The sequence below is a fragment of the Sciurus carolinensis genome, chromosome 6 (assembly GCF_902686445.1).
Source record: "Sciurus carolinensis chromosome 6, mSciCar1.2, whole genome shotgun sequence".
Lineage (NCBI taxonomy): Eukaryota > Metazoa > Chordata > Mammalia > Rodentia > Sciuridae > Sciurus > Sciurus carolinensis.
Window position 1 is genome coordinate 135,078,233 of NC_062218.1, and position 72,089 is coordinate 135,150,321.

At 38.9% G+C, this 72,089-nt stretch overlaps 2 protein-coding genes, 1 non-coding gene and 4 pseudogenes across 3 annotated transcripts; 6 read left to right on the forward strand and 1 right to left on the reverse strand.

The window, feature by feature from the left end:
- The first annotated feature begins 5,203 nt into the window (after positions 1-5,203).
- On the forward strand, positions 5,204-6,462 carry LOC124986425 (ribosomal L1 domain-containing protein 1-like; annotated as a pseudogene).
- Positions 6,463-12,201: 5,739 nt separating this feature from the next.
- LOC124986426 (vacuolar protein sorting-associated protein 54-like) lies at positions 12,202-29,779 on the forward strand (annotated as a pseudogene).
- Positions 29,780-40,355: 10,576 nt separating this feature from the next.
- On the forward strand, positions 40,356-41,279 carry LOC124987426 (olfactory receptor 1F1-like). The gene has a single exon (XM_047556655.1). The coding sequence runs from the start codon at positions 40,356-40,358 to the stop codon at positions 41,277-41,279; it is 924 nt and encodes a 307-aa protein (XP_047412611.1).
- A 14,861-nt stretch (positions 41,280-56,140) lies between these two features.
- On the forward strand, positions 56,141-56,874 carry LOC124986427 (enolase-phosphatase E1-like; annotated as a pseudogene).
- Positions 56,875-62,214: 5,340 nt separating this feature from the next.
- LOC124987311 (olfactory receptor 1361-like) lies at positions 62,215-63,138 on the forward strand. Its single transcript, XM_047556489.1, has one exon. It carries the CDS (start codon positions 62,215-62,217, stop codon positions 63,136-63,138), a length of 924 nt encoding a protein of 307 aa, XP_047412445.1.
- A 1,958-nt stretch (positions 63,139-65,096) lies between these two features.
- Positions 65,097-69,805, forward strand: LOC124986428 (programmed cell death protein 7-like; annotated as a pseudogene).
- Trnav-cac (transfer RNA valine (anticodon CAC)) lies at positions 68,268-68,340 on the reverse strand. Its single transcript has one exon. It is a non-coding gene; the product is annotated as a tRNA-Val (tRNA).
- Positions 69,806-72,089: the final 2,284 nt, after the last annotated feature.

Here is a 72,089-nt window from a genome sequence, read left to right on the forward strand (position 1 = left end):
CTGGAGCAGCGCCCCGGCCGTTTGGGGGAGACCACTGGTGACGACGATGCGTTCTGTGTCTCTTCCCTGAGGTTGGTTTTCATCTCCCACACCTCTCTGCTTTACTGCCCCACGCGATGTCCTTAGCTCTTTCCCCTTTTCCCTATCCAGCTGTGAAACTTTGGGACAGTGCCCTCTTTCATCGTGTTGCGTGCCTCAAGATAGGATCCTGGCCTGGGAACCGCACTCCTCCTGTCATTCTCAGGCCCCTGTTTCCCCCATCACCTTCTCTTGTTGGGAGCGTCTTCGTGCCAGGGTCTGTGGCACCAGCGTGTGGTCTGCATCCTGCAGGGGGCTGCTCAAAGTTCCCTTGGCACTGTCACAGAGGGCCTTGTGACAGACGGACCGTCGTCAGTGCAAGAGCATGAACCCTCGTGTGCAGAGAGATCGGCCAGATACTTCTGCAGGTCAAGGTGAGTTGAGGGGCCTCTTGGAAACGGCTAGCAAGAGTGTTTCCCAGGGGCAGCCTAGTGGTGGGCCAGCAGCCCACGTCTAGGAGGTGGGGCCTGGGAGCTGGAGTGTGCAGAGAATCTCTCTCCTGGCTTGCTAGCTCTTTTCTGGCCGCCCTCACACGTGCCCAGCGATCCCCGGCCTCCTCCCCTCACCGGCTATCCCAGCAGCCACCCACCTCCCTTTAGAAGTCACACTTGCCAGGCTCCCTCCCTCCTGTGTTTGGGCATTCCAGGAGATGAGTTCCCGCGTATGGCCCCATTCAATCACCACGGAACCCCCACCCCCTCCCGAGCTGTACTGGATGCCCGCCTGCCCCCGGCTGTCAGCAGCCATCATTCCGTTGGGCGGATAGGGCCCTCGGCCGCTGAGCTGACCGGCAAAATCCCCAGGGAGCCCAGACCCGCAGGAGCGGATGCGGAGGGCAATACCGCTGGCACCCGTGCCAGGCTGGGGGACCCCCGCGCCCTCCTGAACCCGGGTGTCCCTGCCAGGTTCCGTACAGCTGCTGGGGGCCGATGGCCTGACGCCGGACACGGGCGGCCAGGTGGCGAGGCCCAACGTCAGCGTGGACAGCGCCACCAAGCGGGCCGACCCGGTAGTGCGGGCTGTCTGGCTCGCGCGGGGTCCCTAGCCCTGGAGCCCGCGGCATTGGGATCGCTCTCCTTAGGCCCGCCCCCGGCCGCGCCCCCAACACACCCTGGCTCCTCTGCTCCCTGCCCAACAAGTTGGGATCGCGGTCCCCACAGGAACCAGGCTCCAGGCTCCGGGAACTCGCTCCCTGCCTCTTCCCTCTTCCCATCCCAGCGGAGCCGCCGCTGGACTTGACTCTCCGCCTGGAGCGGCCCGCACCCGGAAGCGTCTCTGGTTGCCGTGGGAACCGTGACGCCATCCTGCTCTCACGCCCCCTCTCTGTGACATCAGGCGCTCCCTGCACAGCAGCCAGGAGGTCGCAGCGGCCACTCCTTGGCACCTGGGGGGCCCAAGGCCCAGAAACACACCCCGACCAGGGAAACAAAGTGCCCTCTCCTGCCTGAGCCGGCAAGCTCCTCGCCCTCCCCTCCCAAGGTGCAGGGTGCCAGCGCTTTCCCCTTTGAATGTCTTGGCTGTGGCGTCTTTGGCTCTCATTGCACAGGAGCACTGTCAACCCAGCGAGGCACTTCCTGGGCAAGGATGCCAACGGGGGTAGCAGGACTTCCACTGGAAGGGAATGATGCACACTTCGCGCCAGGAACACTCTAGACCTGAGCTCAGTGCAAGGCTTCTTGGCAAGATTCCCTGCAGACACAGGCACGGGAAGTTTCAAAGTACGGTGTCGCTTTCTTTTTCTATCCTGCCAGCACACATGCTACCTGGGGCCAGTGCTCCGGTGAGCCAACGCCTCTGCCCTTGGCCTCTTTGTGTTCCCAGACAGGACGTGGCTGCGTATCTTAGTGCTTCTGCAATTTGGGGAGGCTGTCTTTGCTCCGCAGGACCTCCTTCCTCAGCCTCCCCCGTTCCTGAAAGAATTGGGATGATCCAGCACCTCCAGTGGGCCCTTGACCTTTTCCCAGGTATGTGCCGGTTGGAATTCTGGAAAGGCAAAGTCCAGCAGGAGGTGGCCGCGGGGGACGAAGAGGAAATGCTTATGATCCAAAAGCCTTGGGCTTCGGGATGGAATGAAGCCCCCAAATCTCCTTAGAGCACGACGTCCTGAGCACACATGGATGACTGGAGAAATAGTCTGCTCGCTGTCCAGCTACCAGCCTTTTCCTCCCTACCCTAGGAGGGGATAAATGTAGCTCTCAGGACAGCCCCGAGGCCCCCGAGCGCTGTGGTTCTTCTCATGCAACTAAGGGTTGTGCCAGGATTGTTGTCAGAGGTGAAGGCAAAACATCAACAGGTTTCTAGAGACATATGAATTTCCTAAACTGAATGAGGAGGACATACACAATCTAAATAGACCAATTTCAAGTAATGAAATAGGAGAAGTCATCAAAAGCCTACCAACAAAGAAAAGTCCAGGACCAGATGGGTTCTCAGTCGAGTTCTACAAAACCTTTAAAGAAGAGCTCATTCCAATACTTCCTCAATGTATTCCATAAAATAGAAGAGGAGGGAACCCTCCCAAACTCATTCTATGAAGCCAATATTACCCTGATACCTAAACCAGACAGAGACACATCGAGGAAAGAAAATTTGAGACCAATATCCTTAATGAACATCGACGCAAAAATTCTCAACAAAATTTTAGCAAATCGCATACAAAAACATATTAAAAAGATAGTGCACCATGATCAAATGGGTTTCATCCCAGGGATGCAAGGTTGGTTCAACATCAGGAAATCAATAAATGTAATTCACCATATCAATAGACTTAAAGTCAAGAATCACATGATTATTTCAATAGATGCAGAAAAAGCATTTGATAAAATACAGCACCCCTTCATGCTCAAAACACTAGAAAAAATAGGGATAGTGGGAACATTCCTTAACATTGTAAAGGCCATCTATGCTAAGCCCATGGCTAATATCATCCTAAATGGTGAAAAACTGAAAGCATTCCCCCTAAAAACTGGAACAAGGCAGGGATGCCCTCTTTCACCACTTCTTTTCAATATCGTCCTTGAAACTCTAGCCAGAGCAATTAGACAGACCAAAGAAATTAAAGGGATATGAATAGGGAAAAGAAGAACTCAAACTATCCCTATTTGCTGATGATATGATTGTATACTTAGAGGAACCAGGAAATTCCACCAGAAAACTTTTAGATCTCATAAGTGAATTCAGTAAAGTAGCGGGATATAAGATCAATGCACATAAATCTAAGGCATTTTTATACATAAGTGATGAATCTTCAGAAAGAGAAATCAGAAAAACTACCCCATTCACAATAGCATCAAAAAAAATAAAATACATGAGAATCAATCTCACAAAAGAGGTGAGAGACCTCTACAATGAGAACTACAGAACACTAAAGAAAGAAATTGAAGAAAACCTTAGAAGATGGAAAGATCTCCCATGTTCTTGGATAGGAAGAATTAATATTGTCAAAATGGCCATACTACCAAAAGTGCTATACAGATTCAATGCAATTCCAATTAAAATCCCAATGATGTACCTTACAGAAATAGAGCAAGCAATTATGAAATTCATCTGGAAGAATAAAAAACCCAGAATAGCTAAAGCAATCCTTGGCAGAAAGAGTGAAGCAGGGGGTATCGCAATACCAGATCTTCAACTCTACTACAAAGCAATAGTAACAAAAATGGCATGTTATTGGTACCAAAACAGAAAGGTGGATCAATGGTACAGAATAGAGGACAAGGACAAACACAAATAAATACAATTTTCTCATAGTAGACAAAGGGGCCAAAAATATGCAATGGAGAAAGATAGCCTCTTCAACAAATGGTGCAGGAGAATTGGAAATCCATATGCAACAGAATGAAACTAAACCCATATCTCTCACCATGCACAAAAATAAACTCAAAATGGATTAAGGACCTCGGAATCAGACCAGAGACCTTGCATCTTATAGAAGAAAAAGTGGGTCCAGAGCTTCAACGTGTCAGCTTAGGACCAGACTTTCTCAAGAGGACTCCCATAGCACAAGAAATAAAAGCAAGAATCAGTAACTGGGATAGATTCAAACTAAAAAGCTTTCTCTCAGCAAAGGAAACTATCAGCAATGCAAAGCAAGAGCCTACAGAGTGGGAGAATATCTTTGCCAATCATACTTTAGATAGAGCACTAATCTCCAGAATCTATAAAGAACTCAAAAACTCTACACCAAGAATGCAAATAATCCAGTTGACAAATGGGCTAAGGAAATGAATAGACACTTCACAGAAGAAGATCTACAAGTAATCAACAGACATATGGAAAAATGTTCAACATCTTTAGTAATAAGAGAAATGCAAATCAAAGCCACCCTAAGATTCCATCTCACCCCAATTAGAATGGCAATTATCAAGAATACAAGCAACAACAGGTGTTGGTGAGGATGTGGGGAGAAAGGTCCACTCATACATTGCTGTGGGGCTGCAAATTAGTGCAGCCACTCTGGAAAGCAGTGTGGAGACTCCTTAGAAAACTTGGAATGGAACCAACATTTGACCCAGCTATCCCACTCCTTGGCCTATACCTAAAGGACTTAAAATCAGCATATTACAGAGATACAGCCACATCAATGTTCATAGCTGCTCAGTTCACAATAGCCAGATTGTGGAACCAACCTAGATGTCCTTCAATTGATGAATGGATAAAGAAACTGTGGTATATATATATATATACAATGGAATATTACTCAGCCATAACGAATGATAAAATTATGGCATTTGCAGGGAAATGGATGAAATTGGAGAATATCATGCTAAGTGAGATAAGCCAATCTCAAAAAACCAAAGGACGAATGATATCGCTAATAAGTGGATGATGACACATAATGGGGGGTGGGAGGGGTTAGTGTTAGGGTTAGAGTTAGGGTTAGGGAGGGGGGCAAGAATGGAGGAAGGAAGGACTGTATAGAGGGAAAAGAGGTGTGGGAGGGGTGGGGCGGAAGGGAAAACATAACAGAATGAATCAAACAACACTACCCTATGTAAATTTATGATTACACAAATGGTATGCCTTTATGCCATGTACAAACAGAGAAACAACATGTATCCCATTTGTGTACAATTAAAAAAAAAAGAAATAGTTTGGCAGAGTGTCCACATGAGGTGAAGGCACTATGGAGGTCTCGGCCTCCACCCTACCAGTGGCCTCAGCTGCCACTGCAACCCTGGCTGATCAGACCTCGTGGAACCTGCTGGACAAGAGCAGGTTACAAAGGCATTGGAAGCCCTGTTGATACATTCCAGGTCCAGAAACATGATAATGGATTGCTTCTGAATAAGAATGAAAATTTATTTTTAATAGTAATATTATGGAAATTTTCAGAAAAGAACTAAGGATCAGGTTGTCCTTGCCTTATGGTATTCAATCATATTTGTCACAACTCTGTTTATTTACTAAGGATGAGTGCAAATCTACTGAAAAGATGGAACGTTTCTACAGAAAACTTTTGAACAAGCATGGAATTAAAACCATCTCTTGGATTAGCCCTTTCAGAGCCTTAGAAATGGAATATAAAGCCTATGAAGTCAAGCTCCACCTTCTGGGTAGTTTTGACTTTTCCTTTGCTGATGACAGAATCTGGAAGCTTTTGCCCTCACACATAGGGAAGCATTTCTATCTCCAAAAGTGCCTGTAAACCTTCTGGTCAAGAATTTATCGAAAGAGATCGACAGATCTGTAGGTGTAATTGTCTTAAACATCTCCATGAGTGGCTCTTGCTGTACTATATGCATGGGTCACACTGGTAGGCAGATTAGCACATCATTGAAAACATCAATGCCATCACAAAAAGTCTCTCAGAAAAACTGCCCAAGAAGTGGGAGAGCTTGAAACTCCTCTTTGTGAGGCTGAGAAGTCTGTTTCCCTTCCCATCTTTTCCTCATTTGTCAGCTGTCAGGATGAGAACAACAGAGTGACCTTATGTGAACTGAAGGAAAAAGAGGTAAAGCAAAAAGAGAGAGAAATCTGCATGAAAAATCGAAGTTGAAGAAGGCAAATAAGAAGTTAAGGCTAGAGGCTGTAACCCTAAGTACAGGTGTCATGGCACCTAAAATTTGTGATCCAGCAAAGGCCCTGGGTCCCAGAAGAAAAAGATCAAACAGGTAAAGTACCAGTTAAAAGCAACAGATGCATCTGATGAAGAAATTCCACAGCTGGAACCAATAGGCACCTCTCTGGTTAAAGAAAATGTCAAGGCCACAGGAAAGAAGTCTGCAAAAAAAAAGTCTTGTTCCCAGCACACCTCATGCCAAGAGAAAGGCCCTGTCAGCTGCAGAGACCTCAGAAACTGCAGAGCCTGAGACCCCAGGTAAATGCTCAGGGAAGAAGCCAAATTGGAACAGACGGAGAAAAAATCTCTGTGCTGGGGAATAAAGACCCAAGATAGGCAAAAAAAAAAGCCAGAGGCCAAGCCCTTCATTGATCCTAGCAAATCTGCAAGGAAAACTAACAACACCCGCAAACAGTAGCCAAAGAAGCCCAAAGTGGCCCAATCAACCCCAAATCAATGACTCAATCAGAAGGAGCAGCAGTCACCTGAGGAGGTTTTCAGAAATACATGGGTCCTGGACTGGGGGTGTAGCTCAGTGGTAGAGCACTAGACTAGCATGCACAAGGCCCTGAGTTCCATCCCTAGCACCACAGAAAATAAATACTCAGTCCTGACCCCTGTTGCAACCATCTCCAAAAGGGAGGCCTATACCTAAATATCTTTCAAAACCTGCACAGGTAATTCTGACTTGTACCTGGTTATAAGATCTCAGTCCATAGATGCCAATACCATTGCTCTGGGCCCAAGATGAGGCAGCACATTATGGAGGAAGGGCCCGGTGGAGGCAAGTTTCCCAGATAACAGTGGAATCAGGAGGCAAAGAGAGAGAAGAGAGGGAAGGGGTCACAGGGAAAATTCACCCTTCCATGGCACTCCCCCAGTGACCCAACTCCTATAGTCACACAGTCACTCAGTCCATTCAAACTGAGATGAACTGATTAGGTCACACCCCTAATATTTTAATAACTTTACTCTGAATAGTCCTACATTAACAGGACCTTTGGGGAGACACTTCGTGTCTAACCATAACACATAGCATAGTCTGAATGTCAAAATTCAGACACAAAGGGAAAAATCTGAAATCAGTGATAAGTGTCTCACTATGTACAAGGAATACTTGATAACCTAACTGACTCCTTTCTCATCAGAAATCATAGATGCCATAATAAAATGTGATGAAATATTTAAAGTGCTGAAAGAAAAAAAAAGTTGTTAATCAAAAATTTTATACTTGGAAAAACTATCCTTCAATAATAGAGGAAAAATAAAAATATTCCTGATAAATCAAAGCTTAAGAAGTTCATTACAAGTAGATCTGCCCTGCATGAATTGCTAAAAGGACTCCTTCAGACTAAAATGAAAGAGCACTAGACGTTAGTTCTATATCATAAAAAAATAAAATAAACTGGGGAATATGATTACATAAGTAAATAGTATTATTTTATTAGTACAACCATACTTTTTTCTATATTCAATTTCAAAGGCAAATGTACAAAGCATTACTTATAACTTGATATTAATGGGCAGACAGTGTATAAGGATGTATTCTGTGATAAAAACCAAACAAAAAGGAAGTAACAAATATAAAGAAACAAAGTATGAGGAGGGGTTAGTGTTAGGGTTAGAGTTAGGGTTAGGAAGGGGGGCAAGAATGGAGGAAGGAAGGACTGTATAGAGGGAAAAGAGGGGTGGGAGGGGTGGGAGGGGTGGGGGGGAAGGGGAAAAATAACAGAATGAATCAAACAACATTACCCTATGTAAATTTATGATTACACAAATGGTATGCCTTTACGCCATGTACAGAGAAACAACTTGTATCCCATTTGTTTACAATAAAAAAAATAAAAAAGAAACAAAATATGTTCTATTGACCTTTAAGTGAGCCTTATTTGAGCTAGATTTTTACAAGTTAATTTGCTAACTGTAATTTTCAATATAAACACTAAGAAAACAACTTTAAAATATACAGAAAAAGAATCAAACTGGTTTGCTACAAAAAAAATCAGGCAAGTACCCCCAAAATGATACCAATGAATCAGTTGAGGAACAAAAATCCTGTAAAACATACACAAAACAAATACTTAATGGCAGAAGTAAATCCTTCTTTATCAGTAATTACATTAATTGTAAATGGATTAAACTCTTTGACTAATAGAGATTGTCACATTACCAAAAAATATATGATCCACCTATGTATATTCTAATATATGAAGGATGCTTAAAAATGCAGGGGAACTCCATTCTCTAGTTATATTAAAGTAACTGTTAACAATTTGGCTATTCCCTTGAAAACAACTTAAAACAACTGGTTAAAATGTCTGGACAAACTATATCAATGATTGAACGCTAAAAGATGAAAACAGAAATGCCATTGAAACTGGTGGGGTTACATTAACGTTTGAAAAAATATTACAGAAAAATTTTTTTGCAATATAAGAAGGCACATCTATAAGTTGATAAGGAAGATGGTACATTCCTAAACATATCTACTCCTCAAAATTAAACTTCAAGACACACAATACAAAAACTAACACAAACAAAGGAAGATTTTGATACTTTTCTCTCAGTAATTGATCACATCCAAACTAAAAGTAAATAAGGATGGAGAAGAGCTGACTGACATTATCAGTCAACTTGACATACTGACATTAAACTACACTACACTTTCAGGCATACACAGAATACTCAACAAAATAACTATATTCACATATGATGTTTTCTGACCAATCTACTCAAAGAGATTAAGTAAAACTGTCTTAAATATGCTCAAATATAAAATATTATCAATAACATATCTGAAAATAGCCACAACACACTCTATTGTGTTAGTCAGGTTTTTATTATTGTGACAAAATACCTGAGAAAATCAACTTAAAGGAGGGAAGATATATTTTGTCTCACAGCTTCAGAGGTTTTAGTTCATGTCTGGCTAGATCCATTGGAGGCAGAGCATAATAGAAGGTTGTAAAAAAAGCAAAGCTGCTTATCTCATGGTGAGCAGGACGAAGAGAGAGAAAGAAAGGAGGGCCAGAGGGTCAGGGGACAAGTTGTAACCCCCAAGGGCACACCCTCAATAACCCACTTCCTTCAACTAGGTCCTGCAGTTTCCATCACCTCCCAACAGTACATTTAATTTATGCATCCATCAATGGATCAATCCACTGGTGAAGTTGGACCCCTGATGATCCAGTCACTTCCTAAAAGCCCTATCACTGGACATTGCTGCATTGGGGATCAAGCCTTCAACATGGTCTCTAGGGGACACTAGAAGCAAGCCATAACAACTGTCAATGAGTCAAGTGAAAATTAGAATGGAAAGGGGTAACCAAAGATAACAAAAATAAATTATATCCAAATCTGTGAAATGTTCGGAGGGAAATTTTTCATTTTAAATGCTTGCAATATAAAAAAGCTCCAAGATTGTGGATCAAGTATTTACATAAGAACTAAGTATCTCACTATATTCTGAGTCCAGCCAGAATACAATGAGTACTTAATTTGTATCTCTAATAAGGACCCCTGAGGAGTAAGCTCCAGGGAATCTTTAACGTGGCAATGAGCCTCATGGAAAATCCAGTCTCCAGGGATGGAAGATGAATTTATTTGCTCCCATCATCTAAGCTTTACCAGCGGGGAGTCACAGGATCTCCCAGTAAATGTTCTCCAGTGATAAAAGGTCCATCAGTTCTCAGCTCTACCAGTAAATTTTACCATCACCCAGGTCCAAAACAGGCCAATAGGGGATTCCATGAAGGCATCTGACAGCAGCAGAGGACAGTCAGGTAAGAAGGACAGAGAAGACTAACATGCATGAGGGTCTCCATGCCATCCACAGAATGCAAACAACAAAGGACTGGGAAAGCAAGTGAGGACTCATTTCCTCTACCAAAAGTCAGAGTAACTGTACACAAACACACAGAATGACATTTGGAAAAACAGACCTACAAAATTCATTTGCATCTAACAAAGTTCAAGAGGGAAACAGCTCTTGGTCTGACAAGTAAAATCTTTCCATTCAAAATGTGCTGTGCCCTGTAAATGGAGCAGGTACATTTCCAAGATGAAAACAGAAAATCAAGCAGTAGATAAAGGAAGGAGATGACCAGGGTAAGTGGTTCTAAGTAGAGTGACTTTGAGCTCCTAATAAGCTTGACCAGCAGTTCAGAGCCAAGAGCCCCACTTCCCACAAGCCCAAAGCAGAGACTCCACTGTCAGACATGCAAGGCCATCCTGCTCTGCCCCTAAACTCTGTGGTGGATACCAGGTGTTTCTCTATGTCCAACCCCATTGCTCTGTGATCACATAATAAAGTGTCTCAGAGTTAAGCTCCTAGGATGCCACCAAGGGCAGCTGGTTTCAGAGGGTGTCCAGAGACTTAGTTTTAAGGTCAGAGACACATTCAGTGATGCAGACATGTCAGAACCCTCAGACATAGTCACACACCAGCATGACTCTTAAGAGATTAGTGTGTGAAAACAGACATTGACATGTTTAATAATTCCAACTAAATGTTATAGTCACAGGAGAGGTAGGAGCACTCTCTCCCTCTGAGAAAGCTGCAGAGAAAGCTGAATTACATTTCAGAGTATGCTTGAAAACACCCAACCAGATAAAAAAGAATTAGGTACATGACCTGCTATGATGTCTGAGGAATTTCAACTTTCTGGGGTTTAAATATTTTTTTCTGGCAATTGACCACTCCAGTACCAGAAGAACTCTCATTATAGTTACTATAATAAGAAAGTGTGAGATAATTTGGCCTTAGCAATTCTAAAACAAAACTAAAAATCTCCCTTGACATCCTATTATCACTCTTTCTTTATGATTCTGCTATGGAAAACTATCTGTCCTGAAGATGAGAATATGAACAACGGCTGGTCAAAGAATGTCCTACTTTGTCTTTGATGACCTGTCCAACTCTCTTCCCTCATATAGGTTCATAATAACCATGTTTCCTCAGAATCATTTTCTAGCTACTTTCTAGTACTGGTCTTCCAAAGTTGATCCTGGAAGTTGAAAAATGATTTCACCTCTCAGCATTTTTCTCTTAATTTCACTAATTTAATTCTCACAGTGATCATCACCTCACTGTCCCATAATAAGTACCTCATACAACCAAAATCCTCAAAGTATCCCCCAGAATGTCCTCTACCACAACTCTCTGACTACTTTAGAAATCAGTTACCTGCAGCTTTCTCTTTCCTTTTCCTACATCCTTTGAACTCACAGGGAATGGACATTTTCCTTTCCTGTTCCAGGGCCAGTACATTCATAATGTTTATCTGACCATGGTGATTTCTGAGTCCTGGGATTATCTTTTGGATGTACCCCATGATTTTTATCAATCAGTAAATCTTTTCCATCCCATAGAAAAATAATTCAGATACAATGGATATCAGATTGTCTTTGTCTGAAGAGGAAAAACAAGACTGCCCACAGCTACCAGCCCAGAAAGGTCAGGTCAGCAAATGCTACAGCTGTGATCTACAGTGATAACATCAAACTGCTGCTAAAATAGTGAGGATAAGTCACCAGGCACCTATGAAAGCCCCTCAACATTCCAAATTCTGAGAAAATAAAAGCACACAGACAAAATCTGCAGGTTTACAGTATAGTACTTAATGCAGAACTTGCAATATCATTAAATTTTCAACAATTTAAAGCTAAACAAAATATACTAGAGAGATAAAAAGCACTTAATCTGGTTTGGAACTCTAACTTGAACTGATTCTGTGGATTTGGGTAAATCATTTACCGCCTCCAACCACAGTTCCTTCATCTTTCAAGTAAAATATAATGCCTCAATTGTCAGACCAAGTGAAGAATTCTATAGAAAGTTTCTACATGTGGTACTCAGCAAATACAGGGACAGTTAATAACACTATAACCATTAGTAAACAATTTTGAACTTGACTAGGTTATTTGAATAAAATTATACAATAAGATAATTCAGTTTTATTTGATATTCAACCAATGGGTAGACTGACCCAAAATGCTTAATGCATGGTCTCAAATGCCAGCATATCATCTTACTAAATGGTGACACTTTTTCCCCCACAGACATGGATGGAGACAATCAGACCACAGTTACAGAGTTCCTCCTCCTGGGACTGTCTGGGAAGTCACAGCAGGAAGAGGTTCTCTGTGGGATATTCTTGGGGATGTACCTGGTCACCATCATTGGGAACCTTCTCATCATCTTCGCCATCAGCTGTGACCCTCATCTCCATACGCCCATGTACTTCTTCCTGGCCAACCTCTCCACTGTTGACATCTGCTTTTCATCAGTCACAATCCCCAAGATGCTGGTGAACCACATAGTGGGAAGCAAGTCCATCTCCTACAGGGAATGCATGTCCCAGATCTACTTCTTCATCACTTTCATCAACATGGACGGCTTCCTCCTGAGTGTGATGGCCTATGACCGTTATGTAGCCATCTGTTGTCCACTCCACTATACCTTGATCATGAGGCCCAGGCTCTGTGTCCTGCTGGTGGCTGCATCTGGGCTCATTACCAACCTGCATGCTCTCCTACACACTCTTCTCATGGCTCAACTCACCTTTTGTTCCAACAATGCTGTGCATCACTTCTTCTGTGACCCCTACCCTATTCTCAAGCTTGCTTGTTCTGATACCTTCATCAATGACCTGATGGTCTTCACTGTAGGTGGTTTGATATTTCTGACACCATTTATGTGTATCATTGTTTCATATGCTTACATCTTCTCTAATGTACTAAAGTTGCCAACTGCAAGAGGGATAAGGAAAGCCCTGTCCACCTGTGGGTCCCACCTCACTGTGGTCTCCCTCTTCTATGGAGCAATCCTGGGGGTCTATATGCGCCCTTCATCCTCCTACTCAGTTCAGGACACTGTGGCCACCGTCATCTTCACAGTGGTGACACCCCTGGTCAATCCCTTCATCTATAGCCTGAGGAATCGTGACATGAAAGGAGCCCTAAGGAAGCTAATTCTGAGGTCCTGGAAGTAGAACATTTCAGAGCTGAGAAGACTTGGACATCACACACTTTAATTTTACAAACTGAGAATCTGAGCCCTGCATAGGTGCAGAACTCATCCAGACTATTCCTGTAATTTGTGACCTGTAATCGTGATCATGCTTTTAACTTTAAGGGGAACAGACACTCATAGTCAAAAAACCAGTAATTTGTTATCTTAAAAATGGTAGCTTCTATGATGCTTAATTTACAGGTAAAAAACTGGGGAAAAAATATTTGGATCCATGTTTTTTAATAGGTCCAGAAACTCCCCAAGGCACCCCCCACACAGTGACTTGGAAATTTCAGAGGATTTTAGAGATGACACCGCTTCAACTGTTCATTATGGTTATAAATGATGAGATGCTAGTTATTTTCGTTAAAGGACTCACAGAACGTGTATCTTGTCCAAGGTCAGATAATTATTACATTCTGTAATTCTTGATTACAGCATGGTCTTAATTGTGCATTCTCAGGTCTTTGGTCATTACCATGTTAGCTCATTCTACTGCTGTCCCTGTCTTAACACCTCCCCCTACCTCTTGTAGTTGAGAACACTACCTTTTCCTTAACCCTCAATCTAACAGTTTGCTATTTCATTACACAGTTTAGATACCAGTCAGGGATGAGTGTCAGGAAACTTCATTTTTAACATATATTCCCCATGTAAATCTCAGTATCCCTTCAATTTTATATGGTCTACAGGAAGCAGAAATTCCCTTAAAGCTGAAGACTCTAGAGCTTTTATGTCATCTTACAGACATAGGGACGTGACTTAATTGTAGGATTGGAAGTAGATCCAAGGACTCTGATTCCAAGTCAGTTCATTCTTTTCTATGCAATTTGGTTTCCAGGAGTTCAGGCCCTCCTACTATTTTACCACTGAGGACTATTTACCCTCAAGTTCAGTTCCTACCTTCTCTTTCATGATGTTGAGAGTACTCACTGAAGTCTTCTGTGGTCAGTCTTTAATAGCCCTCCCCTCACTGGCCTTTCTTCGTGTCACTTCCCTCTTTTCTCCATTTCTTCCACTCTCCTGGCTCATCCATCCTCATTGTCTTCCCCTTCACCTCCTTCCTGACTCAGTCCTGACAATGACCAGTTCTTACCTTGATCCCATCAGCAGCCTCTGGGGCGATCTCATTGCCACCTGCCTCTCAGTCCAACTCTAGCAACACTCAGGCTCACCTTAATCTGCCTAAAGCACTGAATGTATCCTGCCAACCCATTCATGTAGAAGACATGGAAGACACCAGAAATGAATATTCTTCCCTTCAAGTTGCCCTCCAGCCAGATTTTCTTACCAATTTCCTTCTCATCAATTAAATCTTTATCTCATCCATCACCTGTCTCTGAGTTCTCTTCCTCTTACTTTTGCTCATTCTCTGCTGAAAGGCTTCCCTGATTTTCTTCAAAGTGTAACAATAGTGTCTTTCCCTTATACCTTCACAGAGTCCATCCCACAGCATGTGTGGAGCACACCACACAGGGCTTTTCCAAGTGGGGTGTGGGAGCTCCCAGCAGAATGCACACTGGTGCCAGTGAGGACCTGACTGCACGTGTTAAGCTTTGTTTACTTTTCTAACTTGCGTTTTACTTTAAAGGTAGTGGAGATGCTTGAAATACAGTAACACATGAACCATGTTGGCGTTTAAAGTTCCTTGACTCTTTTTGTTCTTTTCTTAGTCGCCTTGCATTACCCATGTCTCCACCTATATCTCATCCTATCATTACATTACACACTCTTTTTGAGAAAATACCAGAGCTTATGCATGAACACATCCCTTAAATGCTCAGGGGAGTTTTAATTCTCCTAAGTAATCATGTATTGAAGAATCATTGATATATTATGCTAGTATAATGTGTAAAAAAATAAAAATATATATATATATACACACACACACATATATTCTCCCAAGTTGTAATGATTGTTGGGCTGAAGGCAGTTTAAAAGTAGAAAGTGTTTCTCTATCTCTCTCTCTCTCTCTCTCTCTCTCTCTCTCTCTCTCTCTCTCTCTCTCTCTTTCTCTCTGTCTCTTTCTCTCTGTCTTTTTACCTCCCTCCCCCTTTGCCTCTATTTGCCTAAAGACAGAACAAAACTTCACAATGATTCTATCTTTCTTTCCTTTCCCCCACTAAGGTCAGAACTGTAAATCCTCCCTTACTGGAGAAGCCAATTATCAGCCCAGAGTAGGTACCAGCAGATGCCAGAGAAATTGGGGAGCAAACATTATAACTTTCCCAGTTTTCCTACCTCTGAACTCAGCAACTTATTATCCTTTGTCTTGTCACTCTCAGATTTATTGCTGTTTGTTAAAATATTATTGAACATATAGTGTGCCAAGTCACTGCTCTGAACAATGGTTCCTGGGAGAGTTGCTTCTCTCCTGTGTAATGCACATGGCCTGCATTTTAAATTTGTTATTTTTTTTCCTGTTGATCTGCCTTTTGCTAAAGGAAATCCTTCCCACCTAAGAACATATGAGGGTTATAAAAAGAAATTGTATTCTCTCCCTTTCTTGGGAAGTTAGGAGGTGATAGTCCTAGATTTATTAATTGGATAATAAAATTTACAATCTGCAGAACTAGAGGACTGACAAGCGTACTCCTGAATGAAGGAAAATTTCACTGAAATCTTTACCCAAGGAAGCAACATGGTTGAATATAAACAACCTTGGATTGAGCCATAGGTCTTTATTTATTTGTATTTTACAGTCTTGTTATTCTTCAGACTGACCTCAAACTCAAGCAATCCTCCTGCCTCAACCCCTACCCCCAAGTAACTGGGACTTAGATTTTATTGCTCAGTCTGTCTCACTCAACTCTCATTCAAAAGTTGGGTTTGTGGCTAGGTGTGGTGGTGTATGCCTGTAATCCCAACTCAGGAGGATGAGACAGAAGAATCACAAATTCAAGGCCAGCCTCAGCAACTTAGCAAGGCCCTAAGCAACTTAGTGAGAACCTGTTTTCAAAATAAAAAATAAAAAAGGGTTGGGGATGTGGTTAAGCACCCCTGGGTTTAGTCCCTGGTACCAAAAAAAAAAAAAAAAAAAAAAAAAAAAGTGTGAAGAAGATGAAATTTTTAAAGGGCCCAGATCCAAAGGGAAATCACTCTCTGTTCACATGCTCCCCAGTACTTCATGGAAAGTCATTATTTGCCATACAGAAAGACCTTCCTGAAATGAGTAAAGATGCCCTATAAGGTTAGCATCGTGATATGAGAAGAAAGATGAAAGACCTCTGTCTTGCTGGGCCTGCACATGGTGTGAGCAGCCGTACATTGGTTAATTCCACACGAGAGCCTCACATCATTCATTCTCCTACTGCTGGGGACCACCTTTCCCTGCATCTTTGTTTACTCTCTACTTTTTTTTCTCATGACCCAACTTGAGGGTGTTTGGAGGGGATGGGAAAGCTCCCTCCAGTGGCCCGGATAGAATTAACCCTGGCTGTGGTCCTCTGCATGAGAGTCACTTACAGCAAAGCATCATGGGAGATGGCCAGTGCATCTAGTGCCTCCCACCAGAAGCAGATGCTGTGACAGGCTGGCAGAGTCCTCCAGGGGGATGACCAGAAAAGCAGGACTGTCTAGTGATTTGCACTCCAGGACTTGTGTTAGAAGAGACCAGGTCTGTGCCAGGAGGTTCCTCTGCTGCAGCTTGGACTCCTGAGAGCCATCATACCCTCTTCCCACTGGGAATTTCCACCTGGTACTAATTAGCCATTAGGGGCCAACTCTTTGCAAGCCAATTAAAACAACTCAGGAAGAAAGTCTGACTTCAGCTCAATGAATGTTGAAATAGAGGCTCATCTCTCATCCCTGCACAGTTCCCCTGATACTGCTCTCTCCAGAGGAACCAGGGGCTGCTCCATACTATGGGCCATTGAAGATATTTTCAACATTCATGGAATCACTTCCCTTCCTCTTTTCCTTCAAGTTTCCACTCCAAATCTAAGCCTACCAGGGCAACTTCCAGGAGAACCTGGTAATGTCATTGAAAAAACCCTTCCTATCCTTTACTGATTATTGGAACTTTCTAGACAATGATATTGTTCTCCTGTGTTATTTCATCTCCCTTCTTCAGGGCAGAAGCTAAGCTTTCTAGTACTTTATCTCTCACAAAGTCAAGGGGAGCCAGACATGGTGACACACGCCTGTGATCCCAGCAGCTTGGGAAGCAGAGGCAGGAAGATGGCGAGTTCAAGGCCAGCAGCAAAAGCAAGGTGCTAATCAATTCAGTGAGACCCTGTCTCTAAATAAAATACAAAATAGAGCTGGGGATGCAGCTCAGTGATTGACTGCCTCTGAGTTCAATCCCCAGTACCAAAAAAAAAAAAAAAGAAAAAGAAAAAAAGAAAGAAAGAAGTACCAAAAAGAAAGGAAGGAAAGAAGGAAGGAAGGAAGGAAAGGAAAGGAAAGGAAAGGAAAGGAAAGGAAAGGAAAGGAAAGGAAAGGAAAGGAAAGGAAAGGAAAGGAAAAAAGGAAAGGAAAGGAAAGGAAAAAGGAAAGGAAAGGAATGGAGGCATACCAAAAAGACAAAGCAGCCAAGCTGAAAGAACTGAATGGTCAAAGTTGAAACATTTCTAACAACAGAGAAAAGTATCATATGATGAGTATTCCTAATCAGAAAATCCAAACTCTGAAATGCTCCAAAAACAAAACTTTTTGGGTGCCAACATGATGCAATAAGTGTAAAATTCACCACCAACCTTATGGGATGGGTTAGTCAAAATACAGGTGCACTAAAAATATTGCAATGAATCACCCTCAGGCTATGTGTATGAGATGTATATGAAACATAGATGAATTTGGTGTTTAGAGCTGGGTCCATCCCCAAGGTACTTAATATATGCAAATATTCCAAAATCTGAAGTCCAAAATATTTCTGGTCCCTAGCACTTTAGACACAATTTTTCTACCCATATTGTATTATTACTCCAAATATGAGATATACATAAATAAGTGCTTACTAAAGAAAACAAGTCATTTAATAAGGAAATAAATTGGAAAGAAGGAAAACTTTTCTTTTTATTTATATAAATTTTTTGGTTTTTTTTTTTTTTTTTAGTTATACATGACAGTAGAATGTATTTTCACATACCATATATACGTGGAGTATAACTTCCCATTCTTGTGGTTGTACATGATGTGGAGTTTCACTGGTCATGTATTCATATATGAACAAAGGAAAGTTATATCCAATTTATTCTACTGTCTTTTCCATTCCCATCCCCCCTCCCATTCACCCATTCCACCCTGTCCAATCCAGTGAACCTCCATTCCTCCCCACCTATTGTGAGTCAGCATCTGCATGTCAGAGAGAATATTCTGCTTTGATTATTTGGGATTGGCTTATTTCACTTAGCATGATAGCCTCTAGTTCTATCCATTTACCAGCAAATGAAATAATTTCATTCTTCTTTATGGCCAAGTAATATTCTATTGTGTATATGTACCACATATTCTTTATCCATTCATCTGTTGAAGGGCACATAGGTTAGTTCCATAGCTTAGCTATTGTGAATTGAGCTGTTATGAACATTGATGTGGCCACATTATTATAGTTTGCTGATTTTAAGTCCTTTGGATATATACCACGGAGTGGGATGACAGGGTCAAATAGGGATTCCATTCCAAGTTTTCTGAAGAATCTCCATACTGCCTTCCAGAGTGGTTGCACCAATTTGCAGTCCCACCAGCAATGGATGAGAGTACCCTTTTCCCCACATCCTCACCAACACTTATTGTTATGTATGTTCTTAATTTTTGTCATTCTGTCTGGAGCGAGATGGAATCTCAGTGTAGTTTTAATTTGCATTTCTCTACTTGCTAGTGATGTTGAAAATGTTTTTTATATATTTGTTGACCATTTGTATTTATTCTTCTGTGAAATGCCTGTTCAGTTTCTTTGCCCATTTATTTATAGGGTTATTTGGGAGTTTTTGGTGTCAAGTTTTTGAGTTCTTTATATATCTTGGAGATTAATGCTCTATCTGAGGTGCAGGTGGCAAAGATTTTTCTCCCATTCTGTAAGCTCTCTCTTCATGTTCTTGATTGTTTCCCTTGATGTGAAAAAGTTTTTCAATTTGATACAATCCCATTTATTGATTCTTGATTTTACTTTTTGTGCTTTAGGAGTCTTGCTGAGGAATTCAGTTCCTAAGCCAACATGATGGATATTTAGACCTACTTTTTCTTCTGGTAGATGCAGGGTCTCTCGGGTAATGCCTAGGTCCTCCATCCACTTTGAGTTGTTTTGTACAGGGTGAGAGACCGTGGTTTAATTTCATTTTATTACATATAGATTTCCAGTTTTCCCAGCCCCATTTGTTGAAGTACTGGTAGAAAAACAAAAGGGTATTTTTACTCCAATGTATGTTTTTGGCACCTTTGTCTAGTATGAAATAACCATATTCATGTGGGTTTGTCTCTGTTTCATCTACTCTGTACCATTGGTCCCCATGTCCCTTTTGGTACCAATACCATGCTATTTTTGTTACTATAGCTCTGTAGCATAATTTAAGGTCTGGTATTGTGATGCCTCCTGCTTCACTTTTCTTCTGAGGAATTGTTCTGGCTCTTCTGTGCCTCTTATTGGAAAACTTTCCTTTTTGATTTCCAAGTAGTGTATGTAAGTACATCTCCTACCCCCATCTCTACTCTCTAAAATGTGAAGATTAACCTTCTCCTGTCCCCTTGAGGGTGGGCTAGACCTAGTGACTTTCGGCCAATGATAGAGTATAGAAAGGGAAAATAATCTTTGCAATGGAGAAACCTGATAAATACCACCTAAACCACGTGGTATAAGTTAACATTATCAGTGATAAGTCATGTTGGTGTCACACATCTCTGACAAGATACAATGAGAATAGATCACCTCTGTGGCATTCTTTCCCAAGAGTCTTAACAATCTAATCATGAAAAGTTAGAGAATCTCAAACAGAAAGACATGGTAAAAACATGTGGCCAATCTTCTTCAAGAGTTAAGAACATGAAAAACAAGGAATTTGAGAAACTATTATAGACAGGAGATGCAAGAGACATGGATTTTCATCATCTCTGGGAATATAATGAAAGAAGTTCAAATGCTGATCATTTAAATACAGTTGTTTTCCAATATCTTCAGTCTGCATTCACAGATCAACCAACAACTTATGAAAAACATTTTTAAAGTTTTATTTGTATTAAACATGTACAGACTTTTTTCTTGTATTGGGAGTTATAAGTCATCTACAGATGACTTATGCAGGTGGATTGGATAAGATATAACAAATGCTTCACCATTTTATAGAAGGCACTTAAGCATTTGCAGATTTTGGTATCTACAGAGGCTCTTAGCACCAGTTCAGTGTGGACACTGAAGGATAACTGCACAGCAGACATTGTAATGACTCTGGATGAAATGGCACACAATGATCATTGGCTAACCCTGGAATAAGCCTGGACCATGAAAACATAGAATGGAGGAAAGTCTTCTCAGGATGTAGCATTGCCCCTAAGTTAACTGAAAGAATCATCTTCCGACTCATTCGTGGAAGCAAGACCTGAATCACCCCATAGTCTGTTCCCCTGAGAAAAATGGGATATGGCAGACATCAGTGGGCATTCTCTTGATAACCTGCAACTCTAAATTGATCTTGGACTTCACTACTAAATCCTATGAGCTAAAAATAGACACAAATACAAGAATAAAGAAGTGTCTGCTCACCTACACCTCCTGCTAAACCCCACCAAGCTGGGTTGGGGAACTGACCCTACACCAGACACAGCAAGCCTTGCTATGGCAACTATAGGCCAGGAGAAGGAAAGGCTGAACCCTTCTGGACTGTGTTCTTGAATGTGTTACAGAGACCAAGGCTGGACATTTGCCAATTAGCTTCTGAGCAACATGCTTTGTGATACAATGACCTTCCCTAGGCTCTATATTTTCCACCAGGACTTCAAGATTTTTATAACATGCTTCCATATAATCTCTGTTATACTGGTGACTCACTTTTAATTTGAGTAAATTTTGGTTTAGAAAAAATAAGGAAGAAAGAAACATGGGAAGAATGATAAAGAGAGAAAGAGAGAGAATGAAGGAAGGAAAAAATATACTGCTGTCACAAATTCCCATTCACTTTCCCCTCAGAACAACTTACTTTTCTTGGACGAAGCACAGTTTGTGTTTCAGAATCGCTGACTCTGAGGCACAGCACATCTATAAAATATTGTCTCAGCCTGATGCTGTTTGATATTAACTTATAGGTCTTAAAAATTAGTGTCACACATACATAATACTTGAACACTGGCATGTTTAAAATTCCTATGTCTAATCTAGTAGAATTCAGCAATTTCCATTTTAAATTTCTCTTCTCCTTATTTATTCCCACCATGTGCCCTGTAAAGAATACATACATCATGTCTTTATCTAACTTTCTTGCTTCCCAGAAGCATTACTTTCCCAACACTACCATGGTAGATGGTCCTATACACTTTCAAAGTCTTTCTTAAACCTTTTAATATTTAATATTCCCAATACTAGGTAAATTATAGCAAAGAAAAATGAAGGGAAATGTATATACCATAAAGAAAGTAATTTATTGCTAGAAATTCAATGATGGTTAATATTAGGAAATTCATCAAATGATTCACTTTATTAAGATGTATAAAGGGAAACTATGTTTATTTAAATGCAGAAAATGATTTCACAAACATTTCTTATTAAAACACAAGAAAATAGATATTTTTTGTTATTTCCTTAACATGTTAAAAGTTATATGCTTCAATTCTAAAGCTAAGATTTTTACTTAAGGAGGAAACACTAAAGACACTTCCACTAAACTCAATAAGAAGGTAAGAATAATCAGTATCTATGGTATAATTTAGTATTATGCCTAAAGTAAAATCCAATGCAATAAGACAAATACAATTGAGAAATAATAAGCATAACTATCTTTACATGCAGATGATAGGACAGCACAAATGGAAACTCTTTGAGAAACAATTGTAAAACTAAATAAATATTAGAATATTTCAATAAGTTATCAAGATCTACAATTTAAAAATAGCAATCAATAGCTTCCATATATATTAACAATAGCTAGTTACAAAATAAAATGGCAATGGAAATCTCATGTATGATAAAAACACATAAGAAACACATAAATATCATATGTAATATGGAACACATAAGAATAAAATTAATAAATGTGAAAAAATTATAGGAAACTAAAACTCAAATAAGTAAAATTGAACAAAGGAATATATTCCATGTTCTTAAATAGCTTATTTTAGCATTATGGAAATGTCAGTTTTCTCATTTTTCTCCAAATGAAAAGCAGTAAACAATACAAGTACTAAGACTATTTTATCTGGAGCTACAAGGGTTAACAGGAAAGTTGCATAGAAACAACCATTTATTTCTATTCAGACACTATTTTTTTTTGGAGGTAGTATCTGAACAGTGTAACTTTTTTTATTGTAAACAAATGGGATACATGTTGTTTCTCTGTTTGTACATGGAGTAAAGGCATACCATTTGTGTAATCATAAATTTACATAGGGTAATGTTGTTTGATTCATTCTGTTATTTTTTCCTTCCGCCCCCCCACTCCTCTTTTCCCTCTATACAGTCCTTCCTTCCTCCATTATTGCCACCCTCCTTACCCTAACCCTAAACCTAACCCTAACCCTAAACACTAACCCCTCCCACACCCCATTATATGTCATCATCCGCTTACCAGCAAGATCATTCGTCCTTTGACTTTCTGAGATTGGCTTATCTCACTTAGCATGATATTCTCCAATTTCATCCATTTGCCTGCAAATGCCATAATTTTATCATTCTTTATGACAGAGTAATATTCCATTGTATATATATGCCACAGTTTCTTTATCCATTCATCAATTGAAGGACATCTAGGTTGGTTCCACAATCTGGCTATGGTGAATTGAGCAGCAATGAACATTGATGTGGCTGTAACTCTGTAGTATGCTGGTTTTAAGTCCTTTGGGTATAGGCCGAGGAGTGGGATAGCTGGGTCAAATGGTGCTTCCATTCCAAGCTTTCTGAGGAATCTCCATACTGCTTTCCAGAGTGGCTGCACTAATTTGCATCCCCACCAGCAATGTATGAGTGTACGTTTTTCCCCACATCCTCGCCAACACCTATTGTTGCTTGTGTTCTTGATAACCGCCATTCTAATTGGGGTGAGATGAAATCTTAGGGTAGTTTTGATTTGCATTTCTCTTATTACTAGAGATGTTGAACATTTTTTCATGTATCTGTTGATTTCTTGTAGATCTTCTTCTGTGAAGTGTCTGTTCATTTCCTTAGCCTATTTGTTGATTGGATTATTTGTATTCTTGGTGTAGAGTTTTTTGAATTCTTTACAGATTCTGGAAATCATTGCTCTATCTGAAGTATGAGTGGCAAAGATTTTCTCCCACTCTGTAGGCTCTCTCTTCACATTACTGAGAGTTTCCTTTGCTGAGAGAAAGCTTTTTAGTTTGAATCTATCCCAGTTGGGGATTCTTGCTTTTATTTCTTGTGCTATGGGAGTCCTGTTAAGGAAGTCTGATACCAAGCTGACATGTTGAAGATTTGGACCTACTTTTTCTTCTATAAGATGAAGGGTCTCTGGTCTGATTCCGAGGTCCTTGATCCATTGTGAGTTGAGTTTTGTGCAGGGTGAGAGATAGGGGTTTAGTTTCATTCTGTTGCATATGGATGTCCAATTTTCCCAGCACCATTTGTTGAAGAGGCTATCTTTTCTCCATTGCATATTTTTGGCCCCTTTGTCTAGTATGAGAAAATTGTATTTATTTGGGTTTGTGACCGTGTCCTCTATTCTGTACCATTGATCTACCTATCTATTTTGGTACCAATACCATGCTGTTTTTGTTACTATTGCTTTGTAGTAGAGTTGAAGATCTGGTATTGCGATACTCCCTGCTTCACTCTTTCTGCTAAGGATTGCTTTAGCTATTCTGGGTTTCTTATTCTTCCAGATGAATTTCATAATTGCTTGCTCTATTTCTGTAAGGTACATCATTGGGATTTTAATTGGAATTGCACTGAATCTGTATAGCACTTTTGGTAGTATGGCCATTTCGACAATATTAATTCTGCCTATCCAAGAACATAGGAGATCTTTCCATCTTCTAAGATTTTCTTTAATTTCTTTCTTTAATGTTCTGTAGTTCTCATTGTAGAGGTCTTTCACCTCTTTTGTGAGATTGATTCCCAAGTATTTTATGTTTTTCGAGGCTATTGTGAATGGGGTAGTTTTCCTAACTTCTCTTTCTGAAGATTCATCACTTATATATAAAAATGCATTGGATTTATGAGCATTGATCTTGTAACCTGCTACTTTACTGAATTCACTTATGAGTTCTAATAGTTTTCTGGTGGAATTTCCTGGTTCCTCTAAATATATAATCATGTCATCAGCGAACAGGGATAGTTTGAGTTCTTCTTTTCCCATTCGTATCCCTTTAATTTCTTTGGTTTGTCTAATTGCTCTGACTAGAGTTTCAAGGACGATGTTGAATAGAAGTGGTGAAAGAGGGCATCCCTGCCTTGCTCCAGTTTTTAGGGGGAATGCTTTCAGTTTTTCATCATTTAGAATGATATTGGCCGTGGGTTTAGTGTAGATGGCCTTTACAATGTTAAGGAATGTTCCCACTATCCCTATTTTTTGTAGTGTTTTGAGCATGAAGGGATGCTGTATTTTATCAAATGCTTTTTCTGCATCTATTGAAATAATCATGTGATTCTTAACTTTAAGTCTGTTGATATGGTGAATGACATTTATTGATTTCCTGATGTTGAACCAATCTTACATCCCCGGGATAAAACCCACTTGATTGTGGTGCACTATCTTTTTAATATATTTTTGTATGCGATTTGCTAAAATTTTGTTTAGAATTTTTGCATCGATGTTCATTAAGGATATTGGTGAAATTTTCTTTCCTTGATGTGTCTATGTGTGGTTTAGGTATCAGGGTGATATTGGCTTCATAGAATGAGTTTGGGAGGGTTCCCTCCTCTTTTATTTCATGGAATACTTTGAGGAGTTTTGGAATGAGCTCTTCTTTAAAGGTTTTGTAGAACTCGGCTGAGAACCCATCTGGTCCCAGACTTTTCTTTGTAGGCTTTTGATGACCTCTTCTATTTCATTGCTTGAAATTGATTTATTTAAGTTGTGTATGTCCTCCTGGTTCAGTTTAGGTAATTCATATGTCTCTAGAAACTTGTTGATGTCTTTGAGGTTTTCTGTTTTGTTGGAGTATAGATTTTCAAAATAGTTTCTAATTATGTTTTGTATTTCAATCGTGTCTGTAGTGATATTTCCTTGTTCATTCCGAATTTTAGTAATTTGAGTTTTCTCTCTCTTTCTCTTTGTTAGTGAGGCTAAGGGTTTATCAATTTTGTTTATTTTTTCAAAGAACCAACTATTTATTTTGTTAACTTTTCCAATTGTTTCTTTTGTTTCAATTTCATTGATTTCAGCTCTGATTTTAACTATTTCCTGTCTTCTACAATTTTGGTGTTGGTCTGCTCTTCTTTTTCTAGCACTTTGAACTGTAGTGTTAAGTCATTTGTTGATTTTTACTACTTTTGTTGAATGAACTCCATGAAATAAATCTTCCTCTAAGTACTGCTTTCATAGTGTCCCAGAGATTTTGATATGATGTGTGTTTGTTCTTGTTTACTTCTAAGAATTTTTTTATTTCCTTCCTGATGTCTTCTGTTACCCATTCATCATATAATAGTGTATTGTTTAATCTCCAGCTATTGGAGAAGTTTCTGGTTTTTATTCTGTCATTTATTTCTGATTTCAATCCATTATGATCTGATAGGATACAAGGTAGTATCTCTATCTTCTTGTATTTGCTAACAGTAGCTTTGTGGCATAAAATATGGTCTATTTTAGAGAAGGATCCATGTGCTGCTGAGAAGAAAGTGTATTTGTCTTTGTTGGATGGTATATTCTATATATGTCCATTAAGTCTAAATTGTTGATTGTGTTATTGAGATATATGGTTTCCTTATTCAATTTTTGTCTGGAAGATCTATCCAATGGTGATAGAGGTGTGCTAAAATAGCCTATTATTATTGTGTTGTGGTCTATTTGATTTCTGGAATTGAGAAGGATTTGTTTGATGTACATGGATGAGCCAATGTTCGGGGCATAGATATTTATGATTGTTATGTCTTGCTGATTTATGCTTCCCTTAAGCAGTATGTAATGTCCTTCTTTATCCCTTCTGACTAGTTTTGGCTTGAAGTTCACATTATCTGAAATGAGGATGGATACTCCAGCTTTTTTGCTGTGTCCATGTGCATGATATGTTTTTTCCCATCCTTTCACCTTTATCTGTGGGTATCTCTTTCTATGAGATGAGTCTCTTGCAGGCAGCATATTATTGGATCTTTCTTTTTAATCCAATCTGCCAGTCTATGTCTTTTGATTGATGAGTTCAGGCCATTAACATTCAGGGTTATTATTGAGATATGATTTGTATTCCCAGTCATTTGAGTCATTTTTGATTTTTGACATGATTTGGTTTCCCCTTTATTTGGTTAATCCTTTAGGCTAGTTCCTCCTGTTGCTGATTTGCATCATTGTTTTTCATCTCTTCCTCATGGAATATTTTGCTGAGAATGTTCTGTAATGCTGGCTTTCTTTTTGTATATTCTTTTAGCTTTTGTTTATCATGGAATGATTTTATTTCATCGTCAAATCTGAAAGTAAGTTTTGCTGGGTATAAGATTCTTAGTTGGCATCCATTTTCTTTCAGGGCTTGAAAAATGTTGTTCCAGGACCTTCTAGCTTTTAGGGTCTGGATTGAAAAATCTGCTGATATTCTTATTGGTTTCCCCCTGAATGTAATTTGATTCTTTTCTCTCACTGACTTTAAAATTCTGTCTTTATTTTGTATGTTAGGTATTTTCATTATAATGTGCCTTGGTGTGGGTCTGTTGTAATTTTGTATATTTGGAGTCCTATAAGCCTCTTGAACTTGATTTTCCATTTCATTCTTCAGATTTGGGAAATTTTCTGATATTATTTCATTGAATAGATTGTTTCTTCCTTTTGTTTTTTTCTCTAAGCCTTCCTCAATCCCTGTATTCTTAAATTTGGCCTTTTCATGATATCCCATAATTCTTGGAGATTCTGTTCATGATTTCTTACCATCTTCTCTGTTTGGTCAATTTTGTTTTCAAGATTAAATATTTTGTCTTCAATGTCTGAGGTTCTGTCTTCCAGGTGTTCTATCCTATTGGTTGTGCTTTCTATGGAATTTTTAACTTGGTTTATTGTTTCCTTCATTTCAAGGATTTCTGTCTGTTTGTTTGTTTGTTTGTTTGTTTGTTTTCAGTATCTCTAACTCTTTATTGAAATGATCTTTTGCTTCCCGTATTTGCTCTCTTAACTGTTGATTGGTGTGATAATTTAATGCCTGCATTTGCTCTTTCATCTCCTCATTTGCTTCCCTGATTGTTTTAATTATGTACATTCTGAACTCCCTTTCTGACATTTCTTCTGCTGTGCTGTCATTGGGTTTTATTGACATAGTATCTAGGTTTGTTTGGGGCATTTTCTTCCCTTGTTTTCTCATATTGGTCAGATATCAGTGGGACTCTGAGATACTGCAGATTTCCTCTATTGGCTTATATGTCCCTGTAGATTTCCAGTATGTACCTCCCAGCCTTCAGTAGCCTGAAGTCTTGGAGGAACTTGATAACGCAGTGCTTCTGAAGAAAGGTGCCCCTAGCCCACTACTGGGTCCAGGACTGGGGGCTGGTTCTGCATGGAAATCTTCTCACTGGGCGGTCCTGCTCCTAGAAGCTGGCTATAGACAGGGTCTGCCCTCGCCTGAGGGAGCCAGGCTGCTCGGGGAAAGCCTCTCCCTGTCCTGCCTTGGTCCCAGAAGCTGCCTGCAGGCCAGGGTCCACCACTGGGTTCAGGGCTTGGGGTTGGCTCTGTGCGGAAAGCTCTCACTGGGTGGGCCTGCTCCGAGAAGCTGCCCCCTGTCCAGGCCTGCCGCCCAGGCCAAATTTCACCCAGTGGGAGAGACTCACCCCGCGGCTCTATGTTGTTCCAAGTCTCTCAATACCTCATTCAATGAGGGCAAATCAGCACCTATAGTAGTTGACACTACCTCCTAAAGAAATTCATCTCCAAATAGTGAGCCCTTGCAGCAGTGTTTGGTACCTGAACCAAAATGTACTACTGATTCTTCATGTAGTAAAGAGCAGACATCATCATCCTATTCCAGGAAATGCAGATATTATGGTCAGTGAAGACATGAAATTAACTGCCTGAGACCTGGGGAAACTGACAAATAACATCCAAGAGTCATTGTATAGTGCCTCAGATGTATGTCATGATCAAGTCATCAAATTTCTCATGTCAAGAGCAAAGAATAGGGGCTGGGGCTGGGGTTCAGTGGTAGAGCACTTGCCTAGCATGTGTGAGGCACTGGGATCAATCCTCAGCACCACATAAAAATAAATAAATAAGATAAAGTTTTTTAAAAAAAGAGCAAAGAATGGTTTTCTTGAAAAGTTAAATTCCACAAAATTCATTACACTTTCTAGATTAATGAAAACATTAATTTTAGAGACAGAACAGATCTGTGGAAGAAAAAGCATGTCATTACTTGAAGCACTTCAAAGCCAAACTAATAAATTTGTAAATAGATTTCATGATGAGAGAAAAAACCAAGCTCATCCTCCTCTTAGACAATATGCACTGAAAGCAAACTGGAGGGCCTTCAGAATTTCAGGATCTTGTTGATTCTATATCAGATGGAAACATTGCTTTACCTGAAAAAAATCAGGGGAAGAAACAAAACCAGCTGAGGTTCTCATGTCAAGGGACAACAGTATGCTGTTTTTGGAACTGTATTGCTGTTAATAAGAATTAACTTTGAATATTGCCAGTGTGTTACTATGGGCATGCTTGCTTGTCTGTCAGATCTATTGAAGTACATCAATTCAAGAAGTTGCCAGTTAGTTCTTGGAGCTGGTGCATTGCAAATTGTTTGACTAAAAACAATAACTACCAAAAAATTGGCCCTTTCTTCACAATGTTTGCAGTTAATTGTGCACTACACTCCTGTGATCCAGGCTCATTTGGAAACTTGACTACCACCTAAGCAATATAACATTCTTAGGCATTTTGATCATATCACTAAGGATTACCATGACCACATCACTGATATATCAGCTAAGCTTTTAGCAATAATGGATAGCTTATTTGACAAGTTGTTATCAAAGCATATATGAGGTGAAAGCTCCCATTTCTTCCACCTGCTTCAGGAATATGTATAAGCAAATGAAAAAAATGCATGAAGTTATATTTGATCTTCTTCCAGAAGAACAAACACAGATGCTATTTTTAAGAATTGTTGAAAGTTACAAACTTCACTTGAAAAAGCAATTATCTCACTTAAACATGATAAATGATGGAGGACCTCAAGATGGGTTGTTTACAGTAGAAGTAGCTTTTTACACAGGAAATCTTCAAGCCTTAAAAGGTCTTAAAGATTTGGAACTAAATATGGCAGAGATCTGGAAATAGAAAAGGGGACAACTACTAGAAAACTTGGTACTTCATCTGATCATGGGACATACATGTTTCTGAAGAAAATCTGAATGCCTGTATTTTAAGAACCTAGAACCCAGAGTGAAATGAGGTGAGGGAAAGGAAAAGGGAAAGTAACAGTGTTGGGAAGCTAGATTCAGTGGTCTCTACAAGGAATGCCATTTTTGTGCATTCTTCAGTGAGGAGTAACTGATCAGGTGTCTATAACGTTTCTCATTCTCTCTGGAAACAAATACAGGTTTCTCTGGACAAAATCCAAAAACAAATAGCTTTACACAACTGTAGTTGACTAGAATGCTCTGTATACTTTATATTTAACAATGCTTTGCATTTCTTCCAATGCAATGAGCAAAAAATGGACTAAAGGATAAAAACAATATGATTATTTTAATTGATGCAAAAAAGCATTTGAGAAAATTTAAAAATTAATTACTGTAAAAATTCTCAGTAAATTAAAAATCAAAGGGAAGGTCCTTAACCTGAAAAGGGCCATTACAAAAAATCAAGAGCTAAAATTGTATTTAATGGTAAAAGACTAAATGCTTTCCCCATCTATGATTAAGAACAAGGTAAAGACACACTCTCACTGCTCCCATTCAGCAGTGTACTGGAAACCCTAGCCAGTGTAATGAGGCAAGAAAAAACATGAAAGATAAAGTGGTTAAAAACAAAATATAAATAAAGCTAACACTGTTTGTAGGATATTACTCCCTGTATAGAAAAATATCCAAAATGACCAAAAAACAAAACAAAAGAAAAAAACACACAAACACAAAAATAAAACATAAAATACTCCTAGAGTGAGCAAAAGAAAATGTGGAGTGTATGTATGTGTGTACATATACACGTGTGTGTGTGTGTGTGTGTGTGTGTGTGTGTGTGTGTGTATTTCATGGAATCTTACTCAGCTTTAAAGAAGAATGAAATTATGTCATTTGCTGGCAAATGGATGGAGTTAGAGAATATCATTCTAAGTGAAATAAACCAAAACCAAAAAAACATAGGCTGAATGTTTTCTGTGATATGCAGATGCTAATTCACAATGGGGAGTGGAGTAGGGAAGAATAGCGTTACTTTATATTAGGTAGAGGGGAGTGAAGAGAAGGGAAGGGGTATGGGAATAGGAGGATAGTAGAGTGAAACAGACATCATTACATGTATGCATGACCTATGTGATCCTACAATACGTATAATCAAAAATGAGAAATTACACTCCATTTATGTATGATTTATCAAAATGTATAAATGCATTCTACTGTCATGTACAAATAATTAGAACAAATAAAAAAATTCCTAGAACTCAGGTTAGTGAAGTCTTGGGATATTATTTAAACATTCAATAATGTTTTAAAGTACACTTTATAATAGTAAAAAAATCATAAAAAATTATGAAATTCAACAAAATGTGTACGAGACCTTTGTGCTGAACATTAGATTTCTGAAAAAAGAAAATGATCTAACCAACAACACAGTGTTTGTGGTTTGAAAGACTCATTATTGGAAGTTTTATAAATACCTGAAAATACAATGCATGTGCAGAAAAATAGAAACTCTTCTACACTGCTAGTGAAAATGAAAAATGGTGCAGCCTGGATAGATCCTCCAAACAAAAACTGAACAAAGAAACCATAGAACTAACTATTAAAATCAATGGTATAGACTTAATGGACATTTACAAAGTACTTCATCCATCATCAAGCAAATATACTTTCTTCTCAGCAGCTCATGGATCCTTCTCCAAAATAGAAGGATGCCACAAAGGAGCTATTAGTAAATACAAAAAAAATAGAGATCCTACCCTGTATCCTATCAGACCATAATGGAATACAATTAGAAATTAACAATAAAATAACAAACAAAAACTACTCCTACACCTGGAGATTAAATAATATGCTAGCAAATGAAGGAATGATAACAGAAGACATCAGGGGAGAAATAAAAAAATCCTTAGAGGTAAATGAGAATGACACAACATATCAAAATCTCTGGGACACTCTAATGGCAGTACTAAGAGGAAAGTTCATTGCATTGAGCTCATACATTAAAAAAATAAAAAGTCAACAACTAAATGACCTAACATTACTCTCAGAGCCCTAGAAAAAGAAGAACAGATCAACACCAAAAATAGTAGAAGACAGGAAATAATTAAAATCAGAGCTGAAATCAATAAACTGGAAAAAGAGAATTCAAAAAATTGACAAAACGAAAAGTTGGTTCTTTGAAAAAGTAAACAAAATTGATAAACCCTTAACCACACTAACAAAGAGAAGGAGACAGAAAACTCAAATTACTAGAAATCATTATGAAAAAGGAAAGATCACAACAGACACCATTGAAATACATAACATAATTAGAAGTTACTTTGAAAATCTATACTCCAAAAAATAGAAAATATCGAAGACATTGACAAATTTTTAGAGACATAAGAGCCTCCCAAACTGCATAAGGAAGACGTACACAATTTAAACAGACCAATTTCAAGCACTAAAATAGAAGAAGCCATCAAAAGTCGACCAACCAAAAAAGCCCAAGACCAGATGGATTCTCAGCCAAATTCTACAAGACCTTTAAAGAAGAATTAATACCAATACTCCTCTCTAAGTATTCCAGGAAATAGAAAAGGAGGGAATCCTTCCAAACTCATTCTACGAAGTTATTATCACTCTGATACCAAAACAGACACAGACTCATCAAGGAAAGAAAACTTTAGACCAATATCCCTGATGAACATAGATGCAAAAATCCTTAACAAAATACTGGCAAATTGCATACAAAAACATATTTTAAAAATAGCACACCATGATCAAGTGAGGTTTATCCCAGGGATGTAAGGTTGGTTCAACATCCAGAAATCAATAAATGTAACACATGACATCAACAGACTTAAAGTTAAGAATCATATGATTATTTCAATAGATACTGACAAAGCATTTAATAAAATACTGCACTGTTTCATGCTTAAAACACTAGAAAAATAGGAATAGTAGGAACATACCTCAACATTGTAAAAGCTATCTATGCTAAGCCCATGGTCAACATCATTCTTAATGGAGAAAAACTGAAATCATTCCATTTAAAAGTTGGAACAAGACAGGGGTGCCCTCTTTCACCAATTCTATTAAACATCATCCTTGAACATTAGTGAGAGCAATTAGAAAGATCAAAGAAATTAAAGGGATACAAATAAGAAAAGAAGAACTCAAGCTCTCACTATTTGCCGATGACATGATTCAATATTTAGAGGATCCAAAAAATTCCATTAAGAAAACTTCTAGGACTAATAAATGAATTCAGCAAAGTAGCAGGATATAAAATCAATACACCTAAACCTAATGCTTTTCTATTCATAAGTGATGAGTCCTCTGAGAGAGAAATTAGGAAAACCACTCCATTCACAATAGCCTCAAAAAAATAAAATACTTGAGAATCAATCTCACAAAAAAGGTGAAAGACCTCTACAATGAAAACTACAGAACACTAAAGAAAGAAATTGAAGAAAACCTTAGAAGATGGAAAGATCTCCCATGTTCTTGGATAGGTAGAAATAATATTGTCAAAATGGCCATTCTAACAAAGGTGCTATACAGATTCAATGAAATTGCAATTAAAATCCCAATGACATTCCTCATAGAAATAGAGAAAGCAATCATGAACTTCATCTGGAAGAATAAGAGACCTCGAATAGCCAAAACAATCTTGAGCAGGAAAAATGAAGCAGGAGATTTCACAATACCAGAGCTTAAACTGTACTACAGAGCAATAGTAACAAAAATGGCATGCTATTGGCACCAAAATAGACAGGCAGACCAATGATACAGAATAGAAGACATAAAGATGAACCCACATAAATACAGTCACCTCATACTAGACAAAAGAGCAAAAACATACAATGGAGAAAAGATAACCTGTTCGACAAGTGGTGCTGGGAAAACTGGAAATTCATATGCAGTAAAATGAAATTAAACCTCTATATCTAACACTGCAAAAATGGATCAAAAAGGATCAAGGACTTAGGAATTAGACCAGAGACCCTGCACCAATTAGAAGACAAAGTAGGCCTGAATCTTCATCATGTTGGCTTAAGATCAGACTTCCTTAACAAGATTCACAAAGCACAAGAAATCAAAGCAAGAATCAATGAATGGGATGGACTCAAACTAAAAAGCTTTTTATCAGCAAAAGACACAATCAATAATGTGAAAAGAGATTCCACAGAGTAGGAGAAAATCTTTTCCATACGCACTTCAGATAGAGGACTTATCTACAAAATTTATAAAGAACTTACAAAACTTTACACCAAAAATACAAAGAACACAATCAATAAATGGGCCAAGGAACTGGACAGACACTTTACAGAAGAAGCTATATAGGCAATTAATAAATATATGAAAAAGTATTCAACATCTCTAGGAATTAAAGAAATACAAATTAAAACCATTCTAAGATTTCATCTTACTCCAATTAGAATGGCTAGTATCAAGAATACATGCAGCAATAGGTCTTGGCAAGGATGTGGGGAAAAAGGTACATTCATACATTGCTGGTGGGGTTGCAAATTAGTGTAGACACTCTGGAAAGCAGTATGAAGATTCCTTAGAAAACTTGGAATGGACCCACCTTTTGACCCAGTTATCCCATTCCTCAGTTTATACCCAAAGGACTTAAAATTAGCATACTAGAGTAATGCAGCCACATCAATGTTCATAGCAGCTCAACTCACAATAGCTAGATTGTGGAACCAACCTAAATGCTACTTCAACAGATGAATGGATAAAGAAACTGTGGTATACATACATAATGGAATATTATTCAGCCATAAAGAAGAATGATACTATGGCCTTTGTGAATAAATAGATGGAATTGAAGAATATCATGCTAAGTGAAATAAGCCAATCCCAAAAAACCAAAGGCTGAATGTTTTCCCTGATAAGTGGATGATGATATATAATGGTGGTGCAGGGGAAGTGAGAAAAGAATAGAGTAACTTTAGATTATGTAGGAGGAAATGAGGTGGGGATATGAAAAATGGTGGAATGAGACAGACATCATTATCCTATGTACATGTATGATTACATGAATGTGTGAATCTACATTGTGTACGAACATAGAAGTGAAATGATGTACTCCATTTGTGTACAATGAATCAAAATGCAGTTTGTAAAAAGTAATTTATAAGTAAATAAATAAATAAATAAATGGTGCAGCTATCTTGGAAACATTTTGGCAGTTCTGTATAAAGTTAAAAAAAATACTTGCTATTTTTCGGCTCAAGCTGTCATAACAAAATACAATAAAGCAAATGGGTAAGACAATCAATACTTACCTTCTTATACTTCTGGAGGCTAGAAATTCAAGTCCAAGGTTATGGCCCATCGGTTTTGCTATGGGCTCTCCTTCTGGCTTGCAGATGGCTGCCTTCTTGCTATGTCTTCACATGACCTTTCATGCCTACCATGAAAGACAGTCACACACACACACACACACACTCTCACACACACACACACACACACACATATACACACAAACACACAGAGTGAGTGAGAGAAAGAGAGAGAGAGAGAGAGAGAGAGAGAGAGAGTGCAATTCTGGGGTTTCCTTTTAGAACACAAGTACCAGGCCCCAAATCCTTAAGACTTCCTTTAGCCTTAGTTGTTCCTTCAGGGTCCCTTTTTTCAAATACAGCCACACTGGGGATTATGGCTTCACATATGAATTTTATGTACCTTCAGTACATAAAACATACTATGTGACTGATCACTCCCACTTTAATGTATTGATCCAGGTAAAATATCAAATTATGTTCACAAAATCCTACATAAGATTATTGTATCTGTTTTATACATAATCCATCAAAATAGAAACAATCTCAAAATCCTTGAACTGATGAATGGATTAACAAATAGTGGTGTCTCAAAATAATTAGGTGCTTCTCAGCAGTGAAAATGAGCACACGACTGATACACAAAATCAGTGGTTGCTAGAGGCTGGAGTTAAGATAGACGTTGACTGCAAACAGGTTCCTAGGAAAATTCTTTGCCAATGATTGAACTGTTTGATATCTCATCTGTGATGGTGGTTACAACACTGAATGCACTCTTCAAAATTCATAGAACTGAACACTAATAATGGATGTTTTTACTGCTTATAAATTATACTTGGACATTTAAAAGTCCAACTAAAACTATATCTTTACTTTCTACATTTTATTTGCTGAGTTCTAATTTCATTACTTTATCACCAGAGAATGTGATGTGCAAAGTGTGTATTTCAAAGAATTTTAAAGGGTTTCATTATAATTAATATACCCTAAGATAAATGGTAACTAAATACAAATACTTTTCCAGACACATATGGCACAATTATGCATATATATACATATTTACATATATACTTACACATATATGTATATGTATTTGAAAATTATGGACTGTACTTTTACTTAAAATACAAATCCCTGATTATCAAATTTAGTTTGAACTACTAGGGCGATTAAGTTTTTAGAAATGTATAGTAGAGTATTCCAAAACTAGAGATTTAATGAATTCTTTCTTGTGTTTCTAAGTTTCACTTTATTGGTTTGCACTTCTTATATTTTTCATACAATTTCTCAGTTAGAAAACTGCAGTGTGTATGATATATTTTATCATCACAAAGTCTCCCATCTCTCCTCTATTCCTTGATATCTCAAGTACAGAACAGACCAAGAAAAGGCAAGATGAACGTGAAGATTATGGAACAAGTATTACACAAAAATGAAGTTTCTAGCACATCTATTTTCCATGTCCAGAGAGAATACAATGAACACTTCACAAATGTCTCTAATGAAGACCATTGAGGAATCAGCTCAAGGGGTGCGCAAACTTGGCAATAATCTTCATGGAAATCCTTACCTCCAGGGATGGAGGATCTATTTATTTGTTCCCAATTATCCTTAATAAGAGGGAGCCTCAGCATCTCATTCTAAGTGTTCTCCACCGGTGAGAAAATGTCCCTTAAGTTATCAGCTGCAGCTGTGAATTTCCCATTGCCAGGTCCAGCATGGAGTCAGCAGAGGCAGAGATTCCATGAATGCCCCTGACAGCAGCAGGAGCATCCAGGTAAGAAGGACTGAGAAACCTAGAAACCTAGCATGCATGAGGGCCTGGGTGAAATTCCAAGTAACTAACACACACACACACACACACACACGCACACACACAAAGGCAGGGAAATAAAGTAAAGGCACAGTGACTTCCACCAAGAGACAGTTTACATAGGCAGAAACAGATTGAGTGACTTTCAAAAAAACAGAAATATGAACTGCATCTAACCAAGTTCAAGAGGGAATTATCTTGGTCTTTCCATTCAAAATGTGTTGAGCCCTGTAAACTAAACAAGTACATTTCCAAGATGGAAACAGAAAATTAAGTGGATAAGAAAGGAGACAATTAGGGAGTGATATTAAGCCCAATGACTCTGGGCTCCTAATAAGCTTGGTCAGAAGCTTGGAGCCAAGAGCTCCATTTCCTACCCCCCAAATCAGAGACTTCTTTCTCAATCATGTGAGACCCCCCTGTTCTTCCTGGAATGTTTTCTTTGGATGCCAGGTGTTTCTCTGTGTCCATTCACTGTGCTCTGTGATCTCATTCTCAGAATTAGGTTACTTGGATGTCAATCTGAGCCCCATGGAGAAGAGTTGTCTTGAGAGGATGTGCAAAGACAAAGCAGACTTAGTTTTAAGGTCAGAGACACAAACACTCAGTGATGCAGATATGTCAGAGCCCTCAGACACAGTCACACACTAGCATGATTCACAAGAGATAAATATGTGAAAACAGACATCAACATACTTAACATCATGGAATCTAGTGGTTCTTGTCAAACTAGTAGTAGGACCACACTGTCCCCTATGAGGGAGTTGCAGGGGAAACTGAATTATAATTCAGAGGATGCCCAAAGGATGTACAATCAGAGCAAAAGGAATTAGTTGTATGATATACCTTAATATATTTTTCTTAGGAAGTCAACCTTGCAGGGTTTCAATCATAAAATGATCATATTATTCCAACTGACTATCTCAATACCAGCACAGATCTCAACATAGTACCTATAACACGAAAGTGTAGGATAATTTCACCTTATTCCCACGTTTGGCCTTAGCAAATCCAAGACAACACGACAAATCTTCCTCAACATTCCATTATCCCTTTTACTCTATGCCTCCTCTGTGGGAAACCATCTATCCTGAAGGTCAGAATGTTAATATCTACTGGTGAAGGCACTCCTTTTAGTCTTCATGATAAACCCCACACCCTCCCTCACTCCTCAACAAATATGTTCTCCTTAACCATTGTCCATCAGGACCATTTTCTAGACAGCTGTACCCACTTTAGTTCTGGTAGTTAATCCAGGTAAACGTGATTTCACCTCTGCACTTTGCTTTTAATTTCATTAATTTAACTTGCACACTGGTATTCACTTTGCTGTCCCCATAATATATATATTTATACCCAGTCTCTCCAAAGGTTTCCCTGTGTGCTCTGTCCAGCAGTGAGGGCAATTCACATAGTAGCTGTGGCCTATTTCTCAATCCTTTTCCTCAGGCTTTGAATCTCACAGGGAATGCATCTCCTCATCTTTCCTGTTTAAATGCCATAAATTATTCCAGGACCATTGCATTCATAATGTTTTCCTTGTCCCCCTAACTCTGGTGATTTCTTAGTCCTGCGATTACCTTTTAGAAGACCCACATGAGTTTGCTCTTCATCAATGAGTAAAGCACTGTCATCCCAAAACAAAAGGAATCCAGATACAGTACACATCTGCCTTTGTTCTTCTGACCAGGAGAAAGAATGAGGATGGTTCACACAGCTCCCTGCTCAGCATGCTCATGTAGCCGACCCAATAGCTGTGGTCTCCAGTTGTCACTAATGTATCATAATGGCAGCTGAAACACTGAGGACAAATCACCAGGCAGGTCTGTCAGAGCCCACAAACTTTCCAAAATCTGATGAAAACAAAAGAGTCAACGAAAAAAATAAAAGGTAGATAGTATAGCACTTAATGCTGAGTTTGCCACTGGGTTAAATTTTTCAATAAAGGGTAGCCATTCAAAACGTAACATAAAGGAAAAAACCACTTCATTTGGTTGGAAGCTCTTTGCCTCTGATTTAGTATAAATCACTTGGTTGCCTCAAACTTCAGTTTCTTCATCTATAAAGTAAAATATAATATGTCAATTATTAGACTTTAATATTTTAAAAGAAACTGCCTGCATAGGATATTCAGCAAATAGGAGTAGAATTACTGAATCTATAGCCACTACTAATTAAACCCTGTTGAAATCAACTAGGCTTTTTTCATAAAATTTCACAAGATAATTCAGTTTTGCCCTATCTCTCTCTCTAGGCCAAGCTCAACTCAAAGTTGATCAAAACCCTAGGAGTATGACCAGAAACTTTTCAATTGCTAGAAGAAAACAAGTGGAAACACTCCAGCACACCAGTGCAGGCTACAAGTTTCTCAGTGGAACTCCTAAAGTTCAGGGATTGTGCCAAATTCAAAAGTTTCCCCTCTGAAGGAAACAATCAATAATTTGAGAAGAGACACCTTACCAGTCTCTCGTCCCACAGAAGATTAAAATCTGGAGTATATTAAAAAACACAAAAAAAACACAAAAAAGTCCCACAAATAATCCAATCAGTAAAAGGGCACATGAACTAAACAGATACTTCTCAAAGGAATAAGTACAAATGGTTAAGAAATACTTTATTTAAAAAAAGTTCAACATCTTAGCCATCAGACAAATGCAAATCAAAACCACACTGAGATTTCATGTCACTCCAGTTAGAATGGCAGTCATAAAGAATACAAATAACAATAAATCCTAGCAAGGACATAGAGAAAATGAATATACATAAAAATTTTTCAACCACTGCTGCTAATGGGAAAGTAAATTAGTATAACTACTATGAAAATCAGTGTGTAGATTCCTCAAAAGTCTAGGAATGGAAGCACTACATGATCTAGATATACCTCTTCTTGGTATTTACCCCAAAAAACTAAAGTCAGCATATTATACAGATACATGCATGCCCATGTTTACAGCAGCACAAATCACAATAGTTATGTAACCAGTCTTGGTGTCCATTCACAGACGAATGGATAAAGAAAATGTGGCATGTATACACAATGAATTTCATTCAGCCATAAAGAAGAATAACATTATGTCATTAGCAGGAAAATGCATAAAATTGGACAGCATCATGTTTTAGCAAATTAAGTCAGACCCAAAACCTCAAGGTTCATTTTTTTCCTACATATGTGAATTCTAAAGAGGAAAAAAACAAAGGAGATCTCATGAAAATAGGAAACCAGTAGAATATAGGAAGGAGACAAGGGTAAGGGAGGAAAGGACAAATGGAGATATTGGGGAAATGAATTAATCAAATTATCTTATGTGCATGTACAAATATGCCACAATAAAACCCACTACCTGTATATTACTTATACACTAATAAGAAAATTTGAAAATTAATTCTACATTTAGTTCATTATCAACCAATGGATAAAATTACAAACTAATGTTTTGGAACAAATATTGGCATATGATCTTAATGAATCCTTCCCCACAGGCATGGATGGAGACAATAAGACTATAGTGACAGAATTCCTCCTCCTGGGTCTGTCTGGGAAGTCACAGCAGGAAGAGGTTCTCTGTGGGCTGTTCTTGGGGATGTACCTGGTCACCATCACTGGGAACCTTCTCATCATCTTCGCCATCAGCTGTGACCCTCATCTCCATACGCCCATGTACTTCTTCCTGGCCAGCCTCTCCACTGTTGACATCTGCACTTCATCAGTCACAATCCCCAAGATGCTGGTGAACCACATAGTGGGAAGCAAGTCCATCTCCTACAGGGAATGCATGTCCCAGATCTACTTCTTCATCACTTTCAGCAACATGGATGGGTTCCTCCTGAGTGTGATGGCCTATGACCGTTATGTAGCCATCTGTTGTCCACTCCACTACACCTTGATCATGAGGCCCAGACTCTGTGTCCTGCTGGTGGCTGCATCTGGGCTCATTACCAACCTGCATGCTCTCCTACACACTCTTCTCATGGCTCAACTCACCTTTTGTTCCAACAATGCTGTGCACCACTTCTTCTGTGACCCCTACCCTATTCTCAAGCTTGCTTGTTCTGATACCTTCATCAATCACCTGATGGTCTTCACTGTGGGTGCACTGATATTTCTGACACCATTTACATGTATCATTGTTTCATATGCTTACATCTTCTCTAATGTACTAAAGTTGCCAACTGCAAGAGGGATAAGGAAAGCCCTGTCCACCTGTGGGTCCCACCTCACTGTGGTCTCCCTCTTCTATGGGGCAATCCTGGGGGTCTATATGCACCCTTCATCCTCCTACTCAGTTCAGGATACTGTGGCCACCGTCATCTTCACGGTGGTAACACCCCTGGTCAATCCCTTCATCTATAGCCTGAGGAATCGTAACATGAAAGGAGCCCTAGGAAAACTAATTCTCAGATCCTGAAAGTAGAACATTTTAGAGCTGAGAAGACTTGGACATCACGCACTTTTCCACTTTTACAAATAGAGAAACAGTCCCATTCTATTCCTGTAATTTATGATATGTAATCATGATTGTACTTGTGACTCTAAGGAGATGCTCATAGTCATAAAATCAGTAATTTGATCTTAAAAATAGTTGATTCTATCATACTTAATTTAGAGACAAGAAAAACTGAGGGCACGAAATATTTGGATTTGTTTTTTATTTAGTTCAGCAACGTCTTGGATCATTAATGGGTTAGGTAATTCTTCCTCTGCCCCAGTCTTAAGTGCCTTTCCCTATCTTTCAAAGCCCCAAACACTAACCTCTGCCTGTTCCCCAATCTAACATTTTGATGTTTTCTTAGAAGTTTGGGTGCCAGACAGTGTGGGTACCAGGAAGCTTCAAATATTATGATGATCCCTGGAAGCTCTTACTTTACTAGATGGGCTATAGGAAGCAGAAATTCTCTTAAAAGTGAAGCCTCTACAGTGAATATAGCATTTTAAAGACATGGGGGCATGAATTCATTGCAGGATTAATATTGAAACACAAGACTTCTTGTTCCAAGACCAGAGTTTGTTTTGCTCCATGGGACCAGATATCCAGGAATCCATGCCTCTTCTCCTATTTCAGACATGAGGACTAAGTGCCCACAATACCAATTCCCCCTTCTCTTTTCTGATAGCCCTGGGAGTACTCACCTGAGTCTCCAGTGGTCAGTTGTCAATAGCCCTACCCTCACTGGCCTTCCTGTGTCACTTCCCTCCTTTCTCCATTTCCTCCACACTCGTGGTTCTTCAGGTCTCATTGTCCACACCTACATCTCCTGCCTGGCTCAGTCCTGACACTGATCAGTTCTTACCTTGATCCCAGCAACAGGCTTATGGGCAATTCCACTGCATCTCCCTGCCCATTTCTCCCCAGCACACTGACTTGATTTAATCCTCCTAAGAACTCATTGTATCCTGCCAACCGATTCTTATAGAAAATATGGAAAAGGCCAAGGTAAACTCCAAACATGATTGAGCCTCAAGCTGTCCCTTCAACTTTCATTCTCATCAATTCTCTTATCCATCACGTCTCTCTGAGTCTTCTTCTTGCCTTTGCTCATCATCTACTGATAGACTTCCCCCACATATTTTTCACTCTTTTATACTAATTTTTTTATTTGTTGTTTTTAGATATACATGAAAGTAGGGTGTGTTTTGACATATTATACTTACGTGGAGTGCAACTTCTTCTCATTAGGATTCCATTCTTTTGGTTGTACATGATGTGAAATTACAGTGCTCATGTGTTCATGATACATGAACATAGGAAAATTGTGTCTGATTCATTCTACTCACTATCCCCTTCTTCTCCCCCTTTCCTTCATTCCCATTTGTCTAATCCAATAAACTTCTTCCCTCTCCCTCATTATATGTTAGCATGCACATATCAGAGAGAACATTTGACCTTTGTTTTTTTGTTTTGGGGGGAGAGGGATTTGCTTATTTCATTTAGCATGATAGTCTCCAGTTCCATCCATTTACTGGCAAATATCATAATTCTCCTTTATGGCTGAGTAATATTCCATTGTATATATGTACCACAGTTTCTTTATCCATTCACCTGTTGAAAGACACCTAGGTTGGTTCCATAGCTTTGTCATTGTGAATTGAGCTGCTACAAACATTGATATGGCTATGTCAATGTACTATGCTGATTTGAAGTCCTTTGGTATAGGCCAAAGAGTGGGAGACCTGGGTCAAATGGTGGTTCCATTCCAAGTTTTCTGAGGAATCTCCACACTGCTTTCCAGAGTGGTGGCATCAATTTGCAGTCCAACCAACAATGTGTGAGTTTATTTATTTCCATTTAAAATTTCTATGTCCTATCAGGTTGAATTTAGTAATTTCTATTTTAAATTTATCTTCTTCCTTGTTTCCATATATTAGAAGCTCTGCAAATAATATATCGTGTCATTTCTTTGCAGTAGTTTTCTTTGTTCTCCCAGAGGCATTGCCTTCCTCAAAACGCCATAATAAATGATGTTGTTATGGTTTGGATCTTGATGTGTCCCTAGAAAAGTTTATGTTTTGGAAACATGAAGGTGCTTTTAGGTATGTCTTTTAGGAAATGATTAGAACTGTAACCTCAACAAAGGATTAATCTATTTCATGGATTAATCATTTGGATGGACCATTGGCTAGTAGGTGGAGTGAGGCTGGAGGAAGTAGGTGATAGGGAACATGCTCTTAGGGATTTTATTTTGTCTTTTCTGTTCTATCTATCTATCTCTTTTATTCTCTCTCCTTCTCTTTCTCTCATCTTGCTCTCATACCCTGGATGCCATGAGTTGAGCCACTCTCCTCACCTTACCCCAGAACAATGAAGCCATCTGACCATGGTTTGAACCCCTGAAACCATGAGCCTAAAAATAAACATTTTCCTCCTTTAAGTTTTCCTTCTCAGGTATTTTGATCACAGTGATGAAAACCTGACTAACACAATGGTGCTGCACATTTTTAAGGCCTTCCCAACTCTTCAAATATTAAATATTTATCAAATACAAAATTTTTATCAAATGGAAAAGTAAAGAAAATGCTTTCTTTTTATGAAAAATAGCCTATAGAAGGAAATTTAAAAATTCTTAGAGGTAAACGAGAACAAAGAAACATCATATCAAAATCTCTGGGACACTATGAAAGCAGTACTTAGAGGAAGATTTATTTCATGGAGCGCATTTAATAAAAGAAGTAAAACTCAACAAATAAACGACCTAACACTACAGCTCAAAGCCCTAGAAAAAGAAGAACAGACCAACACCAAAAGTAGTAGAAGACAGGAAATAGTTAAAATCAGAGCTGAAATCAACGAAATTGAAACAAAAGAAACAATACAAAAAATTGACAAAATAAATAGTTGGTTCTTCGAAAAAATAAACAAAATTGATAAACCTTTAGCCACACTAACAAAGAGAAGACGAGAGAAAACCCAAATCACTAAAATTCTGAATGAACAAGGAAATATCACAACAGACACGACTGAAATACAAAACATAATTAGAAGCTATTTTGAAAATCTATACTCCAACAAAATAGAAAATTTTGAAGACATCAACAGGTTTCTAGAGACATATGAATTGCCTAAACTGAACGAGGAGGACATACACAATTTAAATAGACCAATTTCGAGTAATGAAATAGAAAAAGTCATCAATAGCCTACCAACAAAGAAAAGTCCAGGACCAGATGGGTTTTCAGCCAAGTTCCACAAAACCTTTAAAGAAGAGCTCATTCCAATACTTCTCAAAGTATTCCATAAAATAGAAGAGGAGGGAACCCTCCCAAACTCATTCTATGAAGCCAATATTACCCTGATACCTAAACCAGACAGAGACACATAAAGGAAAGAAAATTTCAGACCAATATCCTTAATGAACATCAATGCAAAAATTCTCAACAAAATTTTAGCAAATCGCATACAAAAACATATTAAAATGATAGTGCACCATGATCAAGTGGGTTTCATCCCAGGGATGCAAGGTTGGTTCAACATCAGGAAATCAATAAATGTCATTCACCATATCAATTGACTTAAAGTCAAGAATCACATGATTATTTCGATAGATGCAGAAAAAGCATTTGATAAAATACAGCACCCCTTCATGCTCAAAACACTAGAAAAAATAGGGATAGTGGGAACATTCCTTAACATTGTAAAGGCCATCTACACTAAGCCCATGGCTAATATCATTCTAAATGGTGAAAAACTGAAAGCATTCCCTCTAAAAAATGGAACAAGGCAGGGATGCCCTCTTTCACCACTTCTATTCAATATCGTCCTTGAAACTCTAGCCAGAGGCAATTAGACAGACCAAAGAAATTAAAGGGATACGAATAGGAAAAGAAGAACTCAAACTATCCCTATTTGCTGATGATATGATTGTATACTTAGAGGAACCAGGAAATTCCACCAGAAAACTTTTAGATCTTATAAGTGAATTCAGTAAAGTAGCGGGATATAAGATCAATGCACATAAATCTAAGGCATTTTTATACATAAGCGATGAATCTTCAGAAAGAGAAATCAGGAAAACTACCCAATTCACAATAGCTTCGAAAAAAATAAAATACTTGGGAATCAATCTCACAAAAGAGGTGAAAGACCTCTACAATGAGAACTACAGAACACTAAAGAAAGAAATGAAAGAAAACCTCAGAAGATGGAAAGATCTCCCATGTTCTTGGATAGGAAGAATTAATATTGTCAAAATGGCCATACTACCAAAAGTGCTATACAGATTCAATGCAATTCCAATTAAAATCCCAATGATGTACCTTACAGAAATAGAGCAAGCAATTATGAAATTCATCTGGATGAATAAAAAACCCAGAATAGCTAAAGCAATCCTTGGCAGAAAGAGTAAAGCAGGGGGTATCGCACTACCAGATCTTCAACTCTACTACAAAGCAATAGTAACAAAAACGGCATGGTATTGGTACCAAAATAGAAAGGTGGATCAATGGTACAGAATAGAGGACATGGACACAAACCCAAATAAATACAATTTTCTCATACTAGACAAAGGTGCCAAAAATATGCAATGGAGAAAAGATAGCCTCTTCAACAAATGGTGCTGGGAGAATTGGAAATCCATATGCAACAGAATGAAACTAAACCCATATCTCTCACCATGCATGAAACTAAACTCAAAATGGATTAAGGACCTCGGAATCAGACCAGAGACCTTGCATCTTATAGAAGAAAAAGTAGGTCCAGAGCTTCAACATGTCGGCTTAGGACCAGACTTCCTCAACAGGACTCCCATAGCACAAGAAATAAAAGCAAGAATTAATAACTGGGATAGAATCAAACTAAAAAGCTTTCTCTCAGCAAAGGAAACTATCAGCAATGCGAAGAAAGAGCCTACAGAGTGGGAGAAAATCTTTGCCAATCATACTTCAGATAGAGCATTAATCTCCAGAATCTATAAAGAACTCAAAAAACTCTACACCAAGAATGCAAATAATCCAATTGACAAATGGGCTAAGGAAATGAATAGACACTTCACAGAAGAAGATCTACAAGCAATCAACAAACATATGGAAAAATGTTCAACATCTCTAGTAATAAGAGAAATGCAAATCAAAACCACCCTAAGATTCCATCTCACCCCAATTAGAATGGCGATTATCAAGAATACAAGCAACAACAGGTGTTGGCGAGGATGTGGGGAGAAAGGTACACTCATACATTGCTAGTGGGGCTACAAATTAGTGCAGCCACTTTGGAAAGCAGTGTGGAGACTCCTTAGAAAACTTGGAATGGAACCACCATTTGACCCAGCTATCCCACTCTTTGGCCTATACCCAAAGCACTTAAAATCAGCATATTACAGAGATACAGCCACATCAATGTTCATAGCTGCTCAATTCACCATAGCCAGATTGTGGAACCAATCTAGATGTCCTTCAATTGATGAATGGATAAAGAAACTGTGGTATATATATACAATGGAATATTACTCAGCCATAAAGAATGATAAAATTATGGCATTTGCAGGCAAATGGATGAAATTGGAGAATATCATGCTAAGTGAGATAAGCCAATCTCAAAAATCCAATGGGCGAATGATATCGCTAATAAGTGGATGATGACACATAATGGGGGATGGGAGGGGTTAGTGTTAGGGTTAGAGTTAGGGTTAGGGTTGGCGGCAAGAATGGAGGAAGGAAGGACTTTATAGAGGGAAAAGACGGGTGGGAGGGGTGGGAGGGAAGGGAAAAATAACAGAATGAATCAAACAACATTACCCTATGTAAATTTATGATTACACAAATGGTATGCCTTTACGCCATGTACAAACAGAGAAACATCATGTATCCCATTTGTTTACAATAAAAATTAAAAAAAGAAAAATAGCCTATAGGTTTGCTACCTAAACCTGATAATAAATATAAAGAAAGAGTAACTCTTCCCTTTTACTCTCCTTTTTGAAGTCACATATTTAAGAAAATCTTATGGGATCACTGGCCAACTACATAGAAAATGCAACAGATACTTCAATGACAACACATAATATGGAAAGCACTTTGAAAAATAGTTTGAAAAAGTCACAAAGCTCCATTATAAAACAAACAGAAACATCAGCCAGGCCTGCAGTTGGGAGAATGAGGTTTCTAGACGTAACAAAATATAATACTCATAAGACAGAATTCTCAACAATGACCAAAAATTTTAGAAAGCTTACACACAGGAAAAAAAGAAAATATGAACCATTTCTAGGGCTGTATCATCCCTCCCTGAGGAGGCCCTACTGAGAAAGCCCAAACGTTTGCATTGTTGGCCAAATATTTAATAGCAACATTTTAAGTAGTCTGAAGAACTGCAGAAAACCATGGAGAAAGAATTAAAAGAACTCAGGAAAATAAAATTATTCACGAAGAAATGGGAAAATCAAACCCATGCAAATTATAGAAAGAAATAAGAATTCACTAAAGAAGTTTAACCACAGATTTCAGAAGGCAGAAAAATTAACCACTCTTAGGAACACCACACACACACACACACACACACACACATGCAGAAAGGAACATAGACCTAGGAAACTGGGGAAACAATCAAGTATATCAACTTAAGCATCATAGGAATACTATAAAGAAAATAGAAAATGAGGAAGAAAAATATATAAAAAATTATACCTGAAAACATATTAAATACAAAGGACTTGAAGCTACACATCCAAGAAGCTCCATTAATACCAAGGACAAACTCAAAGAGATCCACATCAAGACATAGTATTGTCAGACTGTCGACAACCAAAAACAATGAGAAAATTTTTAAAGCAACAAAAGAAAAGTGACTCACTACATACAAGGGATACTCAATAACATTAACAGTTGATTTCTTATCAGAGTTTATGGAGGCCAAAATGAAGGCTGAAACTTAAAGGCTTACTTTAAGTCTAAAAAAAAAAAAACTATTTATAAAGAATTCTATATCGATAAAAACAATTTTTCAAGAATGGAAATAAGTTAAGACATTTCCAGATAAACAAAAGCTGAGATAGTTCATTATAAGTAGATCTGTCCTATAATAAAAGCTAAAGGGAGTACTTCAGGCTAAAATGAAAAGACACTAGAAAATAACTTGAAGTCATAAGACATAAAAAACGCTGGTGAAGCTAACTACATAGATAAATAGTATTGTTGTACTTGGTACAACTAATCCTTTTCTCCATATTATTTAAAAGGACAATACATAAAATAAAAATTATACACTCATAATAGTGGGCACACAACTATCAAAATGTAATCAGTGACAACAATAATAAAAGAGGAGAGACAGAGATACATAGGAACAGTATATATTCTACTACACCTTAAGTTGGTATTATGCAAAGTAGGTTGTTATAGTTTAAGAGCTCAATTACAGTTTTCAAGGTAACCATTAAGAAAGCAACTTACAAATACACAGAAAAAAAAGATGGCAGAATAGAGGAGGTAGCGTTCCTGGCTGATCCATGGCATGAAACCAAGGAAGCAGACAGGCAGCTTCTTGGCCAGGTGGGTGAACAAAAAAAACAGGGGGAGACTTTACTGGAACATAAAACTGGACATACAAAGCAGAGCAGAGACACAGGAGGTTGGATATGATAAAAGAAGGAAAAAATCCCCAGTGGCACAGCTGCTGCCACAGCTGGGCTGTAAACTCCAACCAGAGAGGTCCCTCCATGAACACAGAAGAGGGATAAGGGAATTAAAGGAACCCCATTTGGGGGAGGCCCAAGGCATGTTTGAGTACAGAGCATTTAGAAACCAAGGTTGTTGCCCAACAAACCTGAAGGACACTATCCGTGTGTGGGGAAAGAGGCCACCATCTCTCCAGGCCACGTGCAGAGGACAAAGGAAAGGATCATTTTGCAGCTGCAGCATGGGAGCTGGCAATGGAGAAAGCCAATTCCTGGTAAACCCAAGTTTGGCCCAAAATATAGACCCAGTAAACACACACTGCATGACATAGAGAGTGCTTAAAACCAAATGTGGAGAAAGGTTTACAGAGTACAGCTGGTCAGGGAAACCCACCTGGCTCTACCCCTCCCCGTCCAATCCAACTGCTTGCAGGACCAGCTGGGAGAGACACATCTGGCCAGGAACTCAGAATGGTGGGAGACAGAGAAATGGAGACTAAACCCAGAACCAGGAAATGCGGGGTCCGCAGCTGATATAGGGGACTAAGAATTGACCCCCAACCACATGAGTGGAACCCAGGGAAGATCCCTGGGTACAGTCTTCCAGCATGGACCAGCAAGTACTGGGCACTGGAGGTTTAAAATATAAGAAAAATTAGCATTCAGCAAAGAGCCTAGAGCCCACCTAAGCCTAAACCCTGCCTCAAGGAGCTCTACCTGTGGGATTACCTCTCTCAGTCTAGAGTGTAGAGCATCATGCTGCAGAAGACCTCACCTAAAACTGCTGAGAAGAGAAGCTGAGAATCTTTTGAACTCCAATGGAAAGACTGCTTTAACTTTTCATCAGGATCTTTTTTTCTTTTTCTTTTCTAATTCTTTTTTTCTGTTTAATTGTGACATTAACGGTACACAGACATTTAAACAGTCTCCTATTTTTTTCTTTCTTCTCATCTCTAGCATTTTTGAAGCCAATTATTATATATGGGTTAGTTTTTTAATGAATGAGAATATTTGATTATATTTTTGTTTTGTATTCTTTTATTTATATTTCTAATTTTTGAAAAAATCTGTGCTTATATATATTTTTCTCTCCTGCCTGTCGCCCCTTGATTCTCTTTTATTATGCTAACAGCCAAACTCTACTATTCTCTCCTTCACTCTTCCTTTAATCTTTTACTCTTTTCTTCTCTCCTCCTCCCTCCTTATCATCACATCCTGTATCGCTTCTATTCTCTTCATGTCCACCATTTGAAAATATAAATCCTTTTGCAAGCTGGCTGTTTTTATTATAGACAATAATTGATCATATCATATCTGTTATTGTGATAATTAACATTGTAGACATCAAAGTAGAACTATTGGTTTAATGCTATAAATCGTTTCTATTGGTTGTTGTTATTATTTGTCTCCCCCTAAACAGCACGGTAATGGAAACCTTCAGGGACACGGTAAGTTCCCAGAGTAAAAAGTCTGTTGCCTCAGATCCATACTGTTAGGTGGATAGACATACAAACAACATGAAAAATCACGGGAACAAATCACCCCCAGCAAACCAAGATACTCCAACAACAGAATCCATCAATACCACAGTGAAAGAAATGTCAGAGAAGGAGTTTAGGATGTACATAGTTAAACTGATCTGTGAAGTAAAGGATGATGTAAGAGAGCAAATACAGATAGTAAAAGGTCACTTCAATAAAGAGAGAGAGACCCTGAAAAAACACAAACAGAAATTCTTAAAATCAAGGAAATAATAAACCAAATTAAAAATTCAATAGAAAGCATCAATAACAGACCAGCCCACCTGGAAGACAGAGCCTCAAGCAATGAAGACAAAATATATAATCTTGAATATAGAGTTGACCATGGGAGAGAAGATGTTAAGAAACCATGAACAGAACTTCCAAGAATTATGGGATAACATGGAAAGACCAAATTAAAAATTTATCAGGATGCATAAAGGCATGGAGATACAAACCAAAGATATGCACAAACTTTTAAATGAAATAATATCAGAAAATTTCCCAAACCTAAAGAATGAAAGGGAAAATCAAATACAAGAGGCTTACAGGACCACAAATGTGCAAAATTACAACAGACCCACATCAAGGCATATGATAATGAAAATGCCTAGCATACAGAGAAAGAGAAAGAAAACTCAAATTGCTAAAATTCATGATGAAAAAAGGAAATATCACTATGGACACAACTGAAATACAGAAGACAATTTGAAACTATTTTGAAAATTTATAATCGAATAAAATAGAAAATCTCAAAGACAGCAACAAATTTCTAGAGACATATGATCTACACAAACTGAATCAGGAAGATGTACACAATTTAAACAGATCAATTTCAAACAAAGAAATACAAGACTCCATCCAAAGCCTACCAACCAAGAAAAGTCCAGGACCAGACAGATTCTCAGTCAAGCTCAACAAGATCTTCTAAGAAGAATTAACACCAACACTCCTCAAATTATGCCATGAAATAGGGCTGGGGATATAGCTCAGTTGGTAGTGTTTGCCTCACAAGCACAAGGCCCTAGGTTCAAATCCCCAAGACTGCAAAAAAAAAAATTATTCCATGAAATAGAAAAGGAGGGGACCCCTCCAAACTCATTCTAGGAGGCTAATATCACCCTGATACCAAAACCAGACAAAGACACATCAAGGAAAGAAAACTTCAGACCAATATCCCTGATGAACATAGATGCAAAAATTCACAAAATGTTCTGGCAAATCACATACAAAAACATTGTTAAAAGATAGTGCACCATGATCGAGTGGGGTTCATCCCAGGGATGCAAAGTTACCTCAACATACAGAAATCAATAAGTGTATTATATCACATCAATAGATGTAAAGACAAGAATCATATGATTATCTTGATAGATGCAGAGAAAACATTTGACAAAATACAGCATCTCTGTATTTTGGTCATCATGGTCATCATGGTCAAAACACTAGAAAAACTAGGGATAGTAGGAACCTACTTAAACATTGTAAAAGCTGTCTATGCTAAACCCAAGGTCAAAATTGTTCTAAATGGAGAAAAACTGAAAGTATTTCTTCTAAAAACTGGAACAAGACAAGGATGCCCTCTTGCACCAATTTTATTCAACATCATCCTTGAAACTCTACCCAGAGCAATTAGACAGAAGAAATTAAAGGGACATAAATAGGAAAAGAAGAGCTCAAACAATTTGATGATGACACAATTCTATATTTAGAAGATCCAAAAACTTCCACCAAAAATGTTCTAGACCTAATAAATGAATTCAGCAAAGTAGCAGGATATAAAATTAACATCAATAAATCAAATGCATCTCTATACATCAGTGATGAATCCACTGAAAGAGAAATTAGGAAAACTACCCCATTCACAATAGCCTCAAAAAGTGAAATATTTTGGAATTAATCTAATGAAAGAAGTGAAAGACCTCTACAGTGAAAACTACAGAACACTAAGGACAGAAATTGAAGAAGACCTTACAAGATGGAAATGTCTCCCAATGCTCTTGGACAGGAAGAATTAACATTGTCAAAATGGCCATACTACCAAAAGTATTATTCATATTTAATGCAATTCCTTTTAAAATTCCAATAACTTTCTTCATAGAACTAGAAAAAGCACTCATGAAATTCATTTGGAAACATAAGAGATTCAGAATAGCCAATACAAACCTTAACAAGAAAAATGAAGCAAAAGCCATTGCAATACCAGATCTTAAATTAGCTTACAGAGCTATACTAACAAAAACAGCATGGTATTGGCACTGAAACCAATACATAGACCAATGGAACAGAATGGAAGACACAGAGACAAACCCACAAATATAGTTATCTCACACTAGAGAAAGGAGCCAAAAACATACATTGGAGAAAAGATAGCCTCTTCAACAAATGGTGCTGGGAAAACTGGAAATCCATATGTAATAAAGTGAAATTAAACCCCTAACTCTTACCCTACACAAAAATCAAATCAAAGTGGAACAAGACTTAGGCACAAGAGCGAAGACCCTGCACCTCCTAGAAGAAAATGTAGGCCCAAATCTCCATCATGTCAGCTTAGGAACTGAATTCCTTAACAAGACTCCTAAAGCACAAGAAGTAAAATCAAGAATCAAAAAGTTGGATGGAATCAAACTAAAAAGCCTCTTCACAACAAAGGAAACAATCAAGAACATGAACAGAGAGCCTGAATAATGGGAAAAAATCTTTACCACATGTACCTCAGATAGAGCTTAATCTCCAGTATATATAAAGAATTCAAAAAACTTAACACCAAAAAAACAAACAACATAATTAATAAATGGGCCAAGGAACTGATAAGACAACTTCACAGAAGAACAAATACAATCAACCAACAAATATATGAAAAAATGTTCAAGATCTCTAGCAATTAGAAAAGGAAATCAAAACTACACTAAGATTCCATCTCACTCCAGTCAGAATAGCAATCATCAAGAATACAAGCAACAATAAATGTTGTCAAGGATATGGGGAAACGGTACATTCATACATTACTGGAGGGACAGCAAATTGGTGCAACCACTCTGGAAAGCAGTATGGAGAATCCTCAGAAAACTTGGAATGGAATCACTATTTGACCCAGTCATTCCACTCCTAGGTTTATACCCAAGGACTTAAAAACAGCATACTACAGTGACACAACCACATTGTGTTTATACCCACTTAATTCACAATAGCTAAGCTACGGAACCAATCTAGGTGCCCTTCAACAGATGAATGGATAAAGAAACTATGGTATATATACACAATGGAATATTACTTGGTCATACAGAAAAATGAAATTGTAGCATTTGCCAGTAAATGGATGGAACTGGAGAATGTTATGCTAAGCAAAATAAGCCAGTCTCAAAGAACCAAAGGCCAAATGTTTTCTCTGATATGTAGATGCCAATTCATAACAAAGTGGAGGCAGGAATAGACATAGGGGAGTGAAGGGAGAGGAGAAGGCATGGGTTAGGAATGATAGTAGAATGAATTGGACATTACTACCCCTCTGTGCATATATGATTACATGACCTGTGTAACTCTACATCATGAACAACCAGACGAATGAGAAGATATACTCCATTTATGTATGATGTGTCAACATGCATTCTACTGTCATGTATAACTAATTAGAATAAAAATATATTTAAAAAATTTTAAAACTATCCAGAAAAAAAAGAAGTGAGGAGCCAAAATAGTATAAGAAAGATCAACTTATATACAACAAATGACAATAATAGAAAAATTTAGTATCAAAAACACAAGATATACAGAAAGCAACTATAAGACAGAAGTGAATCCTTCTTCCTCACAGCAAATGTAAATGGATTAAATTCTCCTATTAATAAGCAGAGATAGACCCATTAGCTAAAAATAAAACCCACCTTCATATCCTAGTATATGAAGAATACTTAAAAGTAGAGACAAACTCCCTGTAGTCATATACGAGTAACTCTAAGAGTATTGGAACTACCTTTAAAATAGGGGGATGAAATATCTGGACAAATTATATCAATGACTACAAGTTAAGATGAAAAAAGGTATGACATGTATATCTAAGTATATACAATATGGTGTAGTTATATTAATATTAGGAAACAATGTATAGCAAGAGAGAAAGTATGTCCCAAAATAGGGAAATTTCAGAGTGATAAAGTATAAGATAGATAGCATGATCCTGAGTGTATGCACACCTAAAAAGAAAACTTCAAAACATACAAAAGAAAAATTTACAGAAGTTAAAGCAGATTTTTATTTTTAAAAATCTGCCTTCTATCGGTGAATGATAAAACAACTATAATACTGAAACATGAAATGTAACCTTCCTGATTTCTCCCTTGAAATTGGGAACATGGTAAAGAGGTACACTCTCACCACTAATATGGAAGTCCTAACCAATCCAAAGAGAAAAGAACAAAATTTAAAATTTAAAAGGAAAAGATATAAAGCTAATCCTATTTATAGATCATATTACTTTCTATACAGAAAATTCACAGAAATTTACAAAAAACAAAACAAAACAAACAGAACACACAAAACACTCCTAGAAATCAGCAAGGAAACATTTCCTCAGAAAGCTTGGAATGGAACCACCATTTGACCCAGCTATCCCATTCCCTGGCCTATAACCAAAGGACTTAAAATCAGCATACTACAGAGATACAGCCACATCAATGTTCATAGCTGCTCAATTCACAATAGCCAGATTGTGGAACCAACCTAGATGTCCTTCAATTCATGAATGGATAAAGAAACTGTGGTATATATATACAATGGAATATTACTCAGCCATAAAGAATGATAAAATTATGGCATTTGCAGGCAAATGGATGAAATTGGAGAATATCATGCTAAGTGAGATAAACCAATCTCAAAAAACCAAAGAATGAATGATCTCACTGATAAGCAGATGATGACACATAATGGGGGCTGGGAGGGGTTGGTGTTTAGAGTTAGGGTTAGGTTTAGGGTTAGAGTTAAGGAAGGTGGCAAGAATGGACGAAGGAAGGACGGTATAGAGGGAAAAGAGGGGTGGGAGGGGGGGGGTGGAAGGAAAAAAATAACAATGAATCAAACAACATTACCCTATGTAAATTTATGGTTACACAAACAGTATGCCTTTACTCCATGTACAGAGAAACAACATGTATACCATTTGTTTACAGTAAAAAAGAAAAAAAAAAGAAAATCCAGCAATTATGCAAAAAAAAGTTTCCCCTTCTAATATGTCATTAAGAAAATAAAAAGATGAGCCACAACCTATGAAACACTTGCAAAAGCTACATTTGATAAGTAGTTATACATAGAGAACCCTTCAAATGTATAAAAAAAGAGAACAAACAACCAAATTTACCATTGGGTAATGAACTTGAACAGACACTTTACCAAAGAAGATATGTGAGTGGACAATGAGTTATTGAAAAGATACCCAACTTCAAGCATCCAGTTCTGACCCCGGGGCAGCAGTCTCTCCACTTGCTTGTCCACACAAGTATCCTCTCCTGGCCCTTCAGGCCCCATGCGGTGGCCACCTCCGAGATTGTTGTGAGGTTCTCGGAAATCCAAGGCTGCCTGAGGTGCAGCCAGCCCTGCCCTCCACCCTCCCTACCAGAAGACCAACATCCATGGTAGCACCTGGTGGGGAAATGGTCATACTTCCAGTGCCCGCTGAAGTCACTGTGATCTTGTTAGATATCGAAGGACATTTTATTTCCTTACATCAAAGAAATGCTAAAGAGTATCTGCAGACACATTGGGAAGAGGAGGAGTACCAGCAGGATGTCAATCTTTTGAGGAAACAGGTTGAAGAAGATGCCCACCTGGATGGGTTTGCACCAAACCCTGCAGCATCTGGGAAGGGGATGGACGACCCACAGCAGATAATGTGTGCTGGCAGATGACTGGACAAAAGTCCACAGAGTTCAAACAAGTGCAGGGCCACATGTGGAGGGCAGCATTCACAGCTGGGCCCATGAAAGCAGAGCTCTTTGAAGATGTCAGTTCCAGCAGTCAGGAAGTGGAGAGAAGCTGGGATGAAGGTATATATCTATTCTGGAAGTGTAGAGGCTCAGAAACTATTATTTGGGCATTCTTCAGAGGAAAATATTCTTGAGCTTTTTATTAATACCAAGATTGATACCAAGATTGGACACAAAGTGGAGAGTGAGAGTTTTAGAAAGATTGCAAACAGCATTGAATGCTCAACTAACAACATCTTGTTTCTAACAGATGTCACTTTAGAGGCCAGTGCTGTGAGCAATCAGATGTGCTGGTAGCTGTGGTGGTGAGACCTGACAATGCAGGATTAATAGAGAATGAGAAAATTTACTACAGCCTCATCACATCCTTCAGTGAAATGTACCTGCCTTCCTCAGCATAAAGGAAGATTTCTACAGAAGACCAAACTGTTCCTCAGAGTTGTCTCCCTTGTGTCTAGTTTTATTCTAATGGCAAAGTAACTTACTTATATATACATACATATGTATGCAAGTATATGTATGTGTATGCTCATTAATTGTCATAGGCACATAAGTGAGAAAAGTCTTCGGTGAAAACAAAACTAATTTAAAGATGCTTTATACTTAGAAATACTTTGAGATCATAACACTAACCCTTATTGAGGGCAAAGTGTAGTTGATAGAAGAAAATCAGATCAAATGTATTATGATTATCAAATCCTATACCAAAATAAGAACTTAATTTTGAAAATTATTCAGAAGCCTATTATTTTAAACTTAATTTTGAAAATTATTCAGAGGACTATTATTTTAAATACTGGAAATACTTCTTAATAATTCATTACCCTTGTTTAATGGTGAGTTAGAAGCTTTGCAACAGCTGTATTTCAGATTTGCCTCCTTTGGTACAAAAGATAAAAGCATTTGTTTCTTCTCCAAAGAGCAAAATTAGGAAAGAAAACTCACTTGAGGTCTTGATCAGTCAAGTATTTGTTAATTAAGAAGAAACTTACCAATCTCATGGCCGCCACAGCCAGAACTTGCTTATCAATAAAAAGGTATGCTGATATAAAATATGGTTCTTAATGTTTAACAAAATGTATTCTAATTCTGTTCATTGTTACCAATTGCCTTTCTAACTTTATCTTAGCACGGTTTAAGAATGTATATTAATTGCTATTTAGTATTTTTTAAAACAAAGCTTTGCTAAAATTAGTTCATAACACCAACAAGAGCCCTAAAATATAATATTTTCTGTGAATATAGGAAATGTAAATTTTATAACAGTATTATTCATCCTGGTTCCGTTTTAATAGGATTCCATGTCAGTTTTATGTTGTGATTAATAAAAGCATTCTCTTCTTTCAGTTTTATAAAAGTTCCTGAACTATACCACGTCATACCATAATCAAAACAAACTCAGATTGAAGAAAAAATTTAAAAATAAGAATGTTATTTTAGCTTAGTCTTAATTATGGGTACAATGTATGTGTTTTAATGGAGTACCAGTGGAAAAAAATCATTAACTAGCATTTGAATTATGTATATATATGTAGTTACTATTTCATCTGGGTTGTAAGCATTCAGTATATTACTGGGGTTTCTTATATTTTTGAGAGTCTTATATTTGAAGTGTTATGGCAAGATCACAAGAAATCACCAAGTAGATCTTCAAACAGGAGACCGCAATGTCTTCATTCACCAGCTGGCAGGACGGAGGGGCAGGCTGCAAGTCCACACCCTTCGATCCCCTCCAAGGATTACAGTACACCTTCTTACCATAAGTAGCACATGTCAGTACATTAATCATACACGGCTGTTGCTACAATAAAGAATGGTTACTAACATCTAGACAATCATTTTCTAACAGGGTACATTGTCTAAGAAAAATGGGAACCAAAAAGAGAACAATTTTACACCGTAAGAATTGCCATTATGTGTGGCCACACATGCTATGCTAGGCAAATACTGATGGGTACAGAGGCAGAGTTTTCTCATGGGAGAAGCATTTCCTACATGACATGGACTCTCAGGGTAAAATACAGTCTGTTTGGCCATTGTCCATATAGCCTGACCCGTAACAGAAGTATATCAGGAGGCAATTATTTTCCTAATGAATCCTGGAGGAATAATTTTAGGATGCTTCAAATAAGGAAAAGGAAATAGGCTTGCAAATATGAGAGGATAGGGGATACAAGTGATTTTATGTTGATAATTTTGATCTTCTAGTAGCTAATTTAAATATCTAAAGACTACAAAATATACAAGAGTAGAAAAAAAGAAATTGACATAAGTGAACTTAAAATGGGAGTAATTTGTAAATGATGGAAAAATCATGAATGATAATAAGGGGATAATTTTTTTAAAAAACGAAGAAAAAAGAAAAGGTACCCAACTTCACCAGTATTCAGAAATATAGCAGTATAGATTTTTGTAAAATTCTTCCTTGATTCTTAGAGTTTTAAGTTTTTGCTTTGTGCTTGTTGCGTTTTTCACACAGTTTATCAACTGGTAAAATGGTTTTGTATATAATACATTTTATCATCACAGAGCATCCCTCTTCCTCCTCCCTCCTCTCATTGACTTCTCAAAGTCAGACAAAGAAAATGGAATTGAGTACCCATGACTACGCAACAAATAAATCCATAAGAACTGAGTTTCTAACAATTCTATTTTTGGTATTCAGGCAGAATACAAACAAGGAGCACTTAACATGTGTGTCTAATGAGGACCTCTGAGGAACCAACTCTAGGGATAGAAACTTGACAAAAATCCTCATGGAACTCTAAATCTCCAGGGATGTGTTGTTTATGCCAATCTTCCAAGCATGACCAGAGACAAAAGTCTCACTCTAAATGTTCTCCTCCAGTAAGAACAACTCATTAATTCTCAACCCCAGCCGTGAATTTCCCATCATCCAGGGTCAAGCAAGGAATCAACAGAAATGGAGAGTTTTTGAAAACACCTGACTACAACAGAGAGCAGCCAGGTAACAAGGGTTGGGGAAAGCAGGTGAGAGCACAATTACCTCCAAATCAGACTGATTCACATGGACACAAACACACTGAGTCATTCAGAAAACAAAACTCACTAAATCCCTTTTTGTATAACCAGTTTAAAGGAAGAAATGTCTCGTGGTCTGTCTGATACAAGTCTTTTGTGTCAGGTTATGCTTGTACACTGCAGAACAGAGCAACTACATTTCCAAGACAAAAATAGAGAAGCAGGTGGTGGATAAGAAAGGAGACAATGGGGCTTGGTGTGCCAGGCCCAGTTACTGCAGGATATTCCTAGGTTTGGCCAGAAGCTCAGAGTCAAAAGCACCATTTCCTACCACGAAGAAGCGAAACTCTGTCAGACATTAGAGACCCTATTATTCTGCCCCTTAGCTTCACCTTTGTTCCATTTGTCGCCCTATGTCCATCCACTATGGTCTGCTACCTCAGAGTAAAGGGATCTCAGAGTGTGGCTACTCGGATGCCAGGCTGCACATCGCAGAGAGCTGATGATGGGTTGGACTGGAGGTCAGAGACTAAGCAGGCTTTGTTTAAAGGTTCAGGGACACAAACACTCAGCCATGCAGATATGTCAGACATCTCATACACAGTCGCACACTACCAGGACTCACACAAGACTGATGCATGAAGCAGACATCAGCATACTTCAGTTTAGAGACTGAAGATTCTTGTAAAAGACAGTGGTAGGAACTCTCTCACCCTACCAGAAAGCTGTGTGGGAGGATGAATTAAAATCCAGAAGATGAGTGGCTAATATGCAACCAATAACAGTTTCCTGCCAAAGTTCAACTTGTTAGGGTCAAAGTCAAAAAGGGGTTTTATCACTTCCAGCAACTGACCATCCTGATTCAAGTACACCTTGTAACGCACATGCTATAACAGGAGAATGTAGAATCATTTGAGCTTGACGTTCTCGGTGTTGGGGCTTACTGGAAATTCCAGTACGAGGGGAAAAGTTCCTGTGGACATCCTATCACTCCTATTTCTGTTTCCCTTATGGGGAAATATCTGTCCTGAAAAACCAAAAGGTGAACCCCTATAGGTTGAGAACTCGATTCAACTCTCTTGCTTGTCTTGCTAATATATTGATGATGTATACCACCACTCTGTCCATATTCTCTCAAATTCTAAGATCCACCTTAAACATGTCCCATGGGGAGCATTTTCTAGCTTTATCTAGGACAGCTCCACTTGTGTTAATTCTGCAAATTATTCAAAGCAAAATGATTCCACATCTCAGTCCTTAATTTCAGCTCTCATGGTGATGTGATCATATCACTGTTCCATAAAATGTATATCCTGTGACCCCAGTCCTCAAAGTATTCCCTAGAATATCCTCATCCCCAGCAGTCGGACCACTTCACATAGTAGTTGCTGCCTCTCACTCTTCCTTTTTCCTCCACATTTTCATCTCCCAGCGAATGCATCTCCCCTCCTTTCCTATTAAAATACCATGAAGTCCTCTAGGGCCATTACATACACAATGTTTTACTTGACACCTGATCATGGTGATTTCTTAGTCCTGGGATTATCATTCCAATGCACCAGGTGAATTTGCTCTTTATCAATCAGTTAACTTTCCTCCAATGGAAAAATAATCCACATACAATAAGTATCTGCTTTTCTTCTGACTGATGAAGAGGAGGAGGAAGGCTATCCACAGCTACCTGCCCCATGCTCAGGTCAGCAACCCAACAACTGTGATCTACAGTGATGACATGTAAAGGCAGCTGAAATATTGGGAATGAACCACCAAGAAGGTCTATAAGAGCCCACAAATTTTCCACACTCTGAGAAAAAAAATTTTTAAAGCCATATGCCTTATTTGTAGGTGTGTAGTATCACACTTAATACAGAATTTGCAACTTGGTTAAATCTTTAATCAATGTGCCTGGAGGTATAACGAAGTGGTATAGCACTTGCCTCAAGTGTACGACATCCTGGGTTCAATCCCAAGCAATGCAAAAGAAAAAAAAAAAAAAAAGAAAAGAATTTTCAGTGAATGTAGCTAATCAAAATATAGCGAGGTGTGGTATCACGTGCCTGTAATCCAAGATACTCCAGAGCCTGAGGTGAAAGAATCTAGAGATCAGGAGTTTTAGGCCAGCATGGGCAACATAGCAAGACCACATTTCAAAAAGAAAGAGAAAGAGAAAGAGAAGGGATGGAGGGAGGGAGGGAGAAGGAAGGAAGGAAGGAAGGAAGGAAGGAAGGAAGGAAGGAAGGAAGGAAGGAAGGAAGGAAGGAAGGAAGGAAGGAAGGAAGCCACATAACTTGCCTTATGTATAGCAAGAAAAGATCCAAATTACTTTGAACTCACTCTTCTATTAGCTTTGTGAATTTGGGTGAATCACCTAACTGCCTTAATCCTCAGTTTTTTCATCTGTAAAGTGGAAGATAATACCTCAATTACGAAACTAAGTTAAATATTGTGTAAGAAAGGACTAAAAGGCAAATGGGAATTGAGTTGAGTAAATAAAACTATAAGCACTAGTAATTAAACACCAGAGAAATTAACCAGACTTTTTCTATAAAGATGCACAATAATTGTGTTTCAGTTAGTACTCAATCTATTAGCACATCATTCCAAACTATATAATGTTTTGGCTGAAATGTTTCCATGTAATCTTTTTTTCTTTGATCATAAGAATTTTCTTATTTGTTGGTTCTTCCTGGTTATACATGAAAGTTGAATCTATTTTGATATATGATCTTCTAGTATGATAACACTTCTTCCCCATAGACATGAATTTAAACAATCAGACTTCAGTCACAGAGTTCCTCCTCCTGGGACTGTCTGGGAAGTCACAGCAGGAAGAGGTTCTCTGTGGGCTGTTCTTGGGGATGTACCTGGTCACCATCACTGGGAACCTTCTCATCATCTTCGCCATCAGCTGTGACCCTCATCTCCATACGCCCATGTACTTCTTCCTGGCCAGCCTCTCCACTGTTGACATCTGCACTTCATCAGTCACAATCCCCAAGATGCTGGTGAACCACATAGTGGGAAGCAAGTCCATCTCCTACAGGGAATGCATGTCCCAGATCTACTTCTTCATCACTTTCAGCAACATGGATGGGTTCCTCCTGAGTGTGATGGCCTATGACCGTTATGTAGCCATCTGTTGTCCACTCCACTACACCTTGATCATGAGGCCCAGACTCTGTGTCCTGCTGGTGGCTGCATCTGGGCTCATTACCAACCTGCATGCTCTCCTACACACTCTTCTCATGGCTCAACTCACCTTTTGTTCCAACAATGCTGTGCACCACTTCTTCTGTGACCCCTACCCTATTCTCAAGCTTGCTTGTTCTGATACCTTCATCAATCACCTGATGGTCTTCACTGAGGGTGCACTGATATTTCTGACACCATTTATATGTATCATTGTTTCATATGCTTACATCTTCTCTAATGTACTAAAGTTGCCAACTGCAAGAGGGATAAGGAAAGCCCTGTCCACCTGTGGGTCCCACCTCACTGTGGTCTCCCTCTTCTATGGGGCAATCCTGGGGGTCTATATGCACCCTTCATCCTCCTACTCAGTTCAGGATACTGTGGCCACCGTCATCTTCACGGTGGTGACACCCATGGTCAATCCCTTCATCTATAGCCTGAGGAATCGTGACATGAAAGGAGCCCTAAGGAAGCTAATTCTGAGGTCCTAGAAGTAGAACATTTTAGAGCCAAAACACCTGTTGGACATCATGTATTTTTTGTCATTTTATAAGCAGAGAAATAAGGTCACATAGGTGCAAAACCCACCCATGACCATTCCTGTAATTAGAGATATGTGATCATGGTCATACTTTTCCATTTGAGGCAAACAGGTGCTCATAGTCATAAAACAAGTAAGTTGTTATGTATAGAAAGAGCAGTCCTATGGTATTCATTTTACATACAAGAAAAACTGAGGATGAGAAATATTTGGATTTCTGTGTTTGGATGACTCCAGCAATTCTCTAAGACACTGGCCAGCACTGGCCAGCACAATGACCCAGGAATTTCAGATGACTTTAGAACCAACCCTCCTCAGTCAACTGCCCTCTCTGGTCTCATATGAGGAGACTTTACAGAAATCTTGGTTGCTGACTCATAGTAAAGGCCCAAGACTCAGAAGATCTTGATTATAGAACGGTACTAACATCCACCATCAGGTTATTTGCTCCTTGTCATGTTAGGTAATTCTTCCTCTGCCCCAAGTCTGACTCTCTCGCCCTACCTCAGAACACTACCCTTTGCCTACCTTCCAACAAACTTTCTGCTATTTTATTACACAGCATGGTGTACTGTTCACAGCCCAATTGTGCCAAGAGACCAAAGTAGTTGCCTGGAGATGGCATGTGAGACATAAGGTTTATTAAAAACTGTTTAAGGGAATATCTACAGTGGTGAAGGGAACAGATAGCACCTCCATCCCTCATAGTACTTCACCAAGTAGTGCCTCACGTCTCATGATGCTTTGTGTGGTGGCAACCAGCTGGATAAACATTTATCCTCTCCACAGTGCTGTGTTGTAACCACAGGAAGAAGGATTTTATAGGTTAAGTTAGCTTTGTCCCATTTGTATGACCAGCATTCCAAGGGACTTAGCATACATTCAAGAGAGCAATATCTACAAAAACACTATGTTGTCCTCACTTCCTGAATGTAGGCCAGATATTCAGTGCCCTGCAAGGTAATACTGACCTAGACATTCCAACCCAGGCTGGCCCTCATTGTTCCCTTGACTTGGCTGAAATCCTGGGAATGGAAAGGGGCATTTCAAGTACATGGTGTTTCACATTCCTTTTCTAAAATGATGACACAATGGGTAAGTGGGGTTCTTATTCTCCTAAATAATCATGTGTTGAAGAATTACTAATGATATGTTAGGTAATTCTAATGGGTAAAGGAAACCAAAATATGTATCCCTAACATGAGGATTTTCAGCTGAAGACGGTTAAAAAAGAGGAGCTCCCTCTGTCTTTCCCTCTGTTTGCCTGATGGCAGGACAAATATTCACAAGGACAACAGGTCTTTCTAGACTTCCCTGCTCCCACCAAGCTCCAAAGCTAAAGATATAAATCTGATATTACTGGTGAAGCTGTTTATCAACTAAGAGCCAGGACTAGGAGATGCCAGAGAAATCTGGGAGCAGACACTGCAACCTTCCCAATGTTTTCCAACCTGGAAGCCAGAAACATTTGATCCTTTATCTTGTCACCCTCCGATTTATTGTTTTTCCAAACCATTGCCTTAAGAGACAGTTACTTTCCTGGGAGAGTTGTTTCTCTTCTGTGTGACACACATGGTGTGTGTTTTTAAACTTGCTTTTCTAATTTCCCCTCATTGATCCACCTTCTGTTAAAAGGAATCAATCCCAGCTAAGAATCTATGAGGGTTAGGAAAAGAAATTATGTTTTTCTCACCTTCATGAGACATTGGGATATTCCCAGATATCAAAATTCAGAGCAGTAAAGTGCACAATCTAGGGACCTTGAGAACTGACAAAGTTACTCCAGAATGTGGAAATATTTCACTGAATTCTGGGTCCCAACCAGGAAATAAGGTAGAATGGAAGAAACCCTAGTTTGGAATATAGGTTTTATGCCTCAGTCTCTCTCTTCCTCAAGTTGCAGTCAAAATGGGTGTGAGGAGGTGGATGGAGATAGACTATGAACATATCAAAATGTTCAGAGAAACAGCAAAAGTGTCCCACCACCACAAATTCATTGTAGAAAGTCGTCATTCACTGTACAGAAAGGTGTGCCTGAAAGGGGTAAAGAATATCCTACGAGGTCAGTAGCAGGGTGTGAGAAGGAAAGGAAAGGCCTCTGTCTAGCTTGGATTGCCCATGGTGATCCTGCACTGGTAAATTCTGCATGAACCTCACATTTGTCACCATCTGATGGCTGGGGACCACTTTCCACTGCATCTTCACTGACACCTTGCTGCTTTTCTCATGGACCAGTATGTGGGGTAGTGCAGGGGGAAGGAAAGCTTACTCCAGGGACCCAGGTGGAATCAGCCCTGGTTATGGTGCTGTCATGTGAGGTGCTCACAGGACATGAACTGCCATAAATTAGAGAAAAGCATAATAAGGGCTCTGTAATGCCTTCTCTGCCTAGAAGCAGATGCCATTCCAGGCTTGCAGAGTGCTCTCCTGGGTCAGCCAGGAAATCAGATTGTATCTGGTGATTTTCCCTCCAGGGTCTGAGTTAGCAGAGACCAGGTCTGTGCCAGGAGTCTGCTTGGACTCCTGGCAGCCACCATACTCTCTTCCCCCACAGGCTGTTGCCACCTAGCTCAAATTAGCCATTTGAGGCCAACTCTTTGCAAGGTAATTAAATCAATTTGGGGGAAAAGTTTAACTTCAGTTCAGTGAATCTTGAAATACAAGGTCATCCCTCATGCCTGTTCAGTGCTTCAGATACTGCTCTCCCCAGATGGACCAGGGACTTTCTTATGCCATGACCAATGGAGATATTTTAAAGTTTGTGAAATCACTCCACTTCAACTTGTCCTTCAGATTTCCACTCTAAGTCTAAGCTCAGGTTGACTCCCAAAAGAACCTGGTAATGAATGTTACTTATGAGCTGAAGAAACCCTTCCTGTTCTTTACTGGTTATTGCACCCATTTAGAGATTGTTGTTGATCTCCTGTGTTATTGTCTCCCTTCTTCAAGGCAGAACCTAAGCTATCTAGTACTTTATCTCTCACAAAGTCAGTGATCCTTTAGCAAATGACTTGGTTGTGGACATTGACGTTTTGCCACATGGACATTGAAAACTGGCTCTATCCAATTGTCAAGTCCTAAGTACTAATAAATCTGGCCCTCTCAACTAATTTTTGGTATATGAGTCTCAGAGCACTGTCAAGTCTATTTTTAAGTAGGCCATGTATTATTTGCCCTGAACTTCATGCCTCTTGTGTTTCTGGTCAAAATTGCTGGTTTGGGCTCATGGAAAAAAAATAGCTGACTTTATTTATGAAACATGGAAAACAAGATGAGCCAGGAGTATCTTGGAGTGTAAGAAATTTTGAAGCGACCCTCCCCCCCAAAAAAAAAGAAAAAGGAAGAAACAAAAATGAGAAATAAGAGCATACTGAAGAGACACAGCAGCCAAGATGGAAGAGTTTCAAATAATCAAAGCTGGAACAATTTAAAAAACAGAGTATTACAGGTTGAGCATCACTAATCTGGAAATCCCTAATCCAAAATTCTCCACAGACCAAAACTTTTCAGTGTGACATGACCTCATGGAGTTGCAGTCAAAACACAGGCTCACTAAAAATAGTGTATGAAATTACCTTCAGGGTATGTGTATAAGAAACATAAATTTCATGTTTATGTTTATAATATGAACATTAATTCATGTTCATGAAACATGAATTTCATGTTTTAACCTGGGTCCCATCTCTGAGGTATCTCATTATGTATGTGTAAATATTCCAAAATCCAAAAAATCTGAAACACTCTGGTCCCTAGCTTTTCAGATAAGGAACATCTTCCAATGCTGGATGTATAAAAATAAATGTAAATAAATCCATACTGATAAAAACAAGTGATTGGATAAGGAAATAAATTGGAACGAAGAAACAAACTTTCCTTTTGGAATATTTCCAGGTAATGTATGTAAACACTTTCCCCACCTCCACTCACACCTACCAAAATGTGAAGTTTAACCCTCTGCTACCCCCTTGAGAGTGGGCTGGACCTGGTGACTTTCTGCCAAAAACAGAAAGGGAAAAATAATCTTTGCAGTGTAGAAACTTGATAAATATTCATTAGTATGGTTCTCTCATTAGTGATATTTCATGTTGGTATTACATATCCCTGATAGAATGTAAAAAGGACACTTCACTTCTGTGGAATTCTTCCCCAAGAGCCATCATGGTAACCATGAAGAAGTCAGAGATCCCCAAATAGAAAGACATCATACAAAATACCTGGCAAAGAGTTAATAACATGAGAAATAAGAGAAGATACATTTGCATAAAATTATAAATAATCTAGGGTGATCTGAAGTATGAAAGAGGATGTGTATAGGCTGTTTACAAGTATACATCATTTTATAGAAGGCACTTGAGCATCTGAATATTGCAGTATCTGCAGAGGCTCTTGGAACCAGTCCCCTGTGGAAACTGAGGGACAATTGTAAGGCTGACATTGTAATGATTTCAGATGGGATGGCACACAGTGCTCAGTGGCCAACCTTGGAATGAGCTGGGATGTGTGATCATAAAATGAAGAAAATTATTCCCAGAATGTACCATGGCCACTAAATCAACTGAAAGAATCTTATTCTGACTCTTTTCTGGAAGCAAGACCTGCATCGCCCAACAGGCTGTTCCCCAGAAATGAAGAGAATGTGGCAGACATTGGTTGGAGGAGTCTCGTGATAACCTGCCACTATAAAACTGGTCTTAGACATCACCATTAAGTCCTCTGGGTTAAAAAGAGACACAAATGCAAAAACAAAGAAGTTTCTGCTCACTTCTCCCAAGCTCCTTCCCACCCAGTAAAGTTGGATGAAGGGGGCTGCTTCCCACACCAGGCACAGGAAGCCCTGCTATGGCAGCTGCAGAACAGTAGCAGGAAAGGCTGAGTCTGTCTGACTGGGCATATTGCCAAACTGCTTCTGAACAACATGCTTCTTGCTACCCAGAGAGGAAGGCTGTCATGACATCTTGGCATATTTCGTTTCATTAACGGGTAAATCTCAGTCTGTCTCAGAAGTAGAACAACCTTCCTGCCTTTCTAAGAACAGCATAAGAGATTTTTTTTTTTTTTTTTTTTTTTTTTTTTTTTTTTTGGTGGTGCTGGGGATTGAACCCAGGGCCTTGTGCTTGTGAGGCAAGTACTCTACCAACTGAGCTATATCCCCAGCCCACATAGGAGATTCTTAACACTTGAATTTCAGGCTCTGGTCGATAGAGACCCTGATACCTCCCTAAGTATAGTCACAGATTTAATGATAATATCAGCAAAAATCGCATCTGGTCCCAAAGAGGCTAGGAAGGTATGTTCTGACCCCAATAAAGAACAAGGGAATTGGGACTCCTAATCCCAAATAGCAGCCAAGCATGGGCCACTGTCATTACCTGCCCCATCTACCCCATCACGTGTCAGTTAATTGTCCATCTTTTACCATTCCAACCACTCCAAATATACATATTCTGAATAATTGGGTGATAAATTAGGTCTGCTCCAAGTTGGGATCTGGATTCTTCCTAGGCTCTTGATGAGCCTAGAAAATATTTAGAGAGGACATGGTCAGCCCTCCACAGCAAATGTGGATCTACAGAGACAGACATCTCAGCAGGGGGATTGAACTTTCCTTTAAAATTCTCAACAGGAATCCTGCAGCGCCTGCGCGTCGGGAGGCGTTGTTCAGGACCTGCCGCTGGCTGGCTGCCCGGTGCCCCAGCGCACGCCTGCAGCACCCATCCTAAGCGAGATGAGCTCGCACTTGGTGGTGCTCTGAGCCTGGTGGGACTGCTGCGTGGCCTGAGCCAGGTCCTGCGCAAGGCAGAGGCCGGGGGCGCGGCCTAGTCTCTATTGCCTGCCCGGGCCGCGCAGACTGGCCAAGCGGCTACAGCCACTGTCCCAGGTGGCCTATATGGGTGATGCCCGGCGGAGGCTAGAGAGGGTCGGGTGGCTTCACGAAAGCGCAGGAAACAAGAGGCCGAGTGGGAGGCCGAGGCCGCACTGGCAGCGGAACGCGAGCAGGAGATTGACCACTGGCGGGTCAAAAGCGTACAGGAGGTGAAGGAGAGGAATCGGGGACAGGAACTTGAGGCTGCTGCTGATGGTGTCCTGTCTGAAATGAGGAAAAATCAAGCAGACACCAAAATAATATTGGACATGTTTAGAGCTTTGGAGAAACTTAGGCAAGAGGCTGCAGCAAGAAAAGCGCTCTGTCCTCCAGCCTCAGCAGATGACACTCTTGAGCACCATCTTCAGCGAGGGTGAAAACTCATTTTAAAATCGCTCTCAATTGTATGAAGTTAAAGAGAGCCTTTTGAGTTATGTTGGAAGGAGAACAAGAGCAAGAGAGGAAAAGATAATTGGAAAAGAAACAGAAAAGAGAAAGAAAAAATTTTACTTCGGAAACATGAAAATGCCAAGTGGGGATCCAGACGAGTTCCCACTTGGCTCACCTCCTGTAGCCTTTCCGACAGTGTAACCTCCAAGCACAGCACTCGCTGCCAGTACTCACCCAGATAAGGCATGATTGGGATCAGAACTTGGTGCCATCCAATCACCCCAAAGGCAACTCCGTTCCCCAAGGATGGGCCCTTCCCCTGCCGCCCAGCAACATCGGGGAAACCTCCATTGAGCTGCATTAGGAAAGCTGCTCCAGGAGTGTGGTCCAGAGAACTCTCTTTCCAGCTCTAAGTATTAGTGATGCTGCCATCTTGTGCTGTAGACTAAACCACAACTGTTTTTTGTTTTTTGTTTTGTTTTGTTTTTACCTATAATATGATTTTATTTACGTGAAATTCTCCATAGCCAAAGTTAATTTAAAGTGACAGTAAGCAGATTGACTGAGGGGACTGAGTGCAAAGAGGCTTAAGGGAACTTCCTAAACAGATGGGGTTTGCATTTACAAGGTTATATACCTTTATCATAACTCAAGAAGCTAAACACTTAAAATGAATGTATTTTATTAATTTCTAAGTTATATTTTAATAAAGTTGATATTTAAAACTTGAGCGAAAGACTTGAATAAATACTTCACAAAACAACATATTGAGGGGCTGGAGTTGTGGCTCAGTGGTAGAGCACTTGCCTGGCATGTTTGAGGCCCTGGGTTTGATCCTCAGTACCACATATAAATAAAAAAATAAAATAAAACATCTATTGACAACTAAAAAATATTTTACAAAAAGAACATATCCAAATGACAAATAAACTTATGCACAGATGTTCAACATCACTAGTAATCAAAGGAATGCTAATGTAAAGAAAGAACACGATGCCACTACATACTGTTCAGAATGAGTAAATTAATATTGATAATACTAAGTATTGGTAAGAATGTAGAATAACCAAAACTTTCATACATTGCTGGTAGGAGTGTACATGAGTTAAATGATTTTGGAAAATAGGTTTGGCATTATCTACTGAAGTTGGTTTATAATGTGAGCCTGCAAATGAAACCTAACTAGTTTGTGGCAGACACTTCTGGTACTTCCACAGTCCCTTAGCCCATCTCTGATTTCAGTTGAAGCTATGGTGGACAGTTCCAGCTCTCCGCATATTGTTACTGTGTCACTTCATATCTTTCTTTACTCTGCTTGGGACTTTCTTTGGTATATGTGGTAACTTGCTAGAGAGACCTTGAAGCAAAGCCATAAAGTCCAGGGTAATCAACAACCCCGGGGACAACCCTCACCCAATCAGGAATGGAAGCCAGTAGATAAAAGAGTGCTCGTCTTTCAGGTGGTCTGTTCTGGGAGGCATTCTGCAAGCTTCTCTGAGGTTCTGACAGAAGTAATCTCCATTGGCTTTGCCTTTTCCTCTCTCTCATTCCAATGTCTTGGGATCACCTCCTAAGTTGACAAAATGCTTTTGAGTATTTATCTCAGGTTCTGCTTTCTGGGAAACCCAAATTTAGGTAACTGGTACCAGAAAAGAACTTGGATGGGATGCTGGAACTGAATCAATCATTATCAAATGGTAACAAAGACTCCCTTGTTGATAATAAGCTGAATAGTGATAACCTCTTACTTACTGTACAATCATAATGGCTAAAGCTCTTTACATGTTGGTAGACTGAAGTATAAGTGGGAGGAATATATCATATTATCTTCGTCCTTTGGTTTTTTGAGACTGGCTTATCTCACTTAGCATGATATTCTCTAATTTCATCCATTTGCCTGCAAATACCATAATTTTATTATTCTTTATAGCTGAGTAATATTCCATTGTATATACCACAGTTTCTTTATCCATTCATCAATTGAAGGACATCTAGGTTGGTTCCACAATCTGGCTATGGTGAATTGAGCAGCTATGAACATTGATGTGGCTGTATCTCTGTAGTATGCTGATTTTAAGTGCTTTGGGTATAGGCCAAGGAGTGGGATAGCTGGGTCAAATGGTGGGTCCATTCCAGGTTTTCTAAGGAATCTCCACACTGCTTTCCAGAGTGGCTGCACTAATTTGCAGCCCCACCAGCAATGTATGAGTGTACCTTTTTCCCCACATCCTCTCCAACACCTATTGTTGCTTGTATTCTTGATAATTGCCATTCTTATTGGGGTGAGATGGAATCTTAGTGTAGTTTTGATTTGCATTTCTCTTATTACTAAAGATGGTGAACATTTTTTCATGTTTGTAGATTGCTTCTAGATCTTCTTCTGTGAAGTGTCTTCATTTCCTTAGCCCATTTGTTGATTGGATTATTTGTATTCTTCATGTAGAGTTTTTTGAGTTCTCTATATATTCTGGAAATTAGTGCTCTATCTGAAGTATGAGTGGCAAAGATATTCTCCCACTCTGTAGGCTCTCTCTTCGCATTGCTGATGGTTTCCTTTGCTGAGAGAAAGCTATTTAGTTTGAATCTATCCCAGTTGTTGATTCTTGCTTTTATTTCTTGTGCTACAGGAGTCCCGTTAAGGAAGTCTG

Coding starts and splice junctions, on each gene's coding strand:
- LOC124987426 (XM_047556655.1), top strand. CDS start 40,356: ATGGATGGAGACAATAAGACTATAGTGACAGAATTCCTCCTCCTGGGT.
- LOC124987311 (XM_047556489.1), top strand. CDS start 62,215: ATGAATTTAAACAATCAGACTTCAGTCACAGAGTTCCTCCTCCTGGGA.